The 72,089-nt window shown below is 37.2% G+C and overlaps 1 protein-coding gene and 1 pseudogene across 1 annotated transcript; one reads left to right on the forward strand and one right to left on the reverse strand.

Moving 5' to 3' along the window:
• The first annotated feature begins 5,769 nt into the window (after positions 1-5,769).
• LOC129054922 (histone-lysine N-methyltransferase SETMAR-like) lies at positions 5,770-6,854 on the forward strand (annotated as a pseudogene).
• Positions 6,855-27,744: 20,890 nt separating this feature from the next.
• LOC129054914 (endogenous retrovirus group K member 8 Gag polyprotein-like) lies at positions 27,745-57,002 on the reverse strand. The gene is made up of 2 exons (XM_054546256.2): positions 55,808-57,002; positions 27,745-27,818 (listed from the first exon to the last, which is right to left on the reverse strand). Exons 1-2 carry the CDS (start codon positions 57,000-57,002, stop codon positions 27,745-27,747), a joined length of 1,269 nt encoding a protein of 422 aa, XP_054402231.2.
• Positions 57,003-72,089: the final 15,087 nt, after the last annotated feature.

The raw sequence follows: 72,089 nt of genomic DNA on the forward strand, positions 1-72,089 counted from the left end.
TTTAATGTAGTCAAGTGAAGTGCAATGTTGTCACTGAAGTGATATTTTTGAAAGTATTTTTGAAGATTTACCTTGAATTCTGTGAATTACCACCTGTTTACACCAACTAAACATGTAGCATTGTCAGAAAATATTTTTCTTTTTGTTTGGGTATACCGATTACACTCTAAATACTTTTTGGAAAAAAAAAAAGCTAGTTGTGACAGTGTAAAAAGAACCTTGGACTTGGTGTCTGTGTCCTGCTTTGAATCTCTGAAACTTGTTAGTTGTATGACCTTGGACAAATGTCAACAGAGCTTTATGTTTGTGTGCAGTTTCATGAAACAATTGAAATAAAACAGCGGCACACTGGAAGAACTCAATAAGCTCTTTTGAACAGCTGAAAGAGAAGGTACAGAAAGAAAATAAAAATGAGTTTCCCACCTACATTTTACTTTGGAAATACCCTCTGGTTTTCACTGTCAATTGACTTTTTCTGGATTCAGGCATGAAGATCAATAATTTCTCCCTTGTTCTATAATATGGATAAGCAAAAATATTATGGGAGTTAACTGCAAAAATGAATTTGTGAAACTATTAATCTAAACAGAATGAGATTATTGTATCAATGCTGTCTCTAAAATGTAGATGAGGGACTTGTCCTAAAACAGTTTATACAAATACCTTGAATTATTAGAAACAATCCTTGTTACTGATGATTCTAAATTTTTAGGGGGTGATGTATATTTTCAAAATCTGCCAAAAGCTTTGGACTTACTTTACAGAACAACAAAAAATGTATACATAAAGGCACTCCCTTGGACATCCACAGGCCTAAGTGGTCAAGCTTGGTATTTGTGATTTCAGAAATATTAATATTCATTGTCTTCGATGAAATAAAAATGCATTTTGCCTCTCAATGTGTATAACAGTTAGCTAATTATAGAACTTTAGGGGACAGGCGGTGATAGTGACAGGGGGCAGACAAATCCTAGGCAGATGGGGCGGGTCCCCAGTAAAACCCTACCTTTGATTCAAAAACAGCCTGAAGGCTAAAAGACTAGACTGCTGGTTCTGGACGAAACCCTCAACCTGGAGTGAGAACATCTGTTCCTGTTTGTTCTCCCTTTCCCGACTGGTTCTTTTTGAATAATGCTTTTTAAGTGATCAAATGTTGCCTTTTCTAATACGACCTATGACCTGCCTCTCCCCTTTATGCTCCAAGGAGGTTTGAAACAAACCAAAAACTCATTCAAAACAACAATATTCAAGGTTCATAATATTTAAAAAAATGAATAAGTGAAACATACCTTTTAAACTTTTAAAATCAATAACATTTTTCTTAATCTAATGGAACCAAAACAAGAATGGATCTAATGTCAGATAAAAGTAAAATGCATAGTGTGTAGCTCTCTAAACAGGATCAGTAGTCCACAAAAGAAGGAAAGCACATCCTCTTCCTCTTCCTCTTCCTGTGGCAGATACTCTTGGATACTTGAAGACCAGCCTCATTTTTTCTTGCTAGAAGATTCCACCTACCACTATAGAGGTTAAAAAGCAGTTTACACTGACTTTTAGGAAGTATTTATTTTTCCTTGAATGAAAGCATTAGTAGAGAAGAAATTGCTGCTACTTCCTTTCTACTTTTGGATATTGTCCTATGCGGATAATAGTTGCACAACTGCAGCCACTTTGTGACCATGAGCTGAAGACCAAGAGATACTGACACAGAATCCTGATAACTGATATCGCTGAGCCACTTAACCCACCCTGATTTGCATATCTATAGACTCTTCATTATGTGGGAAAAATTAGCCCATACTGTTTATAAATTCTTTTTTTGGTGGCTATTCTGTTCCTTGTGGCCAAAAACACACTATTGAACCTCTGATGCAGGATTTTTCTCGGTCACTTGTCAACTGGTGACCCCTGGCTGGTGACGCCCTTGCCCAGGCCTTGCTTGGGCCCAGGTTTGTCACAGGAGACACCCTGTCCACTCAGCTTGCTGGACTGTGACCGGTGGCATTCTGGCATTGATCCCACAGCCACCACAACTGCACTCTCAGCTCCTGGCAGGAGGCGTTGTGTCAGGAAGCAAGTGTGTGGCCCAAGTGGGCACTCCAAGTGCTGGCATAGAAGCAGGCTCTGTGTGGTGCTTGCAGCCGGAAGAGACATATCACAAGCCACTCCTGTGGTATACCCCAGCATCCAGAATAGGGAGACATAGTGATGCCTAGGCAGGGGTGCACATGACCCTAAAGCCCCAGAGAGGATGTTACAGCATTCTAATTAGCTCTTTTAGTCCTCCCATCCACACCCCAACAGACGGCAGCATGTTAACAACTCTGTCAGCTCTTTGCCCTGCTCTGGCGTCTACAGCTCCAAGGCTGGCTCAACCCTGCCACTGCTTTCATTGCATGGGGTGGCCGCCCTCCACTGGCAAAGGGCAGAGGGCCATGATATTACAGTCTTGTCTGTACCCACGTTTGGTGGGTCCCAAGCTCTTGTCCCGTGTCCAAGAATAATGAGAATATGCTGACAATCGAAGAGTGAGGAAGGGGGAGAAGAATTTTATTGAGTGACAAAACACCTCTCAGCAGAGAGGGGATGCACAGGTGGACAGCCACCCGAAGTCAGGTGGTTTCTCCCCCAGTGTGGCTGAGAGTGGGGTTTTTATGGGCAAAGAAAGGGGAGGGGCAGGCCATAGGTAGTATTAAAAAAGGCAACATTCTGTTATTTAAAAAGCATTATTCAAAAAGAACCAATCAGGAAAGGGTGGACAAACAGGAACAGACGTTCTCACTCTGGGTTGCAGGTTTCATCCAGAACCAGCAGTCTAGCCTTTCAGCCTTCAGGCTGTTTTTGAATAGAAGGTGGGGTTTTACTGGGGACCCACCCCATCTGCCAAGGATTTGTCTGCCTCCTGTCACTATCACCACCTGTCCCCTAAAGTTCTGTAATTAGCTAACTGCTATACACATCAAGAGGCAAAATGCATTTTTATTTCATGGAAGACAATGAATATCAATATTTCTGAAATCACAAATACCATGATGGAGATTCTTGTCTTGAATCGTAAGTAATGACAGAGATAGCCTATGATGCCACTGTTTTGGTTCCAACATGGAAATTCTTTTCTCTTTCTGTTTCAGAGATTCTTCAGTCCCATCGCTTGGCAAAGGATTGGTTATAAAGCAAGCTTGACCACTTAGGCCTGAGGATGGCCGAGGGAGTGTCTGATTTGTGAGGTGATGGAGAAAGACAGGGAGAAAATGAGGGAGGGAGGGAGGGAGGAAGAGAGAGAGAGAGAGAGAACAGATAATAAAAGCTAGAAATACCAGATCAGAGTAGGTAAAATGTGTTGTGATCTGAATGAATTCTGAAGTTTTGATTTTATGTGTTTCCCCAGTGCAAGTTTGTGTGGCTGTGCTGTTTCGTTAAAAGGTCTGTATAGAAGCAAATAACAATGCTGACAGTAATTTAGCTAAAAACAAAACAAACAAACAAAACCCAGGTGTGCTCTTGCCCAGGAGGAAGTGAGGATAGCCTACGTTTTCTTTTCCATTTTATACATCACTTAGAACTTACTGCAGTGATTCTACAAAGTCAGGAGGCTTTAAAAAGTTAATGAGAAAAATATAAGAAAAGCCTGTTGTGTGTAATTTTTGAATCTCTTGCAATGTCCAGGGTTTGTTACCCAGGGAAGCAAGGCTATTTTAATGGCTTTCATTTTTATTGCACTAGATTTGCAGAAAGCACCCTAAACCTTCCAAGTTAATAACAAATATTGTGACCCTTGATAGGCAAACAACATTATTTCAGCACTGGAACTTTTAAAGATTATTCTCCTATTATTTGACCTCAGGGACTTGACATTCATTGTTGCATATTCATAATGGTAATTGAGTTAAACCCTGGCATGGATTTTGATATTTTAGTACTATGCCCTACTTGATCACAAAGGACTGGGTAATCAGGTTCGCCTTTAATCATGACTTCTTATGACTTCTTTTGTGTTAGTTTCTTGTAAAGTGAGTTGAATTCTATATTCCAGGTTAATTAATATGAATATATTTTTCTCTCCAACTAATTAAAAATCCCTTGAAGACAGAGACTCTATGTTATATTTTTCTGTTTCCTCCAGAACAGGGTTACCTAAAGAATGTCCCATGGAAGACCACTTCCTTGGGATGCCAGTAAATATTTTTTAAAAAGTTATCTTCTTAAATAAGGTAGAAAAATTTATTTGTTTATTTTTTTAAAGCAAATCTTTAAAGTATAGCACTTCAGAACATTTAAAATGCAAACATGTCCCACGTCACCAAGCTAGGAACATATATGTAGAAATTCCCAAACACAGCTGAACATAAACTTTTTTTTGGACAGGGAGGGGCAAGTGGTGTGATAAGATATCTCTTAAGATAAAATATACATTGTGAAATGTTCCTCTGCAGTACATGGTCTATTATTATGAAGATGGTATGTGTCATGTGCAAGTATAAAGATTCTTTTATTGACTTTAAAAACTTGTTTCATGAGGGATGATGCTTACTTATTTTTCCAATGAGGGAAAAATAATTTTAGCACTTATAATCTGGTAAATCATCTTTATATAAACAATATCTTGATTTAAGTGTTTAAAGAAATATTTAAGTGTATGGTTTTATAAAAGCAAGAAATAAATTTGTTGGAAATAGCTGATTCACATTTAATGCATTATTTAAAATTTATGTAAAGTGTTCTTATGCAAAGATTTCTAGTGAATAGCCAGTAAATCTTGGGACATCCTGCTTCCAGTATGGTGATTATCTTATCTCATTCAAACTTCTTGCTGTAAGAAAAAAAAAGTCTAGAAAAGTTGAATAGCATTTGAGTGATACCAGGGAAGAAACGATTTAGAGAGCTAAAATCCTGAAGAGTAGGGGAGTGCAGGTAGATGAACCTGATATTCAATTCTTCTTTTTCCAGCAAGGTATTTGAGAGACTGGATAACTGAAAAGAACTTTGGGCAACCTTGTGGTGCTCAGCAGGCTAAAAATTAAGAGTTCAGGACTTGCCAAGGAGGAAGGGCATGAAAAAATACTCCAGTCTTTCAGCTGGGACCTGTGAAGGGCAATATTTCCAAGTAATGGCTATCCAAAAAAGACCAGCTCTCATAAAGACTGAAGGTTAGTTTTGAATCAGTTCACTTCCTAAAAGAAAGTACTCTGCCTCTCTCATGTAACTGCCTGCCAAGGGCAAAGGTAAATCTTTTCTGGAGGAAGGTAACATCATCCAGCAACTCAAATTACTTCTGCAATTTTTTTCATAAGAAAAGGTCAGATAGATCTTCAATAAAAAATAGCAGGGCATACAGAGAAAGAACAGGAATGTCTGAAATAATGGACAGGAGAAACAGACCCATAAGAGATCTAGATACTGCAGTTATCAGACAGGTCTTTGAGAAAACTGAATAATATGTTCACAAGAACCAGAATCTATATAATGAGTCAAATTGAAATTATAGAAAATTTTCAGGAGAAAATGTTTAACTCTTATCCACTAATTCAACACTACTTATTGACCATCTAATGTGAGCCAAAAAGAACAAAGAGAACAAAAGAGAAAAAAAGGGAAAGAAATTGTGGCCTTGAGGTACTTACAGCCTTGTATTAGGTTGGTGCAAAAGTAATTGCAGTTTTTGCATTGTTGAAATTTGACATTTGATATTGAAACATATTCTTAAATAAAAGTGGTTATGTTATACATCATTTTAATGCTCATTTCTCACTTTATTTTTTTTGCTAATGACTTATTACTTGCTGTTTATTTTATGTTTATTTTAGACTATGGAAATGATGTTAGACAAAAAGCAAATGTAAGTGATTTTCTTAAGTTACAATTTTCTTGTTAAGTTAAAAATAGGTCGTAAATCAGTGGAGACAACTCAGAACATCAACAACTTATTTGGCCCAGGAGCTGCTAACAAACATACAGTGCAGTGGTGGTTCAAGAATTTTTACAAAGGAGACGAGAGCCTTGAAGATAAGGAGGATAGTGGCCAGCCATCGGAAGTTGACAACAACCAATCAAGAGCAGTCATTGAAGCTGATCCTCTTACAACTACACAAGAAGTTGCCGAAGAACTCAATGTCAACCATTCTACAGTCATTTAGCATTTGAAGCAAATTGGAAAGATGAAAAAGCTCAATAAGTGGGTGCCTCATGAGCTGAGTGAAAATCAAAAAAATTGTTATTTTGAAGTGTCATCTTCTCTTATTCTACACAAAAACAATGAACCATTTCTCGATGGGATTGTGACATGCGACAAAAAGTGGATTTTATACAATATCCAGTGATGACCAGCTCAGTGGCTGGATTGAGAAGAAACTCCAAAGCACTTCTCAAAGCCAAACATGCACCAAAAAAAGGTCATGGACACTGTTCAGTGGTCTGCTGCTGGTCTAATCCACTACAGCTTTCTGAATCCTGGTAAAACCATTACATCTGAGAAGCATGCTCAGCAAATTGATGAGATGCGCCACAAACTGCAATGCCTGCAGCCAGCACTGGTCAACAGAAAGAGTCCAATTTTTCTCCATGACAATGCTCGATTGGAGGTCTCACAACCAATGCTTCAAAAGTTAAACGAATTGGGCTACGAAGTTTTGCCTCATCCACCATATTCACCCGACCTCTTGCCAACTGACTACCACTTCTTTAAGTATCTTGACAACTTTTTACAGGGAAAATGCTTCCACAACCAGCAGGATGCAGAAAATGCTTTCCAAGAGTTCATCAAATCCCAAAGCATGGATTTTGACACTACAGGAATAAACAATCGTATTTCTTATTGGCCAAAATGCGTTGGTTGTAATGGTTCCTATTTTGATTAATAAAGATGTGTTTCAGCTTAATTTAAAATTCATAGTCCAAAACTGCAATTACATTTGCACCAATCTAGTAGCTACAGACAAAAATAAACAATACATATAAGTAAATAAATAACATGTTAGAATGTTGTAAGTAACAAAGGAGAAAATAAATAGATAAGAAAATTCAGGTAGATGGTGCAGTTGGGGTGAGTAGATGTAATTTAGATAGAGTTGAAAGGGAGCCTCATTTAGAAGGTGACATTCATACAAAGCCTTGAAGCTGACATCCTAATGAGCCCAATAAGTCAGGCTGATAATTGTGGGGAAAGCATTCTAGACAGAGAGAAAGCCACTGCTAAGACCCTAAAACAGGAAATTAACTTGTAAGTTCAAAGAACAGTGAGGTTATGAGTGTAGGTGCAGTAGAGTGAACTAGAGGGAGAGAACTGATTGTAGGAATCAGGAGGAGGGGGTTAAATAATATTGAACTTTATTGGTCAAAGGGACTTTGACTTTTACTCTAAGTTATATAGGAAGCCTTCAGAGAGTTCTGAACAGAAAGAGCTATAATCTATTGTAGTTGTGTGTTGTTGTTGTTGTTTGTTTGTTTGTTTGTTTCGAGTCATGGTCTCACTCTGTTGCCCAGGCTGGGGTGTAGTGGTGCAACCTCAGCTCACTGCAACCTCCACCTCCCAGGCTCAAGTGATCCTCCCACTTCAGCCTCCCAAGTAGCTGGGGCTGTAGGTGGGCACCACTGTGCCTGACTAATTTTTGTATTTTTTGTATTTTTGCCATGTTGCCCAAACTGGTCTTGAGCTCCTAAGCTCAAGCTACCTGCCTGCCTTGGCCTCCCAAAGTGCTGGGATTACAGACGTGAGCCACTGCATCAGGTCTGATGTACATTTTAAAAGGATTTGCCTTGCTGCTCAATTGCAAAGACAACAAAAACTGGAGCAGTTAGGGACTATTGTAGGAAACTAGGAGAGAGCTTAATGTGGTTCAGACAAAGTTGAAATAAGAATAATATGGAAAAATGACTAGATTCGATACTGTTCACATTTTGAATTTGGAGCAAATACCAATTTCTTGTGGGATGACTGTTGGATATGAAAGAGTAATTATTAATAGCCACCTCTTTCATGATAAAGTTTCTGGTGTAACCAATAAATTATATGATCACCTTAGTTAAATCTGAGTAAACCTTTCTAGGTCATGGTGTATCATTATTTTAGTGTACTCCTTGGTGCTAAATTCTAATAATTTATATAGAATCATATAATCAAGAGTGATTTAACTTTCTCAGTGATTTGGAAAAACACCATAAGGATAATCTATTTAGTAACGATTTTTAAAAATTTAGACTAGCTCAGTGGCTTACGTGTGTAATCCCAGCACTTTGGGAGGCCAAAGTGGGAGGATTGCTTGAAGCCAGGAGTTTGAGACAAGCCTGGACAATATAGCGAGATCCTGTCTCTACAAAAGATACAAAAATTAGCCGAGCATGGTTGCACATGCCTGTAGTCTCACTTACTCGGGAGGCTGAGGCAGGAGGATCACTTGAACCTGGGAAGGCAAGGCTGCAGTGAACTGTGATGGTGCCACTGCACTCAAGGCTGGGCATCAGAGTGAAACCATGTCTCAAAAAAAATCATTTTTGAATCTTTCTTGGAGTGGTAGTCTTTAAATAAGCAGCTTTCTTAGTTTTGAGGGCTTGGTCAACTTTCTCAACTTCTTTGACTCATTTTAATCATTCATTTCTTCTATGAAGATTTCATTAAACTATTTGAGCTTGTTAGCAATTTTTTTACAAAAGTATTCTAATTCTTTTAATTTTCTTATATTTGTTTATTTTTTCTTAATTAGATTACCCGATAGTTTATCTTATTCTACTAACATTATTTTCTTTTTGGAGGAGAGTCATATAGCCAGCTCTGGATTTACTTATCAGTCTTTCAATCTTTTAATTTACCCATTTATATTACTAATTAATTTTTCTTGCTTTCCTTATATCTTTTACTAAGAGTTTCATGTTTAATATTTCCTAGAAATTTTTATTTTCAAGGTCTATACTGTTTGATAGATAAAGAGTCTTGAGAGTTACTGCTACATAAAACTGATTCTATTTTATGTAATATTTTTGCCTGGGATATTTCTTTGTGTAATATTAGTATCTTGGCTCTGCTATATTCTTGCTCATTCCTTCACTTTTAAATATTCTGGGTTATTTTACTTTAGAACTGCTTCCTAGATAATACATAGTTGAGTTTTGCTCTTTGACTCAATTTTAAAGAATTAATTCCTTTTAATAGCCTATTCTATCTACAAAATGTTAGCTGGTTTTTTTTTCTGGTCTATTTTGTAGTTTTAGTGCTGTATTACTATTTTTTTTTATTCCTACCTTTTGCTATATAATCATGTTCATTCATATTTAGGGTGTGTGTGTGTGTGTGTGTGTGTGTGTGTGTGTGTGTGTGTGTGTGTGCGCGCGTGTGCTTATGTAACTGTCTTAATTTAGAAAGCCAGTATCTGTTTTGAGTTCTGTTTGGGAGTTAGCTGTTTAATTACCAATAATATGCCTACATTTATATTTTTTAAATTACAACTCAGAAATAAAACTATTTCTATTGAAATTATCCCACTTATGCTATTTTTCTTGATAGCTTCCTGCTACCAATGGGCTTTGTTAGAATTATTATTTTAACATATTGTCACAGTCTATTACAAAGGAATTTTCTTTTTCAACCATCTTATAGTTTTATATAAAATATAAGTAATAAGTTTATAACTATAATTATATTTATTTAATTTTATATTTATGTTCAAATCAATTAAGTGCTTACATTCTTTAATTTATTTATCAATCAACAAATATTTCTTGAGTGCTTTCTACATGCTAGGCTTGCGCTGGACAAGGGAGATACAATGGAGCCTATGAAGATAAGATATCTCTCACCAAGAGAGACAACAGTAACAAATATATGCGTAAATTAATAAAGTAACCATAACCCATGGAAGTAAACAAAATGACCAGTGGAGAATAAGCGAAAAGAGGCTATTTTAAATAAAGTGGTCAGATAAGAAGTTTTAGAGGAGGTATCACTTAACTCAAAGCATGGGCAAAGGCCCACTATAAAAAGCAAGGATAATAACATTCCAGGCAGACAGGAGAGAAACGTACATGCAGAGTACCTGAGAGTGCAACAGAGCTTGGTATATTTAAATTTATGCTGAGGTTGCAAATTTTTTGTGTGAAAAATCAGACCTTGGCGATGACCTTGAGCAGTAGGATATAAATAACTCCCACAAGCTTAGTGTTCCAATAATGGAACACTAGACATAAATGGGTTAAGAAACTGAAAAATGGCCTGTGTGCTGTGGCAAAGTGAGAGACATCAAATGAAGCTGCGATTTAACATACTTCCTTCATTTTTAATTTCTTGTTTTCCTTGAATTCTGGAAAATTTTTAGCTAGTGTCTTATGATTTATGATATCTTGCCTATTCTCTCTATTAGCTCCTTTCAAAAATACAAACACTCTTACATAAGAATTTCAGACCAAGCAAATAGTATAAATTCAGGCTCCACAATGGGGCATGATGCTCTGATTTTCTTCTTCCATGAATTGATAGCAGGCTTCCATGGAGTTTCCAAGAACAATTAATTGTGATTTCTAAATCCCCTTTCAACAATTAGGGCAGTTAAGGGCTATTTTCTAGTGGTCTTTGTTAAAATTGTAAATATTGGATATATATCAGTTAATGTCAAGAACTGTTAAGGATGTAAGATTTTCATCCTTCTTGCAAGCTAACAAACTTGGCATAGTTTTGTGGATTTTAACAAGACATGATATTCTTTGGTCAGAGACAAAGGGTTTTATTGCTCACAGCACGGAAAGCAATATGAGCTTCATGTTTACATCAGTTTCTTCTGTACTTTCATGTCCCATGGGATGAAGCAGAGGGCCTTATGTAATTTTCTAAATGAAAAATTATGCAGTGATTTTTGTTTCATGGCTGAGGAGCCCTAAGTTAGGTAACTAGAATCTTTCATAACCGGCAGTAAGCAAACCTGCCTGATGTTTGTTTCAGAAGGAGAAATTACCTTTATTATGTTGAACACTAAGCAAACCTGCTCCTTGCTCCAGAGAGGAACATTATCTTTAACTTCCAAGGCTGTTTGCTATATAAACATCCTTGGAAAGACGGTTAAGAATAAAAGGGCAGAGCTGGGCGCCATGGCTCATGCCTGAAATCCCAGCACTTTGGGAGACTGAGGCGGGCGGATCACAAGGTCAAGAGATTGAGACCATCCTGGCCAAAATGGTGAAACCCCATCTCTACTAAAAATACAAAAATTAGCCGGGCATGGTGGCATGTGCCTGTAGTCCCACCTATTCAGGAGGCTGAAGCAGGAGAATCGCTTGAACCTGGGAGATGGACATTGCAGTGAGCCGAGATAGCTCCACTGCACTCCAGCCTGGTGACAGAGTGAGACTCCATCTCAAAATAAATAAATATATTAAAATAAGAATAAAAGGGTAGTTAGTGTCCTTGCTCAACAGACATGCAGAAATGTGAGAGACTTATAAAAAATTGTCCCTCAATAGTTAATTCCTATAAAAGATTTTGGTTTTCTATAATGTGGTGTGTTCATACTGGTTTTCTGTTTTGCTTATATCCTTCTGGAATGGCTGTACATTGCTGAAAACTCTATATGCTTTTCTCTTGGCAGCCATACTACCATTCTCTATGAACTATTACTTCATGCTTAATGTCATGTGAATTACTGTAGAATTTAGGTTTAATAAATATTTGCTTAATAAATCAATTCCTACCTCTTCTTAAATAACTTAATATGCTCAGCCCTGCTTACAGAATATCGTGCATGCCTATTTCAAAAGACCATTATGATGAAAATAAGAGTGTTAATATGTATTTGGGTACTCAGTGCAATTTCAGAAACTAACATTTATTAATTAGTGAACAACTCTGAAAAGCCTTCCAGGAGAGATTTACTTCAAAGTAATAAAATTTTTATTTTATTTCAGTATATAGCCAAATAGGAACCAGTTTCACACAGCGGATTAGCTTATTGCATTAAAAAGATACAGAATACGAAGCTAAAAATCCAAAACCAGATAACAAACAAAAACGAACTTACAGGATTTACTTTTCATCTTAAGCAAGATAGTAAATGAATTTCCTACAGTCTTAGGGGCTCTAATTCCATAGAAATGATTGGCTCTGGGAATATAAGCACATAGAAGTGAAGTTTAGTAATATAGACCATCCAACAAATTTTAAGAACGATCTCCTTGAAGATTAAGAAGAGATGGGTTCTTTTTTCCAGGAAAAGAGGCAACAGATGGTATAGAAATATAGCAATATCATTAACCACAAAAGGAACTCACATTTGGTTTTTTCATCAGTCATCTAGACTGCCGAGTCCTACAGAGGGTTGATGCTCAATTCTACAGGTCTAGGATAATAAAATAGATGATAGACCTGGTCAGGTTTTGTAAGTCATATTAAAGAATGGAAAACAACAGAATTTAGGCTAAAGTTACATTATAATTTTATCCATTTATGATTTTTTTCATGGTAAGAAATGCTAAAGTTGATCTATTTTCAAAAGATACATTCAAAAGGGTGAGGCTAGGGAGGTGAGATACTTACATGCTTTAGAAGGAGTAATATGTGCACTGTATGCTAAATGGTATCTTAGAAACTGAAAATAAAAAAAAGTAAACCAGAAAAATTTTTTCTATTAAAAATTGAAATCTTGATAAAAATGTTAACAAGTAATTACAATAATATAAGCACCTTTATGAGTGAGACATGAAATGATCACATTTCCTGTTCCTTTATCAGTGGGTAAGAAACTGATGAGTGATCACAATTAGAAATATTAGCTACATGTTCTCATATATCACAACTTATTCTAGAATTTATTAGGGTCATTTCAGGGAACATGAAATTTTACTTGAAGAGGATATAGGTAGACAAGATTCCTATAATTGGAAAATATTCATTTATAAAATATTATAACATATCTAATAAAAATTATTCTCATGCCACACAAAAACAAAATATTGTCTGGATAGTATGTGACAAGACCTTTCTAAAAACTGATGTCAAACATTTTAAATTTCTTTGCTAATTTGAACTCTTTTCCTACCCTATCTATAAATCCTTCTTACAGAATAACATAGACTGGTCCCTTCCTCTCTCCTTTCCTTCCTTCCTTTATTTCTCAAATAAAAGTATCCCCACAAAGTAAACTACTACTAAAATAAACTACTACTGATACTAAACTATGAGTCTCTTGAGAAAAGCAATTGTACATTTTCCATATTTGCTTTCCCAGTATGGGTCCAAGTTACCCTCTATGTGATGTGCCTGGTACATAGATAATACTCAACAAAAGTTAGCTCTATATAAAAATGCCATCAACTAAAAAACTTGGATAGCTCTAAGTGTACAGTTATTTAGTTGTAGTTTAAGTACTTCTGAAATTGAATTTGATGTTACAAAAAATTTTAGGCTTAGATACCAACTGGCTTGATGCATCCTCATTTACCCTATATACCCTCCCATTAGAATATCCTGAGAGAAATGCAAAATGATAGCCCCCAAAACTAAGATATTATTTACTGATTCATTTCATGTGTTCGACATATATTTATTGAGTTCTTACTATATGAAGTCATTATTCTAGATATTGAGAATAGAGCAGTCACTAATACACAAATTTCCTGACTTCAAGTTTATATTCTAGGGCAGAATATTTTCTAAATAGGTAAATAAATATGCAATGCAATGTTAGGTAGCAATTGGTACTATGAAAAAATATATAAATAATGTAAGGATATAGAAAATTTGGGGGAAGGCCTCCTTGGTGAGATAATATGAGACTTGAATAATGTGAGGGAAACGGCTGTGGAAATAGCTAAGAGAAAATTGTTTGAGGCAGAGAGAAGCCAATGCTTTCAGGTGGAAGAATATTTGGCAAGTGAAGAAGGAGCCAGCAGGCCAGTGTGGCTGTTGCTCAGTGGGCGCACTGTGGGAGTGAGAGCGGTACTGGAGAAGCAGTCAGAGGGCAGATCACGTGGGGCCCTGAAAGTCACGGTCAGGCCTTTGGACTTTATTCTAACTGAAAATTGGAAGCTCTGGAAGGATTTTGGACAAGTGGTTTATGTATTTAGATTTGCTTTAAAAGAATCACCTTGGTTGCTCTGTGCTAAATAGACTGTAATGGATGAAACAAGAGTTGAGCATGGAGAGAAGACTTCGAAAGAAGCTTCTACGAACTAAGGCAGGGAAGGGATTGAATTGAAAAGTTGAAGGCCCTAGAGAAAAAAAGATGGGAAGGAGCTTCCACTTGGTCCCTCCATGTACTCTTCTCTAGAAGGTGCCCGACGTTACTTGCTGAAGGCATTTCTTTGTCCAGAACTTCTGGATGATTTAGGAATAAATTAACCTGTGATAATTTAGAAAATTACGCAGCATGGCTGCAAAGTACTTCTCATCTCATTAAAGTTGCATGAACTAACAAACACAAACCAATAGGAGGCAATGAAAATATTTCCACAGAACAGAATATATTTTTAAAGGATTTTACTCCAGCAAGCCGTAGGCAATTTGTGAAAGCACAAGCTTTCTGTTCTCCATTAAGTACCAGAAACACAGAATGGGAGGTTCAATGGCATAAGAGTGTCCTATAGTCCTGTGGTCAAGTGGACTGGTGATTTCTGTGCTCATGTGGGTGTTAGTTATTTTGTTTGTTTGTTTTTAGATTGAAGAAGGCTTTACGATTCAGGCACTTGTAAATTGGGGACTAATCTGCATTTAGCATAGAATTTTGGAATCAGAAAGACCAGAATATAAATCTCCCAGCATCTGCACTTGCTATTTATGTAATCTTGGACAGGTCACTTGACATTTCTGGTCTTCACTTAATCAACTGTAAAATAAGAATAACAAAGGCTGGGCACGGTGGCTCAGGCCTGTAATCCCAGCACTGTGGGAGGCTGAGGCTGGTGGATCACAAGGGCAGGAAATCGAGACCATTCTGGCCAACATGGTGAAACCTCGTCCCTACTAAAAATACAAAAATTAGCCAGGTATGGTGGCATACACCTGTAATCCCAGCTACTCAGGAGGCTGAGGCAAGAGAATCACTTGAACCTGGGAGTCACAGGTTGCAATGAGCCAAGATTGTGCCACTGCATTCCAGCCTGGTGAAAGAGCGAGACTCTGTCTCAAAATAAATAAATAAATAAATAAATAAAATAAGAATAACAGTGACCACTCTGCCAACACATGGATTTTGTGAAGATCAAATGGAATAATGTGACTGAAAACTTTCTCTACTGTAAAAAAACATTTGATTCCAGTTGTTATTACCACCTTCATCATTATAATTCATGCTAAGAACAACCGTGTTAATGAGTATAACAAAAAGATGACATTGATGCAAATCATCTAGATGATCCGCCAAGGTAACCAAAGAAACTTTAAATTTTTTTTCCCTTTGGCAATGGATTTTTTTAAAAGACATATTTTCAGAAAAGTACTTTAAAAATAAATGAGCTTAGATAAAAATCATTTATGTATTTCACAAACACAATTGAGTGAATGCTAGGTGCTGGGTACTATGGTAGAAAATTAGTAGCCACCAAGAAAAAGCAAATTAGGATTCTGCTTTCTGGGAAGGTGTGGTCTGGTAAAGAGGTTGAGAAATATACATTAACCAACATAAGGGAAACTGAAGGGTACACTCAGTGAGATATGAGATATGGACATCTGAGATATGCAATAAGATCCCAATGAATCGTGGCTAACAGCAGACACTTGTACAGATAGTGGATCAAATAGTATTTCTTGAAACATGTTATCTTCTTAATTGATATGAAATTATTAAAATTTCTTAGTTCTCTCTTCTGACACCTGCAGTTTATTAAAATATGTCCAGCTTGAGCAACATGGTGAGATCCCTATCTCTACAAAAAATTAAAAAATTAGCCAGGAGAGGCTAATATGTGGTGGTTCACGGCTATGGTCCTAGGTACTAGGGAGGCTAAGGTGGGAGGATCACTTGAGGCCAGGGGGTCAGGACTGCAGTGAGACTTGATTACACCACTGCACTCTGGCCTGGGGAAGAGAACAAGACCCTGTCTCAAAAAAAAAAAAAAAAAAGAAAAGAAAAGAAAGGATACAGAAATCCTTGTATGAGGAAATTAAGATAGGTATTGAGGACTAAGCTCTGATTTTTTTAACTTGCCCAAATTCCTACCTACAAACCATGAATTCTCATCTGATGGGTTTTATTTGACCCTATATATCATGACTTACTTTTTAATCTGACTCTGGCATAGCATTATGAGACAAGGAAAAAATATTTAAGCCCAAAATATATTTCCTTGCCATAACTTGAAATTGCCTGGCAAAGCCTCTTGTGGAAAAAACCCACATCCTATAGAGAATCCCCTTTCCCCTTTGTTTTCCTTCCTTTCTTTTCAGATTCAGGAGATCATCAGCTAAGAGATAGGTACCCTTTTAGGTTCGATAAGAAACATTTTACAACATGGTCTCTCTCTGAAGTCTGCTATCTGAGAGATTCCTCTGCACAATAAAACTTGGTCTCCACAATTTTTTATCTTAACCTGAACATTCCTTTCCATTGATCTCAGGCCTTCAGATAAACTCAACCAATTGTCAACCAGAAAATGTTTAAATTTATCTGTAGCCTGGAACCCACCGCTTCGAGTTGTCCCTCCTTTCTGAACCAAACCATGTATTTCTTAAATGTATTTGATTGATGTCTCATGTCTCCCTGAAATATATAAAACCAAGCTGTACCCCTACCACCTTGGGCACATGTTCTCAGGACCTCCTGAGGGCTGTGTCACAGGCCATGGTCACTCATATTTGGCTCAGAATAAATCTCTTCAAATATTTTACAGAGTTTGACTCTTTTTGTCAAGAGTATTTTAACCTACGTTATACTCGATAATACCATAAGTTAGTGAAGACTCATCAGAATACACATAGAATAAAAGAATAATTTAAAAAATTAGATACTATGTGAAAATGGACAGTAGCTTCAATAACATATTTTTGAATGAATATCTAAAAATTATTGCTGCTTTTGCTTTCCCTCAACTTCCTAACATTTTATGAGATTTTATGAGATTTATCGCTTTTTTCTATGCTAACTGAAATTCAGATCTTATGCTCAATACGAAATGAATTAATTACTTTGGCATTTAATGGGAAAGAAAGGAACCCTCAGTTAAAGTGAGGAGTGAATTGGGGACTCACTGTTTCTTCATACACATAATAATGCTAATAGCTCCTAAAGTTCCAAACTTTCTTTATTTAATCCCTTTTAATACAAAGACGTATCCCATGAATGGAAGCTTTTTATTTTCCATTAAATTGATCTTTGGGTATGAAAGTCAACAGGAAACACAGAGCACTTTCTTTTCATTATATTTTTGAACTGATAGGCACATACAGAGCATCCTAGTCTCAGCAGAAATCTCATTTAACAAGGCATCTACTTTAAGTAGTCAGAATGTCAACAGTTTCTTTTAGATCCTTTTCTTTCCTTGGATACGGAGACATCCCAGGCATACTGAATTATGCTTTTTCGCTTTGATGGGCAGATTATCTTGTCTAAGGCAGCAACACTTCATTCACACAGTTAGCTTTCATCTTCAGGTTTCCAAGCTGTCCCTGTGTTATGCTTTTGTCTCGAGCCATATAAGGAGAAAATCATGCCTTCTCAAGGCCAGAGATTGTCATCTTGCAAAGGGAGCTAAAGCTTGATTCCTATAGCTCATTCAGGTGTGTTTTTATGCAATGCTAAATAGAACAATAGCATGGAGGGACTTTGAGAAGTGTGTCCTAGGTTTGACCTTTTGTTTATCAGTTCCAGGATCTTGAAACGTTGAAATTAAAGTTAGCTGTAAACAAATTAAAAACACTGACACCACAAAGAAGGAAGTCTTCTTATTTTATTGTTGCTATTCACAATTTGGTTTTGCCCACTAATCTCTAGAGTTCTAACAGATCAGAATCAAACAAAATCTGTTTCTTGCCCCCTACCTTCCCCCACCTCTTTTTTTTTTTTTTTGAGACATGATCTCACTTTGTCACCCAGGCTGGAGTGCAGTGGCATAAACAGGGCTCACTGCAGCCTCAACCTCCCAGGCTCAAGACATCCTCCCTCCTCAGCCCCATAAGAAGCTGAGACTACAGGAATGCATCAGCATGCCTGGCTAATTTTTTATTTTGTGTAGAGACAGGGTCTCATTACATTGCGCAGGCTGATCTCAAACTCCTGGACTCAAGTGATCCTCCTGCCTCGGCCTCCCAAAGTGCTGGGATTACAGGTGTGAGTTGCTCCACCGACTATGATTTAATTCTAACAACAGAATTTAACCCAGTTTTATCTTTTTCTTTCTTAGCCATTAAATTTTGGTTCAAGCTTCAGAAATTGGAATTCCCTGTTACCTAAAAGTATATGATTTTGATAATGTGCTGAAAGTTGCCATTGTTTCTCTTTCTTTACTTTTTAAAATTTCTGTCTTTGTTCCTTTGTTTTCCATACACAGCAAATTCAATCTTCTTTTTTTTTTTTTTTTTAATGAGCCAATAAATCTAGTTTGTTCTGATGCTAGATTTGAAAGTTAAGATGAAGGTGGTATGGAATAGGAGATACATCCAACTAAGAACCTTCTTAGAGAACAAGCATAAGTATAAATCAATTTAATTTACAGAATCACTATGATTTTAACCCCAAATTCCTGCGAATAAAATAGTTTAAATACATCATGAGAACTTATTATTAAATTTACTACTTTTATGAGATAAAGGGCAAAAATTCCATGTTTATTTCATTTGAATATTTAGAACTTGTGGTTTCAAGATGGTAAAAAAAAAAAAAAAGACATTTTCACAACTTTCTCCCCAAAATTACCCAAATTGAACAAGAATGAGAAATAGGAACAGTGTGTCTTTGTAAAATCAGATAATATTTGTAAATCTAAAAGACAATATATGAAGATGGAAGGACTTAGAAGGCAGGCAAATGATTTAAGAGAAGACAGTTGTTAAAAATGCATTGTTTGTAGTTCTGAGAAACTCACACTGGAGCATCCTAGGAAAAATTTAAGAATTGAAGTTACTAGGTACTTCTGAAGACTTGGATGTGGTTGGAACTGGAGCTATAAACAAAAAGATTGCTTAGAAAATCCCTGTCTGGAGCCCAGACTGCCAAGTGAGTTTTCTTTCCTCACCAGAGATTGAACCAGAACTGACCTCTGACAAGGGGGATTTCAGACCCAGCAGAAGGAGAGGTTGCCACACTATACTTAAACAAAGGAATAGAGATATCCAGCAGAAATATTAATTTATAGAGACAGGGTGCTTTTCACCAAATAGTTTCATAGGGTAATATAGTGAGGAGAAGATATTAACATGTATTCTCTTTTAGAAAGTTGCTTTCATGGCCTAGAAAAAAATAGGACTCTTTGCATTCAGTTGATATAATGGTTGTTATGGAAACTACTTTGCATTAAATGACAAGGCAGTAAGCATATGTATCTAGCTTTGGGTAGATGCAGTCACATTGTTTTTTTTGTTTGTTTTGTTTTGTTTTTTCCAAATCAATGGTTAACTTTCCAAAGTGAGTGAGTATATTTTCAGTAGAAAAAGATGCAAAATAAACAAATAAAACCCACTGTCAGTTCAAAATTTTTCAGCAGGCTGAGTATGAAAGCCTCCCAGAAGGGACTATTTGGTGAAAGTTGGTTTCAGTAAAAATGAAATCTTTACAACTTATCAAGCTTAATATTTACCCATGTCCAGAGGCTTTTTAGTGGTACTGTTTGTCTCATCTACTCCATAAACATTTACTGGGAACTTTAGATACAGCATATGCATATTCAGAAAAAAAAAAAAAAACTTAGGCTAGGGGAAAGAAGAGAGAATTCATTTTTGTAATATTCAGACTATAGCTATAGATGTCACATAAATCTGCTTAAAATTGTCTTCTGTTAATCAGTTCATCATTACAAATTTCAGACTGATGTTTTCTAAATTAGAAACTAGAGGTTTTTATTAATTTATTTGAAATACTTTATCTGTTTAACATTTAATGAGATTTCAAGCAATTATATAAGCCAGATGGTATTTTGCAGTCCATGACTTTATCAAAGAAACAAAATCTTTGTTCTTTTGTACAAACTTTTGTGTTTCCACAACCTTCAGGATAAGAAAAATGGTTTATGGACCAGATGTCATTTGACCATAAAAGTTCCTCTTAAAGGAATCCGCAAGATGCTGGACTGGAGATACCTTAATGGTATGATGAATCCTTAAACACTTTCTTCAGATTTCTCTATGACCTTTTCAGATTATGATAAAATTCTGATGGTTTATTTATTTATTTATAAAGAGGTATTTCTGTCTTGAAAAAAATAAGCAAGAAGAAAGATAACTGATTTCAAGAGCAAATCTTTCATCAAAACCTGGAAATGCATTCCGGCAAGCATAACTCAGAAAAACTGACATGTCACAGCAAAGAGATTATATCATTGCCTCCGAATGCAAAACAAATGTCAAGAATTGCTGAGCCAAAATGTTAAATTGTCAAAAGAATGGTTTTGCTCTATGTATTTTAACCATGGGGAAAGGAAATGCATCAACAATCCCTGGTTGATAACATTATCTTAAACTGTTAATTATAAGCTACAAGAAAGATAAGACTTTCAGCAGTTGTTGGCTAGGAAGTTTATTAAAATTTTGTAGTAGGCACTAAAGAATATTGGCTATAGATGAATTAGAATAATTTCAGTCCCCAGTTTATTCTAAAACACCTATTATGTGACAGTTAATAAAACATGCTAAATTGCTCCCCTTGCTTCTTACCTCCCCACCCAAAGAAACAAACACTGTCAACATTCAGTGGAAATTCAGCTTGCCTGGATCCAAAGAAAACTTAAACCCCTTTTTAAAGTCAGTGGTTATCCTAGAGGATGGTCCTCAGGCAAGCAACAGCTATATCATCTGGAAACTTGTTAGAAGGTCCTAGAATCACTTTGGAACTGAGGCCCCACACCAGATTTTCTGAATCAGAATATCTGGGGATGGGGCTCAGCAATCTGTAGTTTAACAAGCCTTTCAGGTGACTCTAATGCTAAAGTCACTGTGTAGGTGACATGGGAGGGGGACAGGGAAGTGCTGGGTAGAGAAGGGGCGGGTCCCTGGCAAGGGCTCCACCCTCGCGCCTGTGCCCATGGATCTAAGTTAGAACAGGCACTCTGGGTTTTCTGGCTCAAATGTTGTATTTACCAAGACCACTCTGGCCTGTCATGCCCCCACATCCTGTGCCCAAGAGACCTTAGCAGGCACACATACAAGTTGGCTGGACCTCTAGAGGAGGAGAACACACTGACAGACACCAGCAGACAGGGGCAGACCAGCGATGGAGGAACCACGTGGACACAGAGGGCAGTTCGGCCGGGGCGATCAGAGGAGAGTCTGGCCACTGGGCTGCCCGACTTCAGGGGAAGACAGCCTTCCCACTCCATCCGCCTTCTGACTCCCCAACCATGTTGCTGAGAGCTAACTCCACCACTCAATAAAATCTTGCACTCATCTTCCAAGCCCACATGTGATCCGATTTTTTCAGTACACTAGGGCAAGAACCCGGGATACAGAAAGCCCTCTGTCCTTGTAATAAGGCAGAAGGTCTAATTGAGCTGATTAACACAAGCTGCCTGCAGACAGCAAAGCTGAAAGAGCACACTGTAACACGCGCTCACTTAGGCTTTGGGAGTTGTAAACACTCACCCCTAGATGCTGCCATGGGGTCAGAACCCAAAAATGCTCCCCACGACCTCTGCACCTGCCCGTCTGCATGCTCCCCTAGGGTTGAGCAGTGGCGGCACCAAAGAAGCGAGCCACACCCCTGTTGCACACCCTGCGAGGGGGATAAGGGAACTCTCCAATTTCATGAGATTCTAAAACCATTCTGTATGTTGAAAACTCAGCTGTAAAACTTATCCTTAAATACCCATTAGAAAGGTACAAAAATGTAGTTCAATAGTCCACCTTAAAATATGCCCACCATAGTCAATTTTTCCTCTAGTATTGGAGAAAAAAGTTTCTGCCTCTTTGGGTACTGGATGATGCATTTGACTTGGGGCCATGTTTTATGAAAAATACATATATTTAAATAAAATTTAATGTAGTAAGATGCATAGATTATGAGACTATGGGGAAATTGACAATAACAAACAGACTAGGACATTAGCATTTCCCATCATGTTTGTTCTAGGGAATATATTTATTGAATAGCCTCATGGGAAGAATTCACCACACAATTCAAACTATTTTCTTTCTTTTTCTTTCCCTTTTTAAACTGAGTGTGTGTACTTTAATCCAAATACGTGAATTGCCCATGTGGTAAACTATTTGGGCCGTATTATTTCACTATATGTTGTGTTAGAATAAAATCTCATGTTAAGAACTATTAAAACAAATTACATTTATCATAGTTTATTTGAGCAAGGACAGTTTCATGAACTGGGCAGCCTCAGAACAAAAAGAGATTCAGAGAGCTCCACCCAGCAACAGGGGCAGGACAGTATTTATAGACAGCAAAAGGAAGTGATGTACAGAAATAGCTTGATTGGCTACAGATGGGCGTTTGCATTTATTGGACATGGTGTGATGAGGTATTTTCTTTCTGTGAACATGGTCTGATCAGTTGGCAGCCTGTGATTGGCTGAAGCTTGGCTACTGTAATTGACTGAGACTCAGCTATTTGTTACAAGAATATAGTCTTATTAAGGTTGCAGTTTCTTTACATACTAAGTTAGTTTGCAGTTTACTCTGTAGGGAGTAAAAGTACAAAGGCAGCCTTAGGACAAATTTAATTTAATTTAACAAAATAAATCCATAATTTTTTAAACACTTGAGATCCAGGGAATTTTGCGTTATTCTCAGTTTGAGCAGTGTGATTGTTCTATGTGATTATGGATGACACTAAGCCTGTTTTCTCATTTTTCTTCTTCTACACATGGATTTTAAGAAATTGTTTGGAGATTATTGCAGGGTGTGTGTGTGTCTGTGCATACATGTGTGGTGTTTCTGCATGTGCTAACAACAAAACACATTCTGATAAACAAGATTTATTCAAGAAATATAAAGATCTTTGAATCTTAGCAAATCTAATATTTTCATATTAGCATCACATTAAATAGTAGAAATCAAATGTAGAAAGTAAACAAGAAACCATACTACCTATTTAGATGCAGAAAAATTATTCAGTAAAAATTCGTAACAAACAGAGAGTAGGAAAAAAATAATTTTAGTTTTTAACCTGATAGAGGATTTCTGTAGGAGGAAAATGATAGCAAATATGGACAAAATGGCAAAACTCTGAAGTATTTCCCTTTATTCTGGAATAAGACAAATATATCTGCCATCACTTCTAATATTCAATATTGTAGTAAAGGTTTAGCTAACAGAAAAGACAAGAAAGATATACAACAAGAAATACGGAAATAATAGAAAGTAATACCACTCTCTTTATTTTTAAATCATTTTAAGAAAATTTCTGTATAAAAATGCAAGATAATTTGTATACAAGTTATAAATAATTGCAAGGTTTTTAGATAATAGATCTACATACGAAAACTAAGAGTGCTTTTAGGGTCCCTAATTACAGTAAAGTGTATTGATTTAAAAAATTTTCATTCACGGAAATAATAAAAACTTAAAAAAACCATAAGAACCCTATTAAGAGATCTTATAAATGATTTAAATATGGATAAAATTATAAAATATTGCTAAAATAGATAAGAAAAAAATTAAATAGAGAGATACTGTGTTAATATATAAGAAGCCTCAATATAATAATGATATCAATTATCTCAAAATTAATTTAAAATTTTAACCTACAACAATATTTTGTTGAGATTTTGACAACGTGTTGAGTCATGAATATTTTGAAATAGGACAAAGTATACAAAATTGATGTGGCAGATACTGAGATTATTACAAATCTATAGTAATTTAAAAAGTGTTTTCAGTGACACAAAAATAAGATGACACAAAATAAAATAGAAACCCCAGAAAATGACCCAGACATTTATAAAACTTGGTATATGACAGCAATAGTATTATAGTTAGTGGGAAAATATGGGTGACTCAGCAAATGGTTTTAGGACTGTATTATTCAGATAAAAAAATACAATTAGATTGATACTGCAAATTACAACAAAAATGTAAATATAAAGACAAAACTGTGTATTCTGGGAAAATATAGCAAAATTTTTATAAGGACAGGTTAAGAAAACATTTCTTAATGCAAATAGAATAAATTATTTAAAAAGGCTGAAATTTTCAAACACATTAAGATTTTAAATTTCTGTACAAAAAATTACAATGGAAAAATATGTCAGACTAGAAAAATATTGTAATGTGTATAATCGCCAAAACATAAGTATGAAGAATATACAGTAAAAATGATTCCTAAAACTTAGTAAGAAAAAGTCAACCCAATATAAAATTGAGCAAAAGGTATGAAGAGAAATGTGATTCCTGTCTGCCAACTCCAACAGAAGAGAAAAACTCAAGAGAAATTCACAAGTCATTTCCATTATATTGACAAAATTAAGTGTTTGACTATACCAAATATCGGCAAGATTATGGCATAACAAGAACTCTTCATACACTGTGAATTGAGATAAACATTGTTATGATCACTTTGGATAACAACTTGGCAATAGTTAATATTCAAATTGTAATATGTGCATGCATTTGACAATCCTAAAATGGAATATCACACAAAAATAAAAATGAGTGGCTGAGAACTATCAGCACTAACAAGGATGACTCTCACAAATATTAAATGTAAACAAAACTATATTTTATGTAGGAATACTTTTAAAGTATTTTTATATATATTTCTATGTTTATATATTTTTAAAAGATGGTATTATTTACATATACATTTACATTATTTAAAATATTCTATTACCTTCTAAGGCAACTGTATTCATTATAAACTTAACATAAGTTTGTACTTCTAAAATGCATACTTGGGACACAAAATTCACTTTTCCTGGTTAGAAATGAGAGTTCTATTGACATCTATACATACTCACGTGGTAAAAATATAAAGAAATGCATAAGCGTTAAACAATCTAATGGGCAGATGACATAAAGTTACCTTTTGAAATCCCTCTATTTCATCATCATATTTCTCTTTCTTCAGTATCACTGGTCTCCAAATAATTTGATGCAACATAGTGAGAGTCATCTTTCCGTAAACCACTCTCTTTCCTCCACAATTTCCCTCAGAGTCACAATAATGTCTGTCTTAGTTCATTCAGGCTGCTATAACAAAATATAAATGGAGTAGCTAAACAGAAATTTGTTTCTTGCAGCCTGGACATTGGGAAATTCAAGATCAAGACGCCTACAAATTCACTGTCTTGTGATGGCCCACTTTCTGGTTCATAGATGGTGCCTTCTGTCTGCACGTGGCGGAAGAGACAAGGAAGCTCCCTGGGCTTCTTCAATAAAGGCACTAATCCCACCCTTGAGGGCTCTGCCTTCATGATCCAATCATACTCCCTGACCCCCAAGTCTTAATACCATCACATTGGCAATGAGGTTTTCAACACAGGAATTTTGGTGGCGGGGGACACAAATATTCAGACCATAACGATGTCTAAACTACTGGATTGTAAACTCATCATGGGCAGAGATGGTCAACACTTCTCTGTTTGTCCAACCCCCAGAACAGTTCTTTACATACAGTTCTACAGCAAATGCACTAAGATTTAAATAACCCTGAAATGATTTTTTTTGCTCATATTATTCAGTTTGTGAGTTCCTGTAACAATAAATCTAACTGAATATTTTTGCAAATAATGTTGAATGCCTTGGAGAAAAATTGAGGTTACATCAGAAGTTTAGACAAATTAGATATAGAACATGAAGTAAGGCTAAAAGTATGATAAAAAAAATTCCATGTTTGTATGACTATGCAGTCTTATGCAATGTATCTTACCCATAATGTACAAAACAGTAGTCAGAGAATTGCCATGAGGCAAAAAATAGAATAAAAGAATGTTTGAATAGCTACAGCAGGCAGACTACATTAATTATAACATCAAGAAAATGCTGTCTCCTGAAAAGAATATTTTATGAACTCAGGGGAAATGTATTTTTCTTCTCCAACAGTACAAAGTAACTTAAATTTGATTAATAGATTATGAAACGCTGAGTGGATTCGTTTTCAGAATTAGACAGATTTGTGGAGAAGTGGCCTTGGTCTTCCAGGTATGTGGGAATTTCATGCCTAAAGCCAAGAGCATCTAGGTCTCTCTTCTTATCGTCTTGTTAGTCAATTATTTCCATGTTGTGAATGTAATGTTCTTTTATTATCCATCTATGAATTGCTAAGAATAAACAGCGTCAACATCTGCAGCATCTAGTGTTGAGATAAGATGGCTCCACTATCCCAGCTGTCATTTAGCAATAATGCATTCTGTCTTATAATGCTTCCTTACATTTCATAGTACTCTACAATATAAATTGCTGTCTATATATTGCCTTATTTAAGCTTTAGTGTATCACTTAATAAATGATGAAACTGAGGTTTTAAAAATCTAGTGACTCAGGTCTCTTAAGACCTAGTAGTACCATGATTCTGAACCTAATTACAAGGCTTTTATCTCCCCAATATACCAAGATGTTTTTAAGTTTGTCTAATTTCAAATATCTTTTCCCATTTTTATAAAATAAAAAAGTCTTAAGTAGAGCAAACCGTCTTAAGCTATAATGCTCACATAAAATACAGATATTTAGTGAAGCCTTGCTTGATGAAGCTGGTAAAAATAAATACACTTTCATTATATGAAGCTTTCTGAACAGGGCAGGATTTTTGTTTTTCAAGATGATAGGAGGTTTTAACAGGAAAGAGTTTGTTAGGAAAAAAGAAAGAGGCAACATAAAATAAATTAACAACATAATTCAGATCCTGGAAGTATCTTAAAATGGACACGGAGACTTGGACACAAACACTTGGAAAGAAGATCTGAGAATATTTCAAACAGTTAAACAATGTTAAACAATGACAATTAATGCTATAGAGCAATATCACTAAGATGTAATTGGCAACAGGACAGTAAGAAGACCCGAAGGGTTTTCCCAGGAGTAGTATGCATTTACATAAAATCTATGTTTTTCCAGGTTTAAAAAAAATCACCTCTGTACATACTCATGAGCAGAGAAAAAGAAAGAAAAATATATTGCCAGGTTGGGAAGTTATTAGAATACCATTTGCTAAACTAGTTTATATAAAATTTTAACCTTACAATGTAGCTTTGAGCTTTTTCCACATGGAATACTGTATAATCAATGTTTTTTTACAGTGCATTTACTTAAATTATATATTCCTTTTTTTAAATTCACTGCTTTTTGACAACTTTATATATCATTTGATTATTAAACTAGCATACAGTATGCAATAGAAAGATAATTGTGCTCTGCATCACTTGTTAATTTCTACTATGCAGCTTGAGTAAATTTAAACTCTTCTTGCCTGAGGGAGGAATCTTCTTGACTCTCAGTGTTACCTAGGCATTTCAATAAAAATATAAAACCTTTTAGGTTTTCAGAAAGCAGGTATGTCAGAAGATAATATGTTGTCCAAAAGTACTTTAAATCACCCATCAGCTTAGCTTTTTAAAATGTGCTATACCTTTACCCACACTGGAATGTTTTATGATCTAAAAGAGTAGCTTTAATATTTTAAATATACTTTTTTACACAGGGAAGTCTAATCTAGCACAATGTGTTACTTCTCATTGCAGGGTTTCAAATTATGTGTGCTTAGAGGACTGAATTTTCAGTTTCGATTTATCATCTTGTGAGTCAAGTACTTTTAATTGCTTTCCTATAAGATAAAGGTTTACTCATTTCAATTACACAAATAATTCATGAGGGCTCATGAATATGCATATCCTATCTTATGTAGAATAACATTATTAATCAGGTTTTTCTGAGAGTACAGTAATAGATTAAATAAAATGAGATTTAGAATGAAAAATAGATTATAAACAAAAGGATTTATAGAAAATAACTTTTATCTTTCTTGGTTGTTTTAGAAAATACATTCCAATTGTCAAAAGATAAGGTCAGTTCTCTAACATTTGGCACACTATGTTATTATTCATCATTTTTCCCAACAATATGTGTTGTGTTGTGTACATGATAGTATTAAACATGTAAAATGGACAAATATGTGAGCTTAGAAGAAAATGAACAGATTTTTAAAGTGTGGTATTATTTACATATATGTTTACATTATTTAAAATATTCTATTACCTTCTAAGGCAACTGTATTCATTATAAACTTAACATAAGCTTGCACTTCTAAAATGCATATTTGGGACTCAAAATTCACTTCTCATGGTTGGAAATGAGATTTCTATTCACATCTATAATTACGGGATAGGATTCTTATTACAAGTTAAAACATGAATAACTTTTCAGGGAAAAACAGAGTAATTTGGTTTTGTCTTCTACCATCGCTGTTCAGAGGTAAGTAACAGTAGAAGTCATTTTAGTTATTTGCTCATCATTAGTCTTAGATATACCAAGCCCAATGCACATAGTAACATAAACTGATATGTTTAACAGCACTGTTATACCTTAATAATCAAAAGCATTTTAAAAAATTTTCATCTAACTTTCTGAGCTAATTATATAAAGCTTATTTTATTTATATTGGTGACCTTAATTTATTATTTTCTTTAAGGAACACTACATTAATATCTTCTGTTCTGCGGTAGAAGAATGTATTTGTACTATTTACAAGAAAATCCAATACCAGTTTGCTTCTTAGTTTGCTCTTACTAATTGGCAAAATTAGAATTATGTGGCTCAAAGGAGCTATCTCCCTAGCATTTGTTATAACAAAGTGAGAAATTTGCCAGCTAACTTCAGCCATTTGGCTCTATACTTACTTCTGTCAGCAAAGAAAATAAATGTTCCCAGTACATAACCCCTCCCTCTGCAATGGTTAATAAGAAGTTTGAAGCTGAAACGCTGACTGAGATTTTACAAGGCTAAAACTACTCTCAGGATACTTCAGAAAGTAAGATAAATAGGAGCATATAAATTTTGTTTACATAACTAGTGAAACAAGGACCCTTGGAGATAAAGGCACACATGCAGCTTTCTTTTGCTTTCTCCCTTCCTCCATCCCCTCCTTTCTTTGGAAATTTCTCAAGAAACAATCAAAGGATTACACATAAAAAGTTGTTGCTTAGTAGTGGTTTTTAGGATTCTTTTTTTTTTCCCTGAACTTCTACGGAATCCTCTTACTCGTTCTAAGATACAAGTAATGATTAGTCAAGCAGCTACTGGTTTTAGAAAACTTTGAATACTAAATGGTCTGTTTTAGAATATTAAAAGTCTGTAGTGACTTCTCAATCATTTGAAGTGTTAAAGAATCCATCTGGGGATTTGCACTGGAGCACAGAGATGGGGAGCAAAGAATTTAAAGACGCACAAAAACCAGAAATGAATTTTTATATTCCAAGAAAATAATCCTATTAAATGCATATAATAATAGAATTTTAGAAGTAAAGGGGAAATTAAGGATTATTTGATCCTTAATTCTGTTTCTTGGAACAGAAGTTTTGCAGGGATTTGGTATTCGATTTGAAAAATATTGGCTTAAGGAAAGGCTAGAGTGTTTTTATTTTGTTTTGTTTTATTTAAACTGCAGGACTCCATAGTGCCTGTAATTTGCTCACAAACATTGTGAATTAGCAGAGTAAATACTACAATAGTTGAGAATAAAATATTTTTTGAAACATCTCACAGGTCTTAAGTTTGCCTCCCACAGAACACAATTTGGGTTAGTGTTAATCAAGTCTGAATTCTTCTTTTTTCCAGATAGTATGGAGATAATAAATAATATCCTGACCAAGATGCCCTTAATATTTCCCTCAGGTTGACTAAACTTTAGACACGTTTATCTTTGACTGTAGGCCCCTGCTTTCCCTTTTCTTAGAGCATTTACTTTAGAAAATTAGCAGTTGTAAATTCTTTCTCTGCCCCTTTGAGATGTAAATCTTCTTCCAGCCTCTTACCAGCTTTATAATCCAGGAAATTGTTTTCTCAAGGACCTGAGAGCCATCCTTTAGAAATATAATCATCAATGTAGATAGTGCCTCTCTGTCTTGGTCTCTGTGCCAAGGTAGGAGTCTGACTTCCATAAACTACTATTAGCAAAGACAGGTAGCCTAATTATATTGACCAACCTCTGCCCTCACTTTTTCCACTACTTCACTCAAGCACTGATACGGTTTGGCTGTGTTGCCACCCAAATCTCATCTTGAATTGTAGTTTCCATAATCCCCATGTGTTGTGGGAGGTACCAGTGGGAGGTAACTGAATCATGGAGAGAGTTTCCCCCATGCTATTCTCGTGATAGTGCGTAAGTTCTCACAAGATCTGATGGTTTTATGTGGAGCTTCCCCCTTCGCTCAGCTCTCATTCTTCTCCTTCCTGCCACCATGTGAAGAAGGATGTGTTTGCTTTCCCTTCTACCATGACTGTAAGTTTCCTGAGGACTCCCCAGCTCTGTGGAACTGTGAGTCAATTAAACCTCTTTCCTTTATAAACTACCCAGTCTCAGGTAGTTCTTTATAGCAGCCTAAGAATGGATTAATACAGGCACTTAAAAACTTTCCCACCTTTTGTTCCAGTTCAATCTCTCTCCTATTTTTGTTTCAGTTCAATCTCTCTCCCACTGCAACTGTCTTGACTAAAAATCTCCTTAGCCTGTTTAACTTGTCCAGTGCAATTTATCTTTGACAATCCTCAGATGACATAACAACTTACACAGCCAAGACTAGATAATAATTCTGAATATCAAGTGTATACTTATAATATGGGTTAATATTTGATATACAAGTTTAGTAAGAAACATTAAAGATGGTTTGTCACACCTTACATTTGAGAACATTTGTTCTATTTATTTGTTTCTTATGGTAGTTATTTGAGAGAGAGGTGTACTAGATACAATCTGAATGCTTTATTTTTATAATTATATTCATTAGAACTGTTTTAAAACTCAGTGTTAGAGAGGTTTTCTCATGCCTATTGAAGTAGGAAAAAGCTTATTTCATTTTGTTTCTCAGTATATGGTCTGTTGAGAAACAGAAACAATTTTAAAGCAATCCTCCAATTAAAGTCAGAAACAAACCTTAAAGGTACACATCCATACATTAGATTTCAATAAATGGTTTTCTCTAGTTTAACAAGCAACTTCAAGTTTCCTGCAGTTGTTTTATTTTTATGACCTAATTTGTGTTGGGCTATCTACTCAGATTCATTCTTCCTAAATCAGAGTTTCATTCTAAGCTGTTTGAAGTATTCTAGACACTTATATACAAAGACATTGGACTTTATCCTGACCATATTATTTTAGAACTTCTGCAGACAAGAAACCTAAGGAACGGTGGTCACTAGGTACTTGTGATGAGTTATATAGTAACTTGAAGATATTTAAAATTAATAAATTTTATTGTGTTTTACTTTTATTATCATGCTCTTACAAAACTATGTTGGTATTCTGCCACTTATGTTAAAGGCTATATTCTAGGATTTAAAAATTGATCATTCTTAGAGAGACAATTAAAAATTGGATTTCTCTTCTTTCTGACACACTAAGCACCTAATTGTTGAGTACAGATTGTGTGAAATTTGATTATCCTGTTATTACGCTTATTAAACTTGGTTTACTTGGTACTTTCCACTTAATGGGACATTGAAGCATTCATAATCCGTAAGAAGGGACAGATGTTTCTTTCCATTTTGTAAATGCAGAGATTAAGTCTTCATAGAGGTGAATTTCCTAGGATTATTTAGTTAGTCAGTGGCATAATTAGGATGCAGCTCTCAACTCTTGAGTTCTTTCTATGTTGTACTACTTCTATTTGAAGCTCTATGGCAATTAAATAATGCAATTCCATAAATTTTTTAAAATTGCTAAGAAACTTCTTCAAACTGTAGGACTGGGAAAGATAACAGAATGATTTTTCTCATTTTCATCACTTTTGTATTAATACATTTATTATTTATCCATTCACTTAATAAGCCTTTGCTACCACTTAAGGTTTTCAAATGTAAGTGGAATAAGAATCTAATGCGTGGGGTAAAAAGAAATTGGAAATGGAAAACGTTTGATGTGTGAGAGGAAGAATAAACTTCTATGTTCTGAGGTTTTATGCTCCAAAATAAATATATTTAAAACCAAGACAACAAAGAAAATAAGGGGAATTTCTGTTCCTGTCCAAAATAAAGTAATAGGTAATGGAAATTCCCTCAAATCTGTGGTCAAATCCCCATACATGCCAACAAAGGCAGTATGAAGAACCTTGACTACTACCCATGAAAGACTGTAAGGAGGTATCTACCCCAACACCCCTGCAACAATTGTGTCAGAGAAGGTCTAGTAGGGATTTGCAACTGCCCAGTAATTAGGCTCCCTGCTTACAGTGTCAATGAAGACCACATGAGGAGCCTGAACTTCTATCCGCACTCAGCAGTAACAAGGTGCCCCTCTCCCTTCCTGCTGGAGTGATGTTGAAGGAGACCAAGTGGAGAGTGAGGCCTTTACCACTGTATAGTTCTAAAAAGACCGCCCCCACAATAATGTCAGTGGAAACTACATAGAGAGCACAGAGCAGTAGAAAGGAGTGGCCAAGCCTCAGGGTTAAGAGAGGCCAAATGGTGAATCTGAACTTCTGTCTCCACCTGATAGTAGAAAGGTAGTGTCCTATTTTCCTGATAGAATGGTGTCAGAGAAAGTCAGTGAAAACAAAAGGTTTAAATAAAATCCAGAACCTCATAAGGCAAATATGGCTAGGTTTCACTGAAATCATTTTTCATGCCAAGAACCAGGATCTCAAATTGAATGAAAGAAGTCATTGGATGATGTTATTGTTTGACTGTGTCCTCACCCAAATCTCATCTTGACTTGTAGCTCCCATGATACCCATGTGTCATGGGAGGAACCTGGTGGGAGTTGATTGAATTATGAGAGTGTGTCTTTCCTGCATTGTTGTCATGATAGTGAATGAGTCTCACAATCCATGATGGTTTTAAAAATGGGAGTTTCCCTGCATAACCTCTCTCTTTGCCTGTTGCCATTCATGTAAGATGTGACTTGCTCCTCCTTGCCTTCTGATATAATTGTGAGGCCTCCCCAGCCATGTGGAACTGTAAGTCCATTAAACCTCTTTTTCTTCCCAGTCTTGAGTATGTCTTTATCAGCAGCATGAATATGGACTAATATAGTAAATTGGTACCAGTAGAGTGGGGCATTGCTGAAAAGATACCTGAAAATGTTAAAGCGACTTTGGAACTGGGTAACAGGCAGAGGCTGGAAGAGTTGGGAAGGCTAAGAAGAAGATAGAAAAATGTGGGAAAGTTTAGAACTTCCTAGAGACTTGTTGAATGGCTTTGCTCAAAATGCTGGTAAGCAATATGGACAATAAAGTCCAGGCTGAGGTGGCCTTAGATGGAAATGAGGAACTTGTTGGGAACTGGAGCAAGCGTGACTCTTGTTATGCTTTGGTAAAGAGACTGGCGGCATTTTGCCCCATCCTAGAGATTTGTGGAACTTTGAGCTTGAGAGAGATTATTTAGGGTATCTGGCAGAAGAAATTTCTAAGCAGCAAACCATTCAAGAGATGACTTGGGTGCTGTTAAAGGCATTCAATTTCATAAGGGAAACAGCATAAAAGTTTGGAAAATTTGCAACCTCATAATGCAATAGAAAATCCCATTTTCTGAGGAGAAATTCAAACTGGCTGCAGAAATTTGCATACGTTAATCCCTAAGATGAGAAAAATGTCTCTAGGGCATATCAGAGGTCTTCATGGCAGCTCCTCCCATCACAGGCCCAGAGGCCTAGAAGGAAAAAATAGTTTCATGGGCCAGGCCTGGGGTCCCCATGTTGTGTGCAATCTAAGGACTTGGTACCCTGCATTCCCAGCTCCTCCTGCCATGTCTAAAAGGGGCCAAGGTACAAGTCAGGCCATGGCTTCAGATGGTGCAAGCCACAATCTGTGGCAGCTTTCACATGGTATTGAGCCTGCAAGTGCACAGAAGTCAAGAATTGAGGTTTGGGAATCTCCACCTAGATTTCAGAAGATGTTTGGAAACGCCTGGATGCCTAGGTAGAAGTATGCTGCAGGGGTGGGGCTCCCATAGAGAACCTCTGATAGGGCAGTGTGGAAAGGAAATGTGGGGTGGGTCTCTCATAGAGAACCTCTGATAGGGCAGTGTGGAAAGGAAATGTGGGGTTGGAGCCCCCACACAGAGTCCCTGCTGGGGCACCACCTAATGGAACTGTGTGAAGAAGGCCACCATCCTCCAGTCCCCAGAATGGTAGATCCACTGACAGCTTGCACTGGGGGCCTGGAAAAACCTCAGACACTCAACATCAGCCTATGAAAGCAGCTGGGAGGGAGGCTGTACCCTGCAGAGCCACAGAGGTGGAGCTGCCCAAGACCTTGAGAACCCATCTCTTGCATCAACATGACCCAGATGCGAGACATGGTGTCAAAAGAGATCATTTTGGAACTTGAAGGTTTGACTGCCTTGCTCGATTTTGGATTTGTATGGGGTCTGTAGTCCCTTTGTTTTGTCCAAATTCAGAATGGCTCCCATTCAGAATGGCTGTATTTACCCAATGCCTGTACCCCATTGTATCTAGAAGTAACTAACTTGCTTTTGATTTTACAGGCTTGTAAGTGGAAGGGACTTGCATTGTCTCAAATGAGATGTTGGACTGTCAACTTTCAAGTTAATGCTGAAATGAATTAAGATTTTGGGGGTCCTGTTGGGAAGGCATGATTGGTTTTGAAATATGAGCACATGAAATTTGGAAAGGGCCAGGGGAGGAATGATATGGTTTGGGTATGTCCCCACTCAAATTTCATCTTGAATTGTAGCTCCCACAATTCCCAAGTGTTGTGGGAAGAAACTGGTAGGAGGTGCTTGAATTATGGGGGCAGGTCTTTTCTTGGCTGCTCTTGTGATAGCGAATGAGTTTCACGAGATCTGATGTTTTTAAAAATGGGAGTTTCTCTGCACAAGCTCTTTGCCTGCCACCATCCATGTAAGATGTGACTTGCTCCTCCTTGCCTTCCGCCATGATTGTGAAGCCTCCCCAACCATGTGGAACTGTAAGTCCATTAAACCTCTTTTTCTTCCCAGTCTCATGTATGTCTTTATCAGCAGCATGAAAACAGACTAATACAGATGACAACACTAAGGTGGCAGAGATATCAGAATTGTCTGTCGTATGCTGTAAGGCAGTCATCATGACAGTGCTACAGGATGCAGTTACAAACATGGTTGAGACAAATAAAAAAACAGAATGTCTCAGAAAAAAAGTGGAGAATATAAAAAAGAATCAAATGGAAATTTTAGAATAAAAAATTAGATAATCAAAATAAAAAGCTCAGTGGAACATCTCAATAGCAGAATGGAGGAGTCAGAGGAAAGAATTAGCAAACTGGAAAATGGAACAATTGTAATATTTAATATAAACAATGGAAAGAAAATAGACTGAAAGAAAAGGAGAATACAACCCTAGAGACCTGCAAGACTGTAACAATAGGTCTAACATGTCATTAGAATCCAGAAAAAGAGAAAAAGGAGGGAAGCCCTCAAAAAGTATGCTAAAAAATAATGAATGATTATTTTTCCAAATTGGAAAAACACATAAACTTACATATTCAAGAGTCTGTGGAAATCCTAAACAAGATAATCTCAGAGACATTCATGCTGAGAACGACACAATTAGACATAAAACTAAAGAAAAAAAAATCTTAAAATTAGCCAGAGGAAAAAAGACTCTTTATCCACAGGGGAAGACAATTCAAATGACAGTGAGTTTCTCATCAAAAATAATGGAGGCCAGAAGGAAGTGGCACAATACTTTTTAAGTGTTGAGAGAAAAGAACTGTCAACTCAGAGCCCCATACAAAGCAAAATCAATAAAAGCATGAAGACAATATGAAGACATTCTGGAATGAAAGAAATCTAAGATACTTTTTCCATCATCAGGCCACTCTAAAATAGTATATAAGGGAACTTCTTTAAGAAGAATGGACATGATAAAAGAAGGATCACTGGAGCATCAAGAAAAAAGAAATACTATACTAAGCAAAAACATGGGTAAATATAATAGGTGTCTCTTTTCTCCTCTTGTGTTTTTCTAAATTATGCCTGATGGTTGAAACAAAATCATAACACTGACTGCCTCTAAATGTACATAGAGAAAATATTTAAAACAACTATATATTAAATGTGTGAGAATAAAGGGACCTAGACAGAGTTAAGGTTTCTACATTTCACTCAAACTAGTAGAGTGATTATAGTATGCATGGTAAATTATGTATACATTATGTATTATTAAGAAAAGCCACTAAAAGAGAAAAAAAAACTATATAAAGAAATACACATAAAAGCACTACAAAAAAGTAAAAATGAAATTCCTCAAGTAACCCATAGGAAAGCAAGAAAAGAAAACAGAAGTAATAAAAAGTGATCAAATGGGAAAGTAAAATACAATAGCAGAATTCAGTTCTATTATATCAAAAATTAAATTAAATATAAATGGCCTAAATGTACCAAATAAAGGCAGAGATCATAAGAGTAAATTTTTAAAATTATCTGATTTTTGCTGTCTGCAAGAAATTCACTCCAAATAGAACAATATAAGCAAATAGAAAATAAGAGGATGGAAAAAGATATATCATGTAAACATCAATCAAGAGAAAGCAGGCTATATTAATATTAAATAAAGTAGTCTTCATAGCCTAGAAAATTATCAGAGACAGAGTGTGACATTATATAATGATAAATTTATCAGTAACCAAAATGATATAGTAAGTTTTTATGTTTCTGCGCCAAGTAACAGAGCTACAAATTACATAAAGAAAAATTTGATAGCACTGGAAGAAGAAATAGAAAAATACACAGTTATTGTTGGACACTACAACAACCTTCTCTCAACATTTGATAGAATAACTAGACAAGAAATCCTCAGGAATACAAAAGCACTCCTCAACACCATCAACAATATGATCTAATCAAAATGTATGGAATATTCCACCCAACAACATCAGAATATACATTCTTTTCAAGGGTCCACAGGACATACCCCAATACAGACCATATGCTGGGTCACGAAACAAACTTTTTTATTTTATTTTATTTATTTATTTATTTATTTTGAGATGGAGTCTTACTCTGTCACCCAGGCTGGAGTACAGTGGCAGGATCTCAGCTCACTGCAAGCTCTGCCTCCCAGGTTCATGCTATTCTCCTGCCTCAGCCTCCTGAATAGCTAGGACTACAGGTGCCTGCCACCATGCCTGGCTAATTTTTTTGTGTTTTTAGTAAAGATGGGGTTTCACCATGTTAGCCAGGATAGTCTCGATCTCCTGACCTCGTGACCCACCCGCCTCAGCCTCCCAAAGTGCTGGGATTGCAGGCGTGAGCCACCGTGCCTGGCCTATACAACACATCTTATAAAATTTTAAAAGAATTGAAAACATGTAGGATATGTTCTCCAAGCACAGTGGAATCAAATTAGAAATCAATAACTTAAAATTAACAGGAAAATCTGCTAATACTTAAAAACTAAATAGCACACCTGCATTTCATAAGTTTACAAGGAAGTTTCAAAGAAAATTTAAAAAAAAGAATACTTTGAACTAAATGAAAATGAAAGTAAAGCATATTAAAAACTGTGGGGTACAACTGAAGCTTTGCTCAACCTAAATGCATGCGTGAGAAAAGGGGAATCACTCAAATCAATAATTTAAGCTTCCACCTTAAGAATCTAGGAAAAAATAGGAACATAAAACTAAAGCAAACAGAAGGCCAGATATAATAAAAATAATAGCAAAATCAGTGAAACTGAAAACAGAAATATCATAAGAAAATTAATGAAATAAAGATCTGGTTCTTTGAAAAGACCAGCACAATTGATGAGCATCTAAGATGACTGACAAAAAGAGAAAAGACAGAAATTATAGTATCAGGAATGAAACAGGAGATATAACTACAGATCGTGTATATATTAAAAGGATAACAAGAGAACACTATGAACAACCTATACATCTAAACACATAATTTGATGACTTAAAGTTCCTCAAAACTCACAAATTGTCATAATTTACCAAAAATGAAATAAAAAATTTAATAGCCCTATGACTATTATGAAAATTTCACGCCTAATTAAAAAACTCACAAAAAAGAAACCAACAAACCCAGATGGTCTCACAGGAGAATTTTATCAAATGTTTAAAGAAGAATTAACACCAATTCTATACAATCTCTTCCAGAAAATAGAAGAAAAGGAACAAATTCCTAATTTATTTTATGAGGCTAGTGTTACTCTTATTCCCAAACCAGGCAAACACAATACAAAGAATAAAAATTACAACAAATATCCTTCATGAATATAGATGCATGTCCATAAAAAAACAGCAAATAGGATTCAGATATACAAATAAGAACTATACACTGTGACAAAGTAAAATTTATTCCAAGCATTTAAGTATGGTTTAAGATTCAAAAATTAGTCAATGTAATTTACCTTTATAAGAGGCTATAGAAGAAAAATCATTGATTATATAAATTGATCCAGAAGACCATTTGACAAAACTCCAGGTGGTCACGGTGCCTCATGCCTGTAATCCCGGCAGTTTGGGAGGTCGAGGTGGATGGATCACTTGAAGTCAGAGTTTGAGACCAACCTGCCCAACATGGTGAAACCTTGTCTCTACTAAAAATATGAAAATTAGCCAGACATGATGGCACATGCCTGTAATCCCAGCTACTTGGGAGGCTGAAGCAAGAGAATCGTTTTAACTAGGGAGACGGAGGTTTCAGCAAGCTGAGACCATGCCACTGCACTCCAGCCTGGGCAAAACAGCGAGACTCCATCTCAAAAAAAAAAAAAAAAGGCAAAACTCAAAACATACTCATAATTAAGATTCTCAAAAATTAGAAATTGCCTTAGTTTGATAAAGCACATCTGTAAGAAGCCTACATATAAAATTATACTTAACAGTGATCACTCAATAGTTTTCCCTAAAGATCATGAATAAGGCAAGGATGTTCACTCTCACTACTCTTATTCAGCATTGTGCTGGAAGTCTTAGGCAGTGCAGTTAAATGCAAATACCTTTATTTATCAGGTTAAAGACTTTTCTTTTTTATTCCAAGCTTATTAAGAGTTCTTATCATAAATAGATATTTAATTGTATTGAACAATTTGTCTCCATTTAGTGAAACAATCAAATGCTTTTTTTTCCCTATCAATCTGTTAATGTGGTGAATCATATCAATGGATCTTCTGGTCGTAAACCATCTTCTCATTTCTTGGTGTTACAGATTAGGTCCCAAAGGGAGCAGACTCTGAGAAGTTTCAGTTTGCAGGATATTTATTAGGGATACTCTTAAGACAAATACCAATGGAAGGGATGGGGAAATAGTAGGATGGGGAAATAGTAGGATTAGGCTAATGGGGAGGTCTGGCTTTGATGCAGACCTTATAGCTTCAGCTGCCCATGAGGTGTAATGTCATTCCTGTAAGGGCATGACTTTGGACAAGTTATCACTCTGAAGCTGGAACAGTCCCTGAAGGGGCTTCTGCTGAAAGATGTCTTTTCACAGTACTCCAAATAGATCTTAAACAAAGATTTTCTTTAAGGGCAATTTGGGCTTCACACCTACAGGTCTACCATGCTGAGACATACTGGTTATTGTAGATTTCTTCTTAAAAATACATGACTAAATTTATTTGCTAATATTTTATTTATCTATATTTATGAGTGAACCTGGTTAGTAATTTTCATTTCCTATCCTATACTTGTCTGGTTTTAGTAATTAAGGTCATACTATTCTCATAAAACAATTTGCAGAGTATTTATGGTTTTCATATTCTCTGAGATAATTTGTATAAAGCTGAAGTGATTAGTTTATTAACTGTTTGCTAAAACTTACCGATCAATATGTGGCAGAGACTGCAGTTGTACTCTCATTTTCTCCCCTTTTAAATGAATCTAATTCCTGTGATATTTAAGTAACTACATTTTCCAGATTCCCTTGCTTCTAGGAGTGCCAATATCACTAAATTATAGCCAAACATTGAGTGAAAGTATTATGTGGAATTTTATGGAAGCCTTTTTATAAAAGCAAGACTTTTTGTGCCTTTTTCTCCCCCTGTTGTCTGGATTTGGAAGTATTTATTGGCTGCCAGAAGCCTGGTATTGCAGAGCAGAATGATGGGAATTGAACAATGAGAACACATGGACACAGGAAGGGGAACATCACACTCTGGGGACTTTTGTGGGGTGGGGGGAGGGGGGAGGGATAGCATTAGGAGATATACCTAATGCTAAATGGCGAGTTAATGGGTGCAGCACACCAGTATGGCACATGTATACATATGTAACTAACCTGCACATTGTGCACATGTACCCTAAAACTTAAAGTATAATAATAATTTTTTAAAAAAAGCAAAAAAAAAAAAAAAAAAAGAAAGTGACTAAGTCTTTCACATGACAGAATAGGCCATTGTGAGGTTAGGACAACTGCAGCTGAGTTTTCTAAGACATATCAACGTTGGCTTTATATTTATCTTCATGTTCAACAACTTCTTTGTTCCTACTATTTGTCTCCCAGACATTGTGTTGGAGTCTGTTTCTTTAGTCTTCAAATTCATCCTTTAGAAGTTGCTTTAATGAGAGTTTGCTGTTAGTATAGTCTCAGTGTTTGTTTAAAAATATCTTTCTCTTTTCTTCTTTTGTTTTTCTTGAAAGTCTTGGCCAAGCACAATGGCTCATGCCTGTAACCCCAGCACTTTGGGAGGCCGAGGTGGGCAGGTCATCTAAGACCAGGAGTTTGAGACCAGTCTGGCCAACATGACAAAACCTCATCTCTACTAACACAAATAGAAAAATTAGCCAGCTGTGGTGGTGCGTGTCTGTAGTCCCAGGCTACTCAGGAGGCTGAGGCATGAGAATCACTTGAACCTGGGAGGCAGAGATTGCAATAAATGGAGGTGGTGCCACTGCACTCCAGCCTGGTCAACTGAGCAAGATTCTGTCTCAAAAAAGAAAGCCTCATTAACTAGGTATGTAATTCTAAGTTGGTAGTTATCTTTTTCTCAGCACTTCAAAGATATCATTCCATTCTCTTTACTCTTTGGATTCCTTTGTTGCCTTTCAGAACTCTCTATCAATCTTTTTACAGGGAAAATTTCCTTTTCCCTAGCTTCTTTAAGATCTCAACATCATCTTTGATATCCTGCAGTTGTATATGATGGGTGTAGGTATAGATTTATTTTTATGTGTTCTGCTTAATATTTATTGCATTCCTGAATCTGGGGATTCATGTTTGTTAATAATTTTAGCAAATTCTTAGCCATTGCCTCTTCAACCACTGTGTTTCCCGTACTCTCTCATCTCTCCTCTGGAACCCAAAATAGAGGTGTGTGAGAAATCCTTAGTCAATCCTCCATGTCTTTGATCCCTCATATATGGAAGAAGATACCTCTTTGTTTCTCCAGATAGTTTTTGAATGATATCTTGGTATCTATCCCCAGTTTACTAATTCTCTCCTCAGCTCTGTTATTTGATTCAATCAGTGTGTGTGTGTTTGCGTGTGTGTGTGTGTGTTTTCATTTTAGCAATAACATTTTTTGTTTGAGGAAGTCCTATTTGGTTTTCTTTCATATCTGCCTGGCTATTTTGTATTCTCTTGTGTTTTTATCTCATTTTATTTCTACAAAGTTAAAAATATGCTTATTTAATAGTCTGTGTCCTATCATACTTCCAACTCATGTAATAGTATGCATGCAAGCTCTGGAAACATTGTTATATTTGTAACCACCCAGTGCGTTCTCCTTGCCCGCTGCCTAGGCAGAGCCAATTTTTCAAGACAGGGGAATTGCAATAGAGAAAGAAATTCAATTCATCAGAAGCAGCTCTAAGGGAGACCTGAGTTTTATTATTACTCAAATCAGTCTCCCTGAAAATTCAGGGATCAGAGTTTTTAAGGATAATTTGTAGGGTATGGGGTTGGGGAGGGGGGACCACAAGGCTAGATGAGACAGTGTTTCATTCTGGGTGGCATCAGCTGGTGCATTGAAAGGCAGGGTCTGCAAAATATCTCAAGCACTTATCTCATGTTTTATAACAGTGACTCCTGAAATATAATTTCTCACCCTTGGTTAATTTGTTACTCCTGCAAAGGCAGTCTAGTCCTCAGGCAAGAAGGGGGCTGTTATCATCTCTGTCTCAAAGTCAAACTATAAAATACATTCCTCCCAAAGTTAGTTTGGCTTACGCTCAGGAATGAGCTAGACAACTTGGATGTTAGAAGCAAGATGGAGTCAGTTAGGTCAGATCTCTTTCACTGTCATAATTTTCTGTTATAATTTTTGCAAAGATGGTTTCATATTCAGTGTGATACAGCACACTGCAAAATGGAGAAAGGGTTAAAAAAGTGTATATTTATTAGGTAAATTTTATTTCTACCTGACTTGCTGGGCTTTTCCCTGCTCCTGTGTCTCCAGTCAACTTTGTTCTTTTGCTCTCTGATAAGCTTGGTCCCCAAAATTGTGAAAAGATATGAAAAACAACCATGTGCATCCAACTGAATAATGAAACACTGTCTTCTCCAGCAGGATAACTAGAGTTTGTGAGGGCTTTAAAAAAAGCCGTGCCTCAAAACGATCGCAGAGTATATTAACAGACCTAAGTTAGTTAGCCCTGGTGATCATTGTGTACTCCTGAGTATCTAACGAATCTTTGAATTCTTATTTTAAAAATTATTTTAAATCTTAGTTTTTGAAAACAAATCTGGATTACCATCAGCCTTTATCCATTTTAAGAATTGATTTTAAGTGATGATAAAAGAAAAACTTTAGCTGAATTAAATTTAAGGGAGTTTGATTGAGCAATGAACGATTCACAAATTGGGCAGCCTCCTGAGCCAGGGCAGTGGAAGAAGAAGATTTATTGACAGAAAAAGGAAAGTGATGTACATAAAACAGAAGTGAGTTACAGAAACAGCTGGATTGGTTAGCTGAGCATTTGCGTTATCTGAACATGGTTCGAACAGTTGGCTATATTTGATTGGCAAAATTCAGTGATTGGCGCAAGGATAGGCTAAGTTCTCTTTGCACCTCCACTTGTTATAGTTCACGATGTACAGAAAAACCTTCAGGACAAACTTAAAATATATAAGGAGGCAACTTTAGGCTAACCTTTATTTAACAGTGACTACTGCAGACCATGAAGAGACATAATTCAATTGAAATGGAAAGGAAAGACTTAAAATTTTTGAGTGCTTGGTATGTGTCCATACTCTACTAAGTATGTTATATACTTTACCTTAATACTGTAAAAGACAATTTTTAAAAAATTCCAGCACCAGCCCCACCAAGCTTTGTATGCAAAAGGGAAGGTCATTGCAATACCCTCTTCCAAATGAATAGCTGTTACTAACACTGTATCAGCCAGATCCCCATGGAGAGGAAAAAGGCCTCAGGCATCAGGGAAGGACAGCCTCCACAGACCATTCATGAGTACATTTTTTGCTGATCTCCCCTAAAAAAGGACAAGCCAATTGTAACTGTAGGTTTACAATGTAAGTTTAGCTTTTAAAACTCCAGACTGATAACATCCATTACAAGCTTACCTTCCTAGGTGCATGGCAAAGTCAAGACATTTCCTTCATCTACTTAGAAACATCTGCATAATTGACCCTTCCTTTACTTCCTTTTCCTCTTCAGGTATTCACCGTAAGTAAAATGTAGTGCTTGCCTAACCATCTACCTGTCCCTCTTCCTACAAGCCTTCCCCGCATTAAGGAAATGTATAAATTCTAAACTTCCTAAAAATCTCTTCAGAGAAACAGATGCAGATGTGTCTGTGGCTTGTGTTTTTCTCAGATGCACCCTAAGGTGACTTAATAAACCTCAATGATCATGATCGAGACTTACGTCTCAGTCACTCATTTTCATTTTCATTGTATTTCATTGTCAATACCTTCACAACTCTGTCAGTTGCTATGAGTTACTATCTTATTATAAGGTGGGGAAAGTGAAAATCTGAGACCTTAAGTAACTATCTAGGGTCCCATGCCTTATGTTTGACATTTTTGATTCCCAAATCCATTATGCAGATTCCTACTTAATCTGCATAATCACTTAATGGTGGTGTAGGAAATCCCTTTTGCATGAATTGGGACAATTCTTTTTGGATCCTCCTAATGACAATCATGCACAACAACATGGAAAATCATAGTCAGCAAAATTGGCCTCCTCTGTGCTGTCATTCCTTCTTCTCATATCCATCTTCCCTTAGGCCTCCCTAACCCCACCTTTAGAAAACATATGAGAACAACCTAATCATTGTCCTTTCAAATTTTTGTTTAATTTGTAAACCAAAAATAAAATTCTAAGTCTCCCAGTTGATTGAATGGACCCTCTCTTGGCTAAGAGGACCCCAGAGAAACCTGAAAAACTGAATTTCCACCAAGACAGGGAGGGGGTCGGACCTACCTCCTTCATTCTACCTCCTCCCCTTTTTTTTTTTTTTTTTTTTTTTTTGAGACGGAGTCTTGCTCTGTCGCCTGGGCTGGAGTGCAGTGGCGCGATATCAGCTCACTGCAAGCTTTGCCTCCCGGGTTCACGCCATTCCTCCTGCCTTAGCCTCCCAAGTAGCTGGGACTACAGGCACCCGCCTCCATGCCCTGCTAATTTTTTATATTTTTAGTGGAGACGAGGTTTCACCGTGTTAGCCATGATGGTCTTGATCTCCTGACCTTGTGATCTGCCTGCCTTGGCCTCCCAAAGTGCTGGGATTACAGGCGTGAGCCACCGCGCCCGGCCCTTCCTCCCTTTTGAGGTTTAGGCACAACTGACCAAAATTAAAGTTAAAATAGAGATTATAAGACTGAAAAAACATACTCTTTGTGACAATAAGATACCAAATTCCCACCTGACTCTGGTATAGCATTGCATGACACATAGCAGACCCTAAATGAAATAAAAATATTTTACTCCAAAATATATTTCTTAGACAAATTTTGAAATGGCCCTGCAAAGCCGTCTTTCATGGGGGAAATTTGCACCTATAGAGAATCTGCATTAAATGTAACCAGGCCTTTCCTGGATCTAGGAGAGATAACTGAGTCTGATATTTTTTTAAATCTGAAAAGAAACCCTTACCATTTATTCTGTCCGAAAGGGGCTACCTGAAGGATTCATCTACATAAGAAGAACCTTGACTTCCACAACTCCCCTTATCTTAATGCAAGCATTTCTTTCTAATGACTGAAAGTCTTTAGACAAAGCATAACTCTTTGAACCAATTACAAATCAGAAAAATTTTGAATCTACCTATGACTTGTAAGCTACCACTTCTCCCTATTTCAGGATATTCCACCTCTTTAGGCTGAACCAGTGTATACCTTAACTGTGTGTTGACTTATGTCTTTGCCTGTAATGTCTGTCTTTAAAATGTACAATACTTAACTGTAACCTGACTACCTAGGGCACACTTTCTCAGGATCCCTTGAGACTGTTCCCAGGGCCATGGTCACTCATATTGGTTTAGAAACCGGTTTTAGTCATCCATGCATCTATTTTTATGCTAATGATATATTGATTCAGTTATAGGAGATTTTTGTCATATCCTGATGTATGTTAAGCCAAGTTCCTCTTCATTATTATCACTTCTTTAAATATTTTAAAGAGTTTATTTTTTCATCAACTTATTTATATACAATAGAAGTGCAAAGTATAAATACACACATATGGAGCTTATTCTTTCAATATGAGATTATATGCAAATGTTCTGCATTCTGCTTTTCTCACTTAAGATTGCCTCATGGAAATTTATTTTCAACAGATATAATTCTATTTTATTTCTTTTAATTGCTGCACAGTGTTTCATGGTATTGTTATTGGAAAAGGGTCCTGATCTGGATCCCAAGAGACTGGACTTCATGCAAGAAAGAATTCTGGGCGGGTCCATAGAGTATAGTGAAAGCAAGTTTATTAAAGAAGAAACAAAAGAATGGCTACTCCATAGGCAGAGGAGTGGCATGGGCTGCTTGACTGCGTATACTTCTAGTTATTAAATAATTATTAATATTTATGATTATATGCTAAATAAGGGGTGGATTATTCATGAGTTTTCCAGGAAAGGGGTGGGCAATTCCCAGAACTGAGGTTACCTCCCCTTTATAGAGTATGTGGAATAACTTCCTGTTGTTGCCATGGCATTTGTAAATTGTCATAGTGCTGGCAGGAGTGTCTTTTAGCAGATAATGCATTATAATTAGCATATAATGAGCAGTGAGGACCACCAGAGGTCACTTTCATTGCCATCTTGGTTTTGTTGGGTTTTGGCCGGCTTTTTAGTGGATCCTGTTTTAGCAGCAAGGCCTTTGTGACCTGGCTCTTGTGCTGACCTCCTATCTTATCTTGTGAAAAGAAATGCATAACCTCCTGGGAATAGCCCAGTAGGTCTCAGCCTTATTTTACCCAGCCCCTGTTCAAGGTGGAGTCACTCTGGTTCAAGCGACTCTGAAAGTATGAATGTACCATCTTTTTCAACCATTCTCACTACAACCAATGCTCTAATAAAATCTGTGTGCATATATATTTTAATACGTGTGTTTCTATTTTGGTAAATATGATCCAAAAAGGAAGATGGCAAATTGATAGCTCAAATGATATATTGACTAATTTCAGTAGTATTGCCTGATTATTTTCCCAAAAAGATTTTAAACAATTCCAGTTTTATTGCTTCCTCTGAAGGCATCCTGTATCAGCATTCCCACCAATAGTAAGTGCTATTGTTCCTTTTAAAGGTGTAGGAAGGCGGTATCTCAGTTTTACTTTAATTTTTAATTTGCATTTTCCTGACTCCCAGTGAGTTTGTGTATATATTTCTTTCTTTTTTTTTTTTTGAAAGAGTCTTGCTTCATTGACCAGGCTAGAGTGCAGTGGCACAATCTCGGCTTACTGAAACCTCCACCTCCTGGGTCCAAGCGATTCTTGTGTCTCAGCCTCCTTAGTAGCTGAGACTAAATTTCATATTTTTTGTAGAGATGGGGTTTCACCATGTTGGCCAGGCTGGTCTTGAACTCCTGACCTCAGGTGATTTGCCCACCTCGGCCTCCCAAAATACTGGGATTACAGGTATGAGCTACTGCATCCGACCTGAGCATATATTTCTTGACCTTAGGATTTACATTTAAGAAATATATTTTCTCATATCTCTTTCCCATTTTTATTGAGTTATTTGCCCTTTTTCTTGTCAAAATTTCAGAGCTTTGCATTTTGTTACGGAAAAGTTTAAACACAAAAACTTTTTACATGTTAAAACACTTTACATAGAGGCCACTCACAATATTTACTCTGCATGGATCTTTGGGAAATAATGTTTATATAAAAGAAAAAAATAACATTGAAGTTTTAACCAAAGTATAGGATTGTCTGCTTTATTAGTAATTACATATTGTCTTTACCTGACTGGCCATGGGCTTTGTGTTGAGACTCTAAATGCATAGTTTACATTTACATTGTTCAGCAGTTTGTCATTTAGAAATTGTTAGTTAAGTATATATGAAGTGTGAATTATGGAAAATTGTTTTATTGTCTGCAAAATTATTTCTCAATTTTATAAATAGTAAATGATTTTTGGTTGAATATTTTACAATTTTCTTTCCAAATCCATTGTTTGTCTACTACTTTGGTTTATATCGCTTTTTGCCTCTCAAAGGTTTAACATTTTTTTAGACAGAAATGTCCATCTTTTATTTATAGAATCTGGTTTTACATATTGCTTAAGAACATTCCCTTCAGCTCACCATTAAGGTATGGACCTGTTTCCCAGGTTGTTTAAAGCTTTATAAAGATTTAAACTTTAAATTAAAATAAGTCTTTATTTCCTGTTTAATTTTATTTTGTATATGGTATAATATCAGGAAAAATTATATTGTCTTCTATATAAATAACCAATCATGACACAATCTTATAATTTATTTTTTCCATTAAATTGAAATACTAGTATTAGTGTGTAGAAAATTCTCATATATGCTAATGCCCATTTATTTTTTCTACATCTTGTTTCACCCATCCATGCATCTATTTTTACGCTAATGATATATTGATTCAATCACAGGGAATTTTTAGTGTAGCCTGATTTATGTTAAGGCAAGTCTCTCTTTACTATCATACTGTCTTCTTCTTTTTGCTTAATCTTAGGTGTTATTTTCTTTCATATGAACTTCGAGATCCATTTACAAAATTTGACTTACGTCTCTATTATCATTCTAATTAGAGGCACATTACACTTATACTAACTTAGAGAGAATAGTGGTTTATGAAAGTAATTCCTCCCATGAGGAGAATGGTATATGTTTATGTGTGTTCAGATTTAATTTTATATTCTACAATAAGATTTTATTGTTTATCTCATATATTTCCTGTTTCTTTCTTGTTACTTTTATTTGTAAGTATTTATAATTTTCAGTATGTAGTGAATGGGGTGTGTTTTACATTTCCATTTTTAAATTTACATTTACTTTGGTTCTGATATACATGTTTCTATTATGAGTTTGTGAACATAATATATTTTGTCCTTTTTGAAACATATTAAAAGACAAAAGCAAGAATGAAAGAAATAATGCTTTTACTTTTAAAATTAAATAAGGCATTTTTAAGAGTTTTTAAAAATTTTTCTGCTAAAGGACAATCGCCACAATTTTAACTTGCTAGTGTAAGCAAGCATGAAAACCTTTACAGTGTCTCTCATACATGCTTTTTTCCCCCTGTATTCACTTGGCAGCTGCTATAACAAAGCACCATAAACTAGGTAGCTTACAAACAACCGAAGTTTATTTCTCATAGTTCTGGAGTCCGGGCAGTTCAAGATCAAGGTGCCGGCAGATTTGGTGTCTGTCGAGGGCTCCTTTCTCATAGGTGGCACCTTCTCACTATGTTCTCATACGATGAAAGGAGATAGCTATCTCTCTGCAGTCTTTTATAAGGCCACCAATTCCATTTATGAAGGCTCCACCTTCATGATCTAATCACCTGCTAAAGGCCCCACTTCCTAATATTGTCCCTTGGAGAGTTAGAATTTCAACATATGAATTTTAGGGAAACACAAACACTTAGATAACAGCACATACTGAAATACAAGGAAACACACCTCTACACAATTGTTATTGTATTGATACAGAATATGTCATTTAAAGGTAAATTATGGACATTTTTCTTTGTTCATAACTATAGTTATTTATCATGATTTTTAAATGGTAACATAGTTTAAAACTATCAACAATATAGAGGATACTATAAATAAAATCTTTCAATGTATCTCTCTGCACACTTTTCCATGTTTTTGTACAGGATAACTTTGAAAAGTGGACTTTTTGGGACAAAAGGAATGCGATAATATTAATAGCTACATTTAATATATGATTCCCACCTGTGAGAATGAGAGTCCTAGTGTTCATGCATATCTGCTTTTTCTTTCCATTCTGGACCTGAAAACGGGTATATTTTCCAGCATCCTTGCATGTACATAGAGCTATGTAAGATGGTGAAGCCAAGAGATCTCGAGTCATCCTTTGTCAGGAAAGCTAAAACTTTTGGAGAGATGCTGAAACTGTGGCAGCTTCACAAGTGTCTAACCTACCAAAAGGTTAAACCACTTGCCCAAGTTTAAACAGCTTGTAAGCTGACATACTGTGATTCAGACCCAGGGAGTTTTCTCCAAAACCCATCCTGGAAATCCCTACTTTATTCTTTTTCGTATTATGTTTTTTCATTCATATTTAGAATATCATTTACAAATATTAGAGCAACCTATAATCCCGCCACTGTTTCCTGACAGTGCCCATTTCTCCACTTGAACTATGATAATAGGTATTACTAAACCCTAAATTCTATTTTAGGCTAATGGAGTAAAGTTAAAATTAATTGCCATTTAATTTGCATTTTAAACATTTCAGGTAAGGCTGAATACCATGTAATTTCCATTTCATCTTTTGAAAATGGCCCATACCTATATTTTGCCTATGTTTCTAATCTATTTGGGCATTCTTGTTTCATAATAGCTCATTATATAATCAAGAATAGAAACTTATTATTATAGTGTCCTGCCTAAATTGTGAAAATTTTATATAGTTTGGATTTATTCTTTTATTTATCTTCCTTTTTTCCCTAAGAGATATTATACAGAAAATTTTACCTTTTCATCTGACTTTGTTTTCATGCTTAGAAAACTTTGCTCTCGTACTAAGATTATAAAATAATAACTAATATATTTTTTCTGTTTTGACATAAAATATTTTATCAGGATAAAACATTTATTTTTTTTTCCAAATGACTAGTGATTTTTTTTTTTTTTTTGTTCTGACAAACTTGTTCAGTAATTTTCTTTCCTTAATAATCTGTTTTTGGTCTATTTTTGTGTACTTTCTGTTTCATTTCTGCTCTGGCATTATACTTTAAAAATTGGTTTGAGTTTGGCCAGAGAGAAGGAGAGACCCTTGTATCCTGGCTTATTCCTTAAGTTTGAAACTCAGGAAAGTAGGGAGAGGATGCTAGAAAGCAGTCAAAGAACTTAAGAGTCTAAGAGATCAGATGTTTAGGGGATTTACTGAACGGTGAATCTTGGCTTCCCTTCACTGAAGCTGAACAGAGGGATGATGATTTAGCATAGAAATAATTCAAAGGTGTTATCAGTCTACTGGCACTTTATGAATTTATTGCTCTAGAGCGTACATTTGATTTTTTTAAATTATAGATCTCAGGTATCTGGTGAAGTTCGCTTGGTCCTCTGTTTCTGAACATACCAATCAAAATTATTTTAAAGTCTGTGTCTGAAAACTTTAATTTCTGCATTACCTGCAGATCTACTTTTATTGTCTCATTTTCTTTTAGTCCATTCTCATTATATCTTTAAATTTTTTTGATTAAATAAACATTTTGTATATACAAAATTATAAAAGCTCTGGATTAGTTAGTTTCTGTTAGCAAATTAAGGGCAAAAAACCTTAGTCCTAATAGGAGCTGAGATGTTTTGGGGTGTTCATTTAGTCTTTCTTATTTATGTTTTTATTTATTCATTTTTTTCCCTTCCTCTTTGGGGGTAGTCCTTCAAGATTCCAAACTGAAATCCTGGGGTCCTTCTTCCTTGACAAGTCATAAACTCCAATTTAAATCTCTTAAGCATAATGAGATTGCCAAAAGCTCAGTTAGGTCTGCATTTTCTTCACTGCCATTTCTCTCTTGGCGTCACTTTGCCTTCATTGCTTACTTTTATGAATCATGAGTACCTTGACAGTAAAAGCAGCTCACACCATTGGGCTCACAACTCTACACTTTTTTTCGTCCATGAAATGTTGGCTTCGCAAATCCTTCCTATCTGATTAGCCCTGAAATCTAAATTTTATCATGATCCTACAATAATGACAACAGCACTGCTCATCTTCTCTGCCTCTTTGAAGTCACTTTCTGTTGGCTTCCCAGTCTTTGTTATTATCTACAGCAGTCAGGGATTGGTGAATGTTTTAAGGAAAACAGCTACAACAGGCCAGCTTACCTCAATAAGACTTTCATCTGTCCATGACTGGTTCTTCCAGTCTCAGCCATCTTTGTAATTCTATTTAGTCTTCAAAATCTTTTATATGTTTGTTTTTATTTAATTCAGACTGTCTGTTTGTTCTCTGTAGAAGACTCAGTCTGTTACAAGATATTTTGCCATTACCAGAAAGGAAACTCCCGTTCAATGACATTTAAAACAAAATTTCCAACAAATCCTGTGAGCCAGGCTCTGTGTTTAGAAAGGATTGTTTGGATCCCTGATAGCTTCCTTTTTATCAAAGATTGGATATGAGGTCTGGCCCAAAATTTTATATAAGTTAGGTTCAGACAAGAGGAGGAAAAAGTAATTCAGGTTCTTTTCTGGCTAATTGATGATGGGAAGGGAAGGAAAGAGTTTGAGAGTTAGGCCAGAGAAGCTATAAGTAATTTCTCCCAGTTTCCCCTACTGCTTTTACAGGAGCACTGAGAAGAAGGAACTCTCCCTTATTCCCCATTTATGACTGTAAAAAAACCCGACACCTTGCAAGGTATTGTCACTGCAAAGTTAACTTAAAAGTATGGTGTTTCCGGCGAGGCACAGTGGCTCACGCCTGTAATTCCAGCACTTTGGGAGGCCGAGGTGGGCAGATCACAAGGTCAGGAGTTTGAGACCAGCCTGGCCAACATAGTGAAACCCTGTCCCTATTAAAAATACAAAAATAAAATTAGCCAGGCATGGTGGCAGGCGCCTGTAATCTCAGCTACTTGGGAGGCAGAGGCAGGAGAATCGCTTGAACCTGGGAGGTGGAGGTTGCAGTGAGCCAAGATCGTGCCATTGCACTCCAGCCTGGGCAACAGGAGTGAGACTCCATCTCAAAAAAAAAAAAAAAAAAAAGTATGGTGTTTCCAGGAAGAGAGAAATTTCAAGGCATGCATTTTCCTAGAAGCCTCTTGCTTTCCTATATTCTATACGGAACTTCAAAGTAATCAAGGAGCTTGCCAAATAATATTATGTAAGGAGGGCTGAAGAAGTAATTAGGAGGAAAGCAGGACCTCATAGAGGTTCATAGCACCTGTGGGAATGACAGTCAGAGCAGCTCAGATGGGGAGCCACTGCAAACATGGATTGATGCAGCAGAGACCAGATCAAGAATAATACCTACCAGAAACTTAATCTCTCAATGGTAGCAGGGCAGCCAGCCACCAGGTAAGAAAGAAACAGTGCTTCAGGGACAAGAGGATATCAGCACACACACAACACCAGCCCACACCAGGAAGTCCCTTCTAATGCCACAAGAATGGGTCAACCAGAACCTTCCCTCACATATAAATAGATGATATTTTTGAAAGAGAAGCAATGGGAGGGGAAGGTTTCCTAAGAGACTAAGCATTATTATCCAAAGAAAAGCTTAAATATTGCCTAAAGGAACTGTTTAAATTATCAGTTCAGGTTATGTTTTAAATCATATTGGACCTTTAATGAAAAATTATACCTATTGACTGTGCATGAAGGCTCAAGAGAAAGACCAAAGGAGCTACATATTTCCTGGACAGTTGAATACTAGGTCCATAGAATGAGTGCCTAAATGAATAAATTGAATGAAGACAAATATTCTCATTAAGGCACACAGTGCAGAAAGTTTGAGCTGGGTCTAAGGCAGAGAGGAAAGATTATTCAGAAGAATTTTTAAAATTTGTGTGGCCTTTCTCCAGTAGTCTTCAGTATCAGGTTAGTCTTTCAATTTGTTCCTTCCACATGATTGTGTCTTGGACCCCTTTACTTTACTTTTACCTTCTTAATCAAGGGAGACTGGTAGTGCCTATGTGGATTTGGATTATAGTGGCGCACAATATATATTGCCTATGAAAACCAATGAGGTTCCTAATTTGGGGCTCCTATCCTTGTGCTTAGCCTTATTGGGTTATGGCAAAAAAAATTCTCTAAAGGTCTTATTAATAAGTTGCTGCCTATGAGATATAGCCAGTGTATATTTGGAAATCATGATCTACTACTTAAGATGACATTCCTGTTAGCTATTTTGAAATTTACACTGAAATGATGAAAATAGAAAGCTCCTTCAACTCTGAGCAAAATGCTTGTAATAATGTTCCTAAATGTAGGTAAGAAATCAGAAGTTTCTGTATTATGACTCTGCCTTGGGTCTTGTATGAGACTAGTTACCAAAAATGGTGCAATGACTGACTCTGCCTGACTCAGAAAGCTACAGTAGCAAGAACCAGCACAGACTAGGCAGAAACAAAGTAGGTCAGAGCCTTCTTTGAAGACCTGTGCATTCTGCAGCATGCCAAACCATATCTCTAAAATGTTTCTGCAACACTGCAGGAAGAAATCTCCTGCTGGCACTTAGTGGATTGCTTAATAAATGCAATTTAAATTTATTTTCCTTGGAACTATTTCAGAGGGTTCCCCCTGTTTTATATATATATATATTATATATATATAAAATACATATAATATATATAATATATATATAAAATACATATAATATATAATACATATAATATATAATATATAATATGTATTATATATAAATATATATAATATATAATATATATTATATATAAATATATATAATATATAATATATATTATATATAAATATATATAATATATATAAAAATATATATTATATATATAAAATATATAATATATATATAAAATAATATATATATATATATATTTTGAGAAGGAATTTTGCTCTTGTTGCCCAGACTGGAGTGCAATGGCACAGTCTCGGCTCACTGCAATCTCTGCCTCCCGGGTTCAAGTGATTCTCCTGCCTCAGCCTCCCATGTAGCTGGGATTGCAGGCATGCGCCACCACGTCCGGCTAATTTTGTATTTTTAGTAGAGACAGGGTTTCTCCATGTTGATCAGGCTGGCCTTGAACTCCTGACCTTGGGTGATCCACCCACCCTGGCCTCCCAAAGTGTTGGGATGACAGGCATGAGCCACCGGGCCCAACCCAAACACAATATATATTTTAAGGTACCAGGTGATTAGATCTCTGTATTAATCATTTAGGGATTGGGGAGTTTGATATTTTTCTTTCAGCCTTAGAAAATTGATTACAAAGGCAGAGAGTATGGAAAGAAGGATGCAGTTTACAACCACCCTGCCCCCATGCACAGTTCAGTTAAGTCCATTAGGATCACAGAGTCATACAGCCTAAGAAAAATGTCATTAAAGCAAGAGGACAAGAATACATAGTGATGCTGATAGAAAATTGGTGCTGCAAATTTTACTGTGGTGACTGGTTATAGTGGAAGAGTGAAGTAATTCCAGAAACAAACAAATATTTAATTATAAGAATACAACTGTGTCAGCAATTGCACAACCTCTTTCAACATGATATTGACAAAAGGGGAACTAATGTCCATGTGACAGAAACTCCAACAAAGTAACCTAAGAATCTAGGCCAGTTGCCTTTTATTCTGTAGCTTAGGTGTCAGCATTTTCTCACCCATGTGAAGTTTAATTCTCAGGATTCTGTGTTTACCCCATGATTAGAATGCTGAATTAAGCATTTGATTATGTTCTGCAATGAAAAATCCTTCTCTTTCCCTCTTTTCTCTTTCCCTCCATCCATTCCTACTGTGTTAGTTATTTTCCATGCTGCTGATAAAGACATACCCAAGACTGGGCAATTTACAAAAGAAAGAGGTTTATTGAACTTATGGTTCCACATGGCTGGGTAGGCCTCACAATCATGGTGGAAGGCAAGGAGGAGCAAGTCTCATCTTACGTGGCTGGCAGCAAAGAGAGAGCTTGTGGAGAGAAACTCCTGTTTTTAAAACCATCAAATCTCATAAGACCCATTCACTATCACAAGAACAGTGTAGGAAAGACCTGCCCCCATGATTCAATCATCTCCCACCGGGTCCCTTCCACAACACGTGGGAATTATGGGAGCTATAAGATGAGATTTGGGTGGGAACACAGAGCCAAACCATATCACCTACCACTCTCTCTTCTTTTCCTTCTCTCCTTCCTTCTTTTTTTTCCTTCGTTTCCTCCTTCCTTCCTTTCTGTGGTGAAAAGAAAGAGAGATCAGATTGTTACTGTGTCTGTGTAGATAGAAGTAGACATAGGAGACTCCATTTTTGACCTGTTCCTAATAGTTGATCTGCATCTATGGGGAAAAGAAAGAGAGATCAGATTGTTACTGTGTCTGTGTAGAAAGAAGTAGACATAGGAGACTCCATTTTTGACCTGTTCCTAATAGTTGGTCTGCATCTGTGCTAACTGGAGGATTGGCAGCCCTATTTCTCTGGGCCTGTTCTTGTGCCCCATTAATCCACCAGGTCTTAAATTGTAAAAATTGAGAGGGTGAGAGAGACAATTTTGCCAGAATCTCCCAATCATAAGGAATGAGTCTATGTCCATGAGCAATGGAATCTAATAATGTCCTCATATAAGGGGAGTTGGGCCCATACTGTTTTACTCCCTCATTTATATCTTTTAGCATTTTTATAGAAAAAGACTCATATCTGGCCTCAGCTGTGGGAGATTCTCCCTCTTGGGCCCCATCTGCAGGTGGTATTGGCTCTAACATTACTGGGAACTGCCATGCCTCAATATCTCCTTGCTTTCTCGACTTATCAATAATTTTATGTAATGCAGTACCCTGTCTATTAGGTGGTGCTGTAGGATTAAGTCTCATAGTGGGCGGCTGAGGGTATGGCACCCTGCCCTGTGGTGCTGGGAGCATTCCTGGATGTCCATACTGATTTTCTGGGGGTGGCCGATACTGAAGTTTGGCTGGTGGCCAGTATTGATAAGCTACTGGTGGTTGGGTCTTATTTTCTCTAACCTGCATTTGAGGTTGTAATATTCCAGGTATATGACCTGCTGGAAGAGGACTTGGCCCTCGTGGTTTAGACTCTGATGGCCCCGCTAACTCTGGACCTTTTTCTTCTAATTTTAATGTTTCAGGATATATCACCTCCTGTAACTGATTATAGTCAACATTTTGTGTTGACTGAGCCATTACCGGCTCTGCTACATATTTGCAATGTAAACTTTCCATTTCTTTCTGGGATTTTCTCCCTGCCTCTTCTTTACAATCTATTACACAGCTTTCAGGGGAATCAGAAATTGAAATGCTGTCTTCTTCTGTTTGAAACGGTTCTAAAGCTGCTTTAATAATGGCCCAATCATTCCATACTGTAAGTGGAATGATTTTACCCTCTCTACTTGCTTGTTTTAATTCTTTGTAAATTTTTTTCCAATCTTTTAGATCTAAAGTTCTCTGTTCTGGAAACCATGGGCAAAATTGTTCTATTGTTTGAAATAGCTTGATTAGATTTTTTGTAGAGACTCTAACTCCCCCTCTTTTTAAAAGAATTTTAATAAAGCTGAGATAAGAGGCATATTTACTTTTAGTTTGTCCCATTGTTACCCTGGCTTCTTCTGAGTGCACAAGCTTACTGCAAGGCTGACTGTAGACGTACTCGGGATCTCTCATCAACTTGTCCTCAATGACCACACTCGAGGGTACCTTCACCCTAGAGAAAAGCACCCACGTTGGGCACCAGATGAAGGGGTGGGTTGCCCCTCCACACCTGTGGGTGTTTCTCATTAGGTGAAATGAGAGACTTGGAAAAGAAAGAGACACAGAGACAAAGTATAGAGAAAGAAAAATGGGCCCAGGGGACCGGCGTTCAGCATAGGGAGGATCCACGCTGGCACCAGCCTCTGAGTTCCCTTAGTATTTATTGATCATTATCGGGCATGGCAGGATAATAGGATAATCGTGGCGAGAAGGTCAGAAGGTAAACACGTGAACAAAGGTCTCTGCATCATAAACAAGGTAAAGAATTAAGTGCTGTGCTTTAGATATGTATACACATAAACATTTCAATGCCTTAAGGAGCAGTATTGCTGCCAGCATGTCCCACCTCCAGTCCTAAGGTAGTTTTCCCCTATCTCAGTAGATGGAATATACAATCAGGTTTTACACTGAGACATTCCATTGCCCAGGGACGGGCAGGAGACAGATGCCTTCCTCTTGTCTCAACTGCAAAGGGAAGTTCCTTCCTCTTTTACTAATCCTCCTCAGCACAGACCCTTTACGGGTGGGGTATCGGGCTGGGGGACGGTCAGGTCTTTTCCTTCCCTTGAGGCCATATTTCAGACTATCACATGGGGAGAAACCTTGGACAATACCTGGCTTTCCTAGGCAGAGGTCCCTGCAGCCTTCCCCAGTGTTTTGTGTCCCTGGGTACTTGAGATTAGGGAGTGGTGATGACTCTTAACCTCTTAACGAGCATGCCGCCTTCAAGCATTTGTTTAACAAAGCACATCTTGCACAGCCCTTAATCCATTTAACCCTGAATTGACACAGCACATGTTTCAGGGAGCACAGGGTTGGGGGTAAGATTACAGATTACAGAACAAAATGGAGTCTCCTATGTCTACTTCTTTCTACACAGACACAGTAACAATCTGATCTCTTTCTTTTCCCCACTTTTTTTTTTTTTCAAGAATAACTTGTTTTATTACCATGATTTGTGAAAAGCAACAGGGTAGACAGTTCAAGGAAGGACACAGACAGTGCCCTGTTTTAGGTTCCAAATTTCTTCTTTTTAATGGGTGTTGGGAGCTGAGCAATGATGTCATCCAGAGGCGATTCTACTGCCATGAGTGTTCTTTCATCCAAAAGATCCACGAAAAGTAGAGGCTTATATATCTTAGAAATTTTAAAAGCACGAGCTGTGCACCTCTGGACGACATCTGATTCATTCGTGGGAGGAAATGGATTGTAGAGTAAGGTTTTGTCATTTGGAAGGGACAATGACTTGTCAATGATGCAGAACATGTAGGCATCATGGAGAAGGATGTGCATCGGTCTCTTGGGATGAAAACTGATGTGTGTGATAGAAGTATTCCTTTAGAGCCAAAGGTGGTGAAAGCCCTGCTTCTGGACAGTCTGGCTCCAATCTGTGTACTGTTTGTCTGGGATGCTATACTCAAATATCTGCTGGTCCGAATGAGTGGTGACAAGGTTTTTGTTACTATGTCTACTTTCTACACAGACACAGTAACAATCTGATCTCTCTTTCTTTTCCCCATACCTTTCTTATTTATTTTCAATACATAAGGCATATAAATGCTAAAAAAATTCAAGTCACAGTGATGTCATAGAAGATGGTATAGTAGGAAGCTCCAGGAATTGGTCTCTCCACTGAAACAACTACTGAGCTGGCAAGAAACACCAGAATCAAGTATTTCAGAACTCTAGAGTCTAGTGTAATACTTGTAGCATCTAGAGGAGTGCTTGGTGAAGAAAAAGCCTGATAAATTTTATTGAATTTCAATATTTTATGAAGTGACCTAAATTCACCATCTCCCAGCCTGACAGCATGTAGTCACAAGGATGGTGGCTTATATTTCCAGTGTAGCTTGCTGGTGCCACAGTGGGCAATACAGATTTTGTCCCCCCTCCAAAATCAAGATTGCATCTTTTGATCTGCTTGACAGACTACTGAGGGACTGGCAAAAGACCTGTCCATTGTTTCAATCCTCAAACACAATTAACTTCCCCAAACAGTTAGTTGTGGGAATTTAAAGAGATAGAACATCATTTCTCTTCTTTTTTTTATGGAATCTATGCATTTGAGGACGTTTCTCTCAGTTCACTGCCTGACATCATAGATCACAAAACAGAGACTTCAGTAACCACATGTGACCAGGAATCTATTTTTTGAAAAAATTATTTTGGAAAAGTCAATAAATAAATGAATATCTGGAGCTTTCATCAAGCAACAACAGCAATCACTGGGGAGAGGAAAGAATCTGATGTCCCGAGTTAACAAATTTACAGTATTTAAAATGTTCTGTTCTCAAGGAAAAAAAAAATCAGAAAGCACACAAAGAAACAAGAAAGTATGGCCCATTTACAGGGAAAAAAAGTTGGGGGGGAGGGGTGTGGGGTACAGATTTGACCAAAGCCATCACTGAAGAAGCCCTAGACATTGGATTTATGAGATATAGACTTTGAATTAACTACCAAATATGCTCAAAGAGCTGAAAAAATCATAGATAAAAACTTAAAAACTTGGGATAACAGTGTACAAACAAGTAGAGAATACCAATAAAGAGATAGAAATAGGAAGCAAATAGAAATCCTAGAACTGAAAATTTTAAGAGCTGAAATTGTGGGGGTGGGGGGGGTGGGGAACGTAATAGCGAGTATGCTATAGTTTGAACATTCTCTCCAAAACTCATGTTAAAATGTAATTGCCATCATGATGGTATTAAGAGGTGGGACCTTTAAGGGGTGATTAGTTCATGAAGGCTTTGCTGTTATCTCAGGGGTGGGTTATTTTGTAGGAGTTTGGTCCCCTTTCTCTCTGTTTTGAGTGCATGGATCCTCAACATGTGATACCTTCCACCATCGGGTGCCCCTTACCAGATGCTGGTGCCATGCTTTTAGAAGTCCCAGCCTCCAGAACTGTGAGCCAAGTAAATCCCTTTAAAAATAAATTTCCCAGTCTGTAGTTATTTTGTTATAACAGTAGGGAATGGACTAAAACAGGATAAAACAGTAGAATTGGACAGGCACAAAAATGAATTAGCAGACTTAAAAATAGGACACTTGAAATTACCCAATGTGAGGAGCAGGAAAAAAAAAAAGAATGAAGAAAAGTGAACAGAGCCTAAAGGATCTATGGGGCATTGCCAAGCATACCCACATATACATTACGGATGTCTCCAGAAGGAGAAGAGAAAGATAAAGGTTTAGAAAGAAAGAAAGATACTTGAAAAAATAATGGCAGGAAACTTCCCAAACTTGAAGGAAGACATGAATCTACACAACCAAGAAGCTCAACAAACTCCAAGCAGAATAAAAATAAAGAGATTGAGATCTATGCTGAGATACATTATATATAAGCAAGCTGTCAAAACCTAAAAACAAAGAGAGAATCTTAAAGTCAACTGAGGAGAATGAAAATTACCTGGTGACCATTGAACAGGCCCTGGAGACAAAAACTTTTTATCTGAGGAATTTAGAAGGGAGCAAAGACAACCTGGTGACCATCAAACAGGCCATGTGGAGGCAAAACTCCATACCTGGGGAATTTAGAAGTAATTAAACTTCCCTAGTATCTAAAGTCAGCATCTGTGCCAGGCGTGGTGGCTCACACCTGTAATTCCAGCACTTTGGGAGGCCAAGGTGGGTGGATCACCTGAGGTCAGGAGTTCGAGACCAGCCTGGCCAACATGGCAAAAACCTGTCTCTACTAAAAATGCAATAATTAGCTGAGTGTGGTGGTGCATTCCTGTAATCCCAGCTTCTCAGGAGGCTGAGACAGGAGAATGGCTTGAACCCAGGAGCGAAGGTTGCAGTGAGCTGAGATCACTCCACTGTGCTTCAGCCTGGGCAACAGAGCAAGACTCCATCTCATAATAAATAACTAAATAATAATAATAATAATAATAGTAAATAAAGTCAGCATCTGGTTCCAGGCCTAGAATTTCTATATGTCTCCAGTATGCCATGCTGAAACTCATTTTGCAACCCTTGCTGATGTTAAGGCATCAAAATGTAATCACTTATCATGGCCTACATGGCTAATATGGCCCAAATTATCCTTAAGTTCCTGCCTTAAGGCTCATAAAATCTCCTAAGAAAAATTCACCATGGCGCGCTCAATCCTTTCACTGAGGAGCCTCCACTGCACCCTTTTGCAGGGTTCTTTCTTTCTAATAAACTTTCACTGTGCAAACCCATACTATTGTTGGTAAATTCTTCTTAGTAAAGTGTGAATTGACCACTTCCTGATGCCAGAGCACTGATACCTCACCTGGCAACAACAAGAAAGAAGCAACACATAACATACAAGGGACTCTAAAAAGGATTAACAATCAATTTCTCATTATCAATAATAACAAAAAAAAAAAAGGAAGTTTTTTTACTAATGACTTGTCATACAAGAAATGCTAAAGGAAAAAAAGAAAATAATAAATGCTAATGGGGATCCTTCAGCTGAAATGAAATAAAAGTAGGTGGTAACTTGAAGCCATAAAAACAAAAATTATTGGTAAAGATAGCTGCTAAGGTAAATATAAAGTCTAATATTATTGGTGTTTTGGCTTGTAACTCCTCTTTTTTGTTTTCCATGTGATTTAAAGGACAAATACATATAACAATAAACATAAATCTATGATAATGAGCATACATTGAATAAAGCTGTAATCTGTGACAATAACAACATAAAGGAGAAGAATTGAATAGGAGCAGGGTTAATGTGTGCTATTGAAGCCAATTTATTATTATTATTTATTTATTTTTGAGCAGCAGCAAGATTTATTGTGAAGAGTGAAAGAACAAACTTTCCATAGTGTGGAAGCAGACCCGTGCAGGTTGCTGTTGCTGGCTGGGGTGGCCAGTTTTTATTCCCTTATTAGTCCTCTCCTATGCTCTGTTTCTGTCCTATAAGAATGCCCTTTTTTCAATCCTCACGAGATTGGCTACTTTTAGGATCCTGCTGATTAGTGAGTTTTACAGAGCACTGATTGGTGCATTTTACAATCCTCTTGCTAGCTACAGAGCACTGACTGGTGCATTTTACAACCTTCTTGTAAGATAGAAAAGTTCTCCAAGTCCCCACTCAACCCAGGAAATCCAGTTGGCTTCACCTCTCAATTCCCCCTCTAAACAGGACACCACAACTGCTGCTGGGAATTGGATGATGACCAGTCTAGCTACTTCCTGCTGGATAGGAGCAAAGAAGGGGCCCTGCAGTTGTAGGGTCCTCCAGTGGTAAACTTTCTAGGCCAGTGAAAGGGCCAGTGGGTCAGTCCAGGGGCCCTCAGTAGAAGTTGTGAGTTGAGCTCATTTGGGATTCCATTGTAAGACCATCTATAGCTTGATGGCCTTGATCCTGGAGGAAACAAACTTGACAAGGAGGTTAAAAATAGAGGGCCTGAAGGAGAGAAATAGCAAGATGGCTGTCATGGGACCTAGAAAGGGGAGAAGCCATGGTGCCCACCTCCAGAGGTTGGTATAAGAGTTTGAAAGGTGTTGTCTGATTTCAGAAGCCTTTTCCTGTAAATGCCAGGTGGCGTCTCATACTATCCTTGACAGGTTAGTGTAAAAGCAACACTCTTCCCCTAAGAAGGTGCAAAGTCCTCCTTTCTCACCAGTGAGGAGGTCTAGGCCTCAGTGGCTTTGGAGAGTCACTGCTGCCCAAGAGTTTATTTGGGGTTGTAGAGTAAGAATAGATTTTGTTATTTCTTGCAAACTGTCTGAGAAATCCTTTGAGAATGTGTGGAGGTAGGATAGTGAAGTGGACAGTTTCTGTAGTAGTGACCATTGTATGGCCCTGCACTGATGGACTTGAGCTTTGAGGGGCACTGATAGGGTCTGATTTCCTGTGGCAATGTCAATCTTGGGACTTAGGAAGACTAAGGCGCCAGTGCCTGTCCAGTTGGTGGGGAGGCAGATATTGGTTGAAGTTCCACATAAGAAGAATATGCCTTGATTAGGTAAACAGAACTGGTTGTGTATGTTAAAAAGGTGTGTGAGTTTGTTGTTTTCATTTTACCATACTCCTAGAGTAGTTGCCAAAGTAGCTCTGGTGAGCAGCTGGAAAGGAATGTTGGGCACAAAATGAGTGGCTCCAAGTGTTCTATTTTCCCATTGGAGAAGAAACATTTTGTATCTACTAGAAACCATTCAAGAGAATAATTAAAAGAGGGGATGAGAAGGCACTCACTAGTGGTGGGGGTGTTGCTGCAGAGGGTCCAGGGGAGAATGGTTATGCAGTGAGTATGTTTGCCATTACAAAACCTGGATGTTTGCTAAGCAGGGAGGAGGTGATGATTTTTGGGGGCTCTGAGAAGCAGACAAGCCATCTGAATGGAGCTGTATAACAGGCCATGTTGGGTGCATAAAGGGACTTGGAAAGTTAAACTTGTGTCACGTCCTGTTAGGCTATTTTTGGTCCAATCAGAGTTGAGGAAGAAGCCCAAATCTGGGAATTATTTCATGAATTAGGACTTTAACCACTTCCTGAGCCTTCTCTGTCTTGCAGGGGAAGGCTTCTATCCAATTTGTAAAGGTATCAACACAGACCAACAATTATTGAAATCCCCTTGACTTAGGCATATGGGTGAAGTCTAACTGCCAGTCCTCTCTGGGATAGTGACCTATTTTTGTTCCCCCAGTGGGGCCTTATGATGGACCAAGGGATTATTCCTTTGGCACACCTCACAGGCTTTGACTACTTGTCGGATGGTCCAGAGGAGATTTGGCCCTGTAAATAGGAATTTGGCCATTTGATGAGTGTTCTCAATGCCCATATGAAAAGTTTGGTGAAGGGTCTTAAGTATTTTCCACTGGCTGGCTTTGGGTATGAGTACCTTTCCCTCTTCTGTCATTAACCACCATGAGGGGAAAAACTATGCCCCCATGAAAGTCTCCAATCTGTTTCAGTCAGGGAATACTGGAGCTTAATCTCTTGGAGAGGGTTGTTACATACCAAGGGTCCTTCCATAGGTATTTCTAATGGGAGGTTCCACCTGGCAGCAATTCTGGACTCAGCACGTCTGCCTGATGGATTCCTTCTGCCTTTTCTCCTTCACCTTTTTGATGGCTTTTTGACTGCTTCCTCCTTGGGTTTTTGCACTGTGTGCAGTAACTCCATGATTTCCTTGTGGTATTTAATGGGGGTTCCCCTAGAGGTTAGGAAGTCCCTTTCTTTCCATATGGCAGCATGGGCATGTAGGTAAACATACTTGCTATCTGTATACACATTCATTCTTATTCCCTTTCCCAGTTCTAAGGTTCGGGTAAATGCCACTAGTTCTGCTAACTGGGTGCTGGTCCCTGGGGGAAGAGGCTTACTTTCAAGTACTGTTACATCACTAACTATGGCATAACCTGCCCTTTATATCCTATTCTCCACAAATGACCTTCCATCAGTATATAGGTTAAGGTCAGGATTAGTTAAGGTGACTTCTAAGAGATCCTCTCAGGCGGCATAAGTCTGAGCTAAAATTTGTTGGCAGTCATGCTCAATTCATTCCCCATCCTCAGGGAGAAAAGTGGCAAGGTTGAGGGCTGCACATGTGCATATTTGAAGCACCAATCCCCCAAGGAGTAGCCCCTGGTATCTAAGCAGGTGGTTGTCTGATAGCCATAAGCTTCCTTTCTCACCTAGTATGCCATTTACATCATGAGTAGTCCAGATGGTGAGATCCTTTCTTTGTATTATTTTGATAGCCTCTGATACTAAGTTGGCCACCACGGCAACTACCCATAAACAGTGGAGCCAGCCTTTTGCTACTACATCAATTTCCTTACTTAGGTATGCCACTGGTTGTGGGATTGTCCCACAAGCCTAAGGACTCCAAAAGCTATTCCCTCTCTCTCTGTGATGTGTAAAGAAAAGTTCTGTCCTTTGGGAAGGCTTAAGGCTGGAGCTTGTACTAGGGCCTGCTTTAAGGTATTGAAGGCTGTTTCTGCCTCTGGTTCCCATTCTGTTAGATGAGTATTTGCCCTCTGGGTCTCCTTGATTAGAGTACAGAGTGGCCTGGCTATTTCACTGTATCTGGGGATCCATAGTCAGCAAAAGCCAGTGATTCCAAGGAACCCCCACAGCTGTTTTATTGTCTTAGGGTGACGACAAGCCAATATAAGCTGTATTCATTCTTTGCTGAGGGCCCTGATTCCTCTGGCTAAGATTAGGTCTAGATATTTGACTTGTTGTAAGCAGAGCTGGGCCTTCAATTTAGACACCTTGTACCCTTGATTAGCTAGAAAGTTCAAGAGATCTAGAGTAACCTGCTGGCATGAGGCTTCTGAACTGGTAGCCAAAAGTAAATCATCCACATACTGAAGGACCAGAATACCTGGACTTGAGAAGTGGCCTAGATCTTGGGCCTGTGCCTGACCAAAGAGATGAGGGCTATCCCCAAACCCTTGAGGCAAGACCATCCACGTAAGTTGAAACATGTAGTCCGTGGGATCCTCAAAGGCAAAGAAAAACTGGGAGTCACAGTGCAGGGGAATGCAGAAGAAGCCATACTTGAGGTCCAGAACTGTGAACCATTCTGCTTCCTCTGGGATTTGAGAGAGCAGGTTATAGGGATTGGGTACAACTGGATATAGAGGAATTACTGCCTCATTGATGAGTCTAAGATCTTGCACTAGTCTCTACTAACCATTCAGTTTTGTACTTCTAGAATTGGGGTGTTGCAGGAACTGTTGCATTTTCTTACTAAGCCTTGAACTTTTAAATGTCTAACAGTATCCTGTAATCCTTTATGAGCTTCAGGCCTTAAGGGGTCTTTTAGCCTGATTTGGACAGGGTGGGCATTTTTTCCCCTTCTGAATTGTCCTTCCAATGCCCAGACTTCAGGATTGATTCCCTCCTTAGGCAGAGGACAACAAATGGGTAACTTGTTCCTCATATTCATGTAGATAATAGCTCCAGCTATGGCTAATATATCCCTCCCTAATAAGGGTGTGGGATTTTCATACATAACAAGGAAGGAATGTGAAAACAGCAACATCTCCCAATTTCAACTGAGGAGGTGAGCAGAACCCTCAGAATTACATTGCCCAAGTGAGAGTCAACCATCTATCCTATCTATCCTGACCCTTGCCTCCAGGGTCCTAAAACCTGTCAGACAAACTTCCTCCCATCTCTGTTCTCCAAGTTTAGTCCCACTTCTAAATACCACTCCCTGTCCCTGTGTTCTTCTAGTTTCTTCTATAAGAATGATTTCTAGTATAAATTTTGGGACTCTGTTCCCTTCTTTAGGCACATGGGCTCACCAATCAGAAAGACATAATTTTTGCCCAAAGCCCCAGCACAGGGGGTAGTGGGGTCGGTGGACTATCTGGAATTTTAGGATACCTCCTCAGTCTAGCAGGCCTAACAAAGGCTATTCCTGAAGCTAGGATATGGGGAGCCTCAGAAATTATAGACTCCCAAATTAGGAGAATATCCTTCCTATTCATATGATGAGAAGTGAGGACAAAAGGCATCACTTTTCCAACCCTGGAGATCCCTTCCCTCCCTCAGGGTATGGCCCTCCACTCCATTTTGAGGCATATCATCTTTATAGGACAAGGATAAGGTCCCAATATCAACAGGAGAAAATGCTTAGGACTCTAACAGGTTTTTGAGAATGCATTGGTAAGGGCCACTAAATCCAATTTTTCTCAGTCCTCTTTGTGGTCTAAGAAGAAAGGCAGGGGTGCAGGTTTTCAAGAATGCATTGGTAAGGGTCACTAAATCCAGTCTTCCTCAGTCCCCTTTGTGGTCTAAGAGGAAAACTAGTGCCTGATGTTTAGCCCCTGAATTCTAAGGAAAAATAGGACAGAATAGCAAGTAACAGGAGTCCAATGGTACTTGCCACATGGCGATATCCTGGACAAGCCCCTAAGAAGTGTCTGGACTTGGTTCCTGCTGGTGGGTTCACGGTCTTGCTGACCTCAAGAATGGAGCTGTGTACCTTCGCAGTGAGTGTTACAGGTCTTAAAGGTGGCACGGATCCAAAGAGTGAGCAGCAGCAAGGTTTATTGTGAAGAGTGAAAGAACAAAGCTTCCACAGCGTGGAAAGGGACCTGAGAGGGTTGCCCCAATTTATTATTAATTAGAACTAGATTGATACAAATTTAGGATGTTAACTGTCATCTCCATGGTAACCACTAAGAAGGTAACAAAAAAATACTGAAAAGTAAATAAAGAGGGAATCAAATGTGGTACACCAAAAAAAAAAAAATCGAAAACAAAAGAAGACAGTATTAAAATAATTGAGGGACAAAAAGATATATACACTTATATACACACACACACACACACACATACACACAAACATATATATGTATAATAGCATAATGGCAAAAATAAGTTCTTCATTATTAGTAATCTGGTTAAATATGAACGGATTAAACTCACCAGTTAAAAGTCCATAATTGGCAGATTGTAGTTTAAAACACAAATAGGTGTGAAAGGAAGAAAAATATCCATGTAAATATTAAACAAAAGACGACCTCCTCTTACTTAAAAAGTCAATCCTCCTATCTCCCTCCTTCTCATAAAGAAATAAAGTATCACTTTTTAAAAAATTTCCCCTTCTCTTTATTTCTTCCTGATTTTTCCCCTGTTGTTCACCTTTCTAGGATATGGCCCCAGCCCCTGTTCACTGCTCTGATGGTCAGAATCTTCTGTGATCTGTGGCAGGTCTTGGGGAATGTACTGATGGCTGGTTTTCAAAAAGCAGCATTAAGGCTTAAGGGTGATAATAGAAGAATGTAGAGCTATCAGCAATTTTTATTTCCTTGACAGAGCCAGGGACTTCCTATATGTTTCTGGCCACCACCTACTGAGAAGAAGTACTTTGTATGGGTATTCATTCCATTTTAATGTTTAAACCACAGCAACTCCATCTTGAACAGGGGCTGGGTACAATAAGGCTAAGACCTGCTGTGCTGCATTCCCAGTGAGTTAAGGCATTCTAAGTCACAGGATGAGCTAGGAGGTTGGCACAAGATGATACAGGTCATAAAGACCTTGCCGATAAAATAGGTAGCAGTAAAGAAGCTGGCTAAAACCCATCAAAACCAAGATGACAATGAGAGTGACCTCTGGTTTTCCTCACTGCTACACTCTCACCAGCACCATGACAGTTTACAAATACCATGGCAATGTCAGGAAGTTACCCTATATGGTCTAAAAAGTGGAAACATGAATAATCCACCCTTGTTGAGTATATAATCAAATAATCATAAAAATGGGTAACTAGCAGCCCTTAGGGCTGATCTGCCTATGGAGTAGCCATTCTTTTATTTCTTTACTTTCTTAATAAACTTGCTTTCACTTTACTGTATGCACTTGTCCTGAATTCTTTCTTGTCCAAAATCCAAGAACCTTCTTTTGGGGTCTGGATTGGGACCTCTTTCTGGTATCATCTTTTTGGTGACTACTGAAGAGACAATACTGAGGAAACTCCTGACCCAGAGGCTAACTTTGGTTAAGTGGTAGAGTCTGGTAACATCTGTCTGGTGAACCCTGAAGGGCAAAACTGAGGAGACCCCCCAACCCCAAGAGTAATTATCTGTGTGCACCAATTGGCTGACTTTGGGTAAGTGGGGTGCATAAACTTGGGTAAAGGATAGGGCTGAGTTACAGGCCCAACTTAGGTGAGATAGAGTCCCTCTTAAGACAGGGAGGGTTAAGGGCTCCTCTTAATAAAAGGCAAAAATGCTTGATGAAACTTGGACTCAAGGCCTAACTTATGAAGGTTAGAGTGCTTCCTAAGATTTAGGGGGTTGGAGGCCCCTCTCAGTAAAGTCCTTCTCAACTAAGAATGGTTTTGGCACTACAGGATATTAACTACTATTCTGTTTGGATTAATCTGCCTTGCACTTTTTGCTTATGGCTATGAGTAATGGAATTAGGCATATACAGGACCATAGGACATGGTTTGCTTTTCCCTCCCCAAAAAGGGAAACTTGAGAATTAATGGAACTGCTGGAAAAGATCCCTTCGCTAGTGATAAGTGGCCACCTGAACTTTTCAGTGTTGCTGCAATGGATGGGTCTTTCTCTGGCCTCCCTGAGCTCTTTGCCTTCCCTACCCTGCCACAGGCAATGCTTTTCTCTCTCTTCTCCCCATTTCCTATCTTTTATGTTATTCAGGACAACCATCTTGCCCAGAGACCACATGTTGAAACTCCTGGTAGGAAGTTGGTTTAACGATGATGGGGCCCAACTGGGGGCAAGTTTGAGTCTTGCCAGTTTGATTTTGGGTGCTAAGTAGAGTGGCTAATGTCTATGTTTTATCCAATATATTTTGCTCTGGCCAGAACAGGAAAAGATAATATTCTTTTGTGTTGGGTCCTGGCCCCTAGGGCTATGGTGCAGCCAGCTAAGTCACTAGGGCCACTCAGAGAAAGGTAACCCAGAAGCCTGGCATGCTGGCAAAATGGTAAGAATTTCTTACTAGTCAGACTTCTGGCCTATCTCTCTGTGCAAACTGGTTGAATGAATGGTAAAAAAATCACTTTTTATCTACTCTGCAAGGTTTTGATTAATAGAAAAAAGGATTCATGAAGCTAATCTTAAGCTTTAGTGAATCTGGTGTGCTTTCTGTGTCTTTCGGTATTGTTGTCATAAAGAGGGATACCTTAGGACAAAATGCGGGCCTAGGATCCCATAAGCCTGGTGTTCAAGATGGCCCAGCCAAGTGGTCACTTACAAACTTTGCTACAGGTCCCCCTGCACCACCCGCCCCTAAAAGAAAAAAAACTGGTTGAAGTTTCCCTCTTGTCTTGTATGTCTTTGGGAGCTTGACCTTGTAATCATGTGGCAATACTTTGTCTTGGTCTCCACCATCACAATGGCAGCGCAGGTTCAGGGTTCAATTCTCGGCTTAGGAAATGAGTCCTTTACCTTCTGTGTGTGTATTTATATGTGTTGTGTGTGTGATATAAAAAAGCTTTAATTGGTTTAAAATAATAAGTGCTTAAATTAAATATTTTGTCAGAAAAGTAAAAAGTGTAATGCCTTTTGATTCACTTAAGTAATCTTTGGGAAACAAAAACAGTTTTAAAGATTATTGGTAAAATAAAAATATATTCAAAAATGTAAACATTTGGTCTAAATTATGCAGGTCAAATATTAAGTTTGCTAAATGCTTAAAAGGTCATAAACTGCTCCTTTAACTTTTGAAAATTGTTCAATTTACCTACTTTGGAGCATTAGGTTTTAGGTAAGGCCCAGAAACATGTGGTGTTAGCCATACCCATAGCAATACTGGAAAAAGTTGTACATATCTGGTTTCCTAAGCTCCGCACCTAGTACATAATTATAATCCCTTACTTATCAAGGTTTTCACCAAAAGTAAAAGTTGCTAACAGTTAACAGTGTAATATATGTAATTGAAACTACTGAAGAAACAGTTTTACATGTAACACTTGTAAGGAAAGTGAAATGTGTTTTTGGTGAAAGATTATAAGAAGTCATGGAAATGTGGATGTTCTTGGCCATATTAAAAGTTAAAAAGTTGGTTTTAAGTTAGATAGAATAAAGCTGAAGCTTTAAGCAAGTTGTGGAAGGTGTGTAAAAAATTAATCTTGTAAAAAATTATTGGCTAAAGTTAAAGGGTTATTATTCAGTTTTTCCTTAAATTAAACATTGGAATAAAAGCATAAAAGATTTTTCTTTAGCAAAAACCTGCTTATGATCTGCTTTTTAACAAAGATTTGTAAAGGTTTATAAAAGGTTTATGAGAAACTTACCCTATGGTCAACAATTAAAATAAAAACATTATAGATATGTTTATAAGGTTTTATTAAGAATTGGGTTTGATATCAATAATGTACAAATGCAACAGTGAAATTTGGCTCATTTAGTATGAAAATCACCTAGGAAACATTGTCAAATATAAAATGGTGTTTGGCTTTCTTTGGGCTGTGTTATATAAATATGTTATTAGCATCTGTTCCAAAATTATGTAAAACTCCTATAATCCTGATATAACTTAGTGTATGTTATTAAAAGTTGTAATTGTTAGGTACAATTGTTGTATGCCACAGAAGTAAACAAAATTTTCTTGTCAATTGTGGCTTTAAGAGTGGCTGTCCTGTGACTTTTTTTTTTTTTTTTTTTATCATCCACAGACAAATGTTGTCTGGTTTTTTTCCTCTTCAAATTGTGGTTGATAGTCAGCTATGGGGCTTTGATAGGTGTTCTTAAATGCAGGTTTTTGATAACTTTGGAGATTGTAACATTAGCATAGGGAAAAACCTTTCAGGACTCTCATGGAGTGCTGAAATGTTCATGAATATCAAACAGAACAGGAATTAACTGAGTGGACTAAACTAATAGAAGACTGAAATAATCTTTGTGATGCTTTTTTTTTTATTGTACTTTAAGTTCTAGGGTACATGTGCACAATGTGCAGATTTGTTACATAGGTATACATGTGCCATGTTGGTTTACTGCACCTATCAACTCGTCATTTACATTAGGTATTTCTCCTAAAGCTATCCCTCGCCCAGCCCCCCACCTCTGACAGGCCCCCGTGTGTGATGTTCCCCACCCTGTGTCCATGTGTTCTCATTGGTCAACTGCCACCTATGAGTGAGAACATGCGGTGTTTGGTTTTCTGTCCCTGTGACAGTTTGCTTCGAATATGGTTTCCAGCTTCATCCATGTCCCTGTAAAGGACATGAACGCCTCCTTTTTTATGGCTGCATAGTATTCCATGGTGTATATGTGCCACATTTTCGTATATCATTGATGGACATTTGGGTTGGTTCTAAGTCTGTGCTATTGTGAATAGTGCTTCAGTCAACATATATGTGCATGTGTCTTTATAGTAGCATGATTAATAATCCTTTGGGTATATACCCAGTAATGGGATTGCTGGGTCAAATGGTGTTTCTTGTTCTAGATCCTTGAGGAATTGCCAAACTGTCTTCCAAAATGGTTGAACTAATTTACACTCCCATCAACAGT

Source organism: Pongo abelii, chromosome 19 (genome assembly GCF_028885655.2).
Source record: "Pongo abelii isolate AG06213 chromosome 19, NHGRI_mPonAbe1-v2.0_pri, whole genome shotgun sequence".
NCBI lineage: Eukaryota > Metazoa > Chordata > Mammalia > Primates > Hominidae > Pongo > Pongo abelii.

Coding starts and splice junctions, on each gene's coding strand:
- LOC129054914 (XM_054546256.2), bottom strand. CDS start 57,002: ATGGGACAAACTAAAAGTAAATATGCCTCTTATCTCAGCTTTATTAAA. Junction 27,819..55,807: donor AGGAACAGGTCAAAAATGGA/GTCTCCTATGTC, acceptor TTTATCTTATAG/GAAAGCAATTAAAAGTACTT.